This window comes from Pelodiscus sinensis, unplaced genomic scaffold (assembly GCF_049634645.1).
Source record: "Pelodiscus sinensis isolate JC-2024 unplaced genomic scaffold, ASM4963464v1 ctg155, whole genome shotgun sequence".
NCBI lineage: Eukaryota > Metazoa > Chordata > Testudines > Trionychidae > Pelodiscus > Pelodiscus sinensis.
The window spans coordinates 83,215-153,452 of NW_027465812.1; the positions used below are offsets into that span (position 1 = coordinate 83,215).

The 70,238-nt window shown below is 52.4% G+C and overlaps 3 protein-coding genes across 6 annotated transcripts in view; 2 read left to right on the plus strand and 1 right to left on the minus strand.

Moving 5' to 3' along the window:
- Window positions 1-4,263, plus strand: part of CHPF (chondroitin polymerizing factor) — a 13,188-nt gene extending 8,925 nt beyond the window's left edge. For both annotated transcript variants that reach the window (XM_075914484.1, XM_075914485.1), the window contains exon 4: window positions 1,330-4,263. In XM_075914484.1, the coding sequence (XP_075770599.1) occupies window positions 1,330-2,592 (1,263 nt within the window). In that variant the 3' untranslated portion in view covers window positions 2,593-4,263. The remainder of the gene's footprint in view (window positions 1-1,329) is intronic.
- A 3,431-nt stretch (window positions 4,264-7,694) lies between these two features.
- Window positions 7,695-10,559, plus strand: LOC142823435 (uncharacterized). The gene has a single exon (XM_075914483.1). It carries the CDS (start codon window positions 8,096-8,098, stop codon window positions 10,556-10,558), a length of 2,463 nt encoding a protein of 820 aa, XP_075770598.1. The 5' UTR covers window positions 7,695-8,095; the 3' UTR covers window position 10,559.
- An 8,757-nt stretch (window positions 10,560-19,316) lies between these two features.
- LOC102446540 (uncharacterized) lies at window positions 19,317-54,851 on the minus strand. 3 transcript variants are annotated; one of them, XM_075914488.1, is made up of 4 exons: window positions 54,649-54,851; window positions 37,129-37,222; window positions 29,983-30,791; window positions 19,317-28,098 (listed from the first exon to the last, which is right to left on the minus strand). In XM_075914488.1, the coding sequence occupies exons 3-4, from the start codon at window positions 30,717-30,719 to the stop codon at window positions 27,357-27,359; spliced, it is 1,479 nt and encodes a 492-aa protein (XP_075770603.1). In that variant the 5' UTR covers window positions 30,720-30,791; window positions 37,129-37,222; window positions 54,649-54,851; the 3' UTR covers window positions 19,317-27,356. The 3 variants fall into 3 exon arrangements, with proteins under 3 accessions (XP_075770603.1, XP_075770601.1, XP_075770602.1); XM_075914486.1 differs by lacking the exon at window positions 37,129-37,222; XM_075914487.1 differs by lacking the exon at window positions 54,649-54,851 and having other exon boundaries at window positions 37,129-43,481.
- Between the last annotated feature and the right edge of the window lie 15,387 nt (window positions 54,852-70,238).

The following is a 70,238-nucleotide window of genomic DNA, read 5'->3' on the forward strand; positions in this document are numbered from 1 at the left end:
GTGGTGAAATTTTGGGTGTAAAAAGTACAAAAATAATAAAGCGCTGTAAAACTTAAAACAAAAACTCAGTTTTCTCCCGTTTCAGTTGTGTTGACTCCCCGTCCCCTCCCCTGACTTCTCTCAAGTACCCTAAGAGTACTCGTACCACTGGTTGAGAAACACTGACCTAGAGCAGTGGTTTTCAAACTTGTTTTTTCTCATGACCCACTTGAAGAAAATTGTTGATGTCCACGTCCCAACATAATGTGACTGGAGTGTGGGCTCCGGGATGGGGCTGAGGGTGAGCTTTGTGCAGTCTGTGGTGCCAGGATGGGCAGGAAGCCTGCCCTAGCACCCCCACTGGTCGGTCACCTGATCACCCTGCAGCAATGGGACCTAGTGCCTAACATTCCAGGGCCTAGTACTGAGTCACAACCCCCAGTTTAAAAACCACTTCCTAGAGCAGAGGCTCTCAACAGTCTCCCCCTCTGGTGGCTTGTCTGGCATACCCCAAGTTTCACCTCACTTAAAAATACTTGCTTACAAAATCAGACATTATAAAAATACACAAGTGTTGCAGCACGCTATTCCTGGAAAATGGCCGACTTTCTCATTTTTAACACATAATACCCTAGAATAATTGATTGGAATGTACTGTGCTTACAGCTCAGTGTACAATATGTAAAGTAGTAAAAACACGTCCTTGTATGAAATTTCATTTTTTATTGAAAAAACTTTAAACAACAAATAGTCTGGTAGCACCATGGATTAAGAAAACGTGGATGGGATCATGCACTTTCGTGGGCGCAACCCACTCCCTTTCATCTGAGACAGTGGGCTGTGCCCACAAAAGCTCATGATCCCATCTGCATGTTTTGTTCATCTCGAGGGTGCTGCTAGACTATTCGTTTACGTTTTTTGCGTTACACACTAACTTGACTGCCCCACTGAAGCTTTTGAATTTTCTATTGACTTTGCTTGTGCTTTTAATGGAGCCTATTGCAGAACTCTGCAAACATCTAGATGAGATAATGTACGCCAGGGTACATGTTCTCCTGGCTGAGATCCACCCCTGCCCTAGAGCAAGAGAATGGGGAGGTCATAGTTTTTATTGAACCCACTTCTGGTGATAGACACTTAGAAGCCACACAGAGGTCCCCTAGAAACTCTGGAATTAGACATGAAATGAGGTGATTGGGAGTGGGAGGAATCCTGGAAAATGAGGGTTGGAGGAGATGTCAGGAGGGCATCTATCTCCTGCTTTATGCAGGTTCTAGGCAAAGCCATGGAGGGTCAGTGTGGGGAGCTGCAGGATGTCTTGTGTCTGCTGAAATCCTCTTCTTCCTGCAGCTGGAGATCCAGAACACCAGCAGCCTGTCTGCAGACGGAGACCACGGAGCCACGTGGCCCATTGGCATCACGCCCCCATTCCAGCCCAAGACACGCTTTGAGGTGCTGCGCTGGGACTACTTCACAGAGGAACAATTGTACTCCTGTGTGGATGGCTCCCCGAAGTGTGAACTGCACGGTGTGGACATGGCAGATGTGGCTGACGTGGTGGCCACGGCCATGGAGGAGCTGAACCGCAAGTACCAGCCAGTGCTGCACATCCGCAAGCAGCAGCTGGTGAACGGGTACCGGCGCTTTGACCCCACACGGGGCATGGAGTACACGCTGGACCTTCAGGTGGAGGTGGTGACGCAGAAGGGGCACAGCCGCTCGGTCATCAAGCGCGTGCACCTGGTACGGCCCCTCAGTGAGGTGGAGATCATTCCCATGCCCTATGTGACTGAGGCCAGCCGCATCAATGTCATCCTGCCACTGACAGCACATGACCGGGACCATGCTAGCCACTTCCTAGAAGTGTACGCAGCGGCCGCCTTTGAGAGCAGAGAGAACGCTGTACTCACCTTCCTCTTTATCTACGACCCCTTCGAGGCCCAGCAGGTGGTGCAGAATGACATCTTTGCCCCGGTCAAGGCCAGGATTGCTGAGTACGAGCGCAAGTATGCTGAGGTGAAGATCCCCTGGATCAGCGTCAAGACAGATGCGCCCTCCCAGATTAAGGTCATGGACATCATCTCCAAGAAGCACCCTGTGGACACACTTTTCTTTGTGGCTGGTGTGGACACTGAGGTCACCACTGACTTCCTGAACCGCTGCCGCATGAACACCATCAACAGCTGGCAAGTCTTCTTCCCCATCCATTTTCAGGGCTACAACCCAGCCATTGCCTACCACAACCAGGCACTGCCCGCTGCCCTGGACCTGCTGCGGGATGCCGGGCGCTTTGACCGAGACGTCTTCCACGAGGCCTGCTTCTACAATGCTGACTACATGGCAGCACGCACCCGCATGGCGGTCGACGCGCAGGAGAACGAGGACATCTTGGAGACCTTGGACATCTATGACATGTTCGTCAAGTACTCCAGCCTGCATGTCTTCCGGGCCATGGAGCCTGCCCTGCTGCAGCGCTATCGGCAGCACGCCTGCAACCCGCGCCTCAGTGAGGAGATGTACCACCGCTGCATGCAGAGCAGCCTGGAGGGGCTGGGTTCCCGCTCTCAGCTGGCCATGGTGCTCTTTGAGCAGGAGCAGGGCAACAGCACCTGAACTACAGGAGGGGCCAGTTTAGCCAGGCTCCCTACGACCTGCCCCCCTACGACCTGCCCCCTACGACCTGCCGTATCTGCCCTGCTGGCTCCTGTTCTCCCCCCCCTTGGTGCAGTGGTCACTCTGCTGGGCTGGGGTGTGGAGGGGGGGACTGTCCTGTCAGGGGTCCTGTGATCTCTTGGGGCAGGAAGGGGTCTCACTTGTGACTTGGTTAGAGGATGGGGCTGGAAGTCAGGCCGCCTGGTTCTGATCCCAGCTCTACTCTGGATCCTGCCCGGTCTCAATGTCTCCCTTACCCTGTGTTCATGGGGCAGTGATTCTGAGCAGCTCCTGGCAGGGGAGTTCTTGTGGGCTGGCCCCGAGGCAGGTCCAGGATTTGCTCCAATAACTCTGCTTCCGTGAAATGGCCCCAGTAATCTTGGTGCCTGGTAGAGGGGCCTGGAGTCTGCAGGGAGGATAGAGCCCCTCTCTCCTCCATTTGTCATGTGGGCCATGCAGGGGCTGCCTCCTCCCAGTGCAGCATGGACCCTCTGCGCCTGTGTGTGGGGGATGCCTAGCCCTGCCCCGCAGCTTCTGTGTGCTGGTGACAGGTACTGATGTGGGTGGACAGGCCTGGCCATGCAGCTCCATCCCACAGCGAGGTGCAGCACCCCCATCTCTTGCCTTCTGCCCCATGAACTCTGCTGGTTCCAGTGGTCAGAGGCTCCCATGGCTGGCAGGGTGGGGAGCTCTGGCCCTCCAGTAATCACCTAACTTTGCTCCCCAGGTGCTGGTCACCTGGAATTTGGAGGCTCTGAGAGCCTCCTGTTTGGTACAATGTGGGGTGTTCTGCCCCATACCCATGGTGTCCCTGGAATGTTGCTGGGCAAGAAGGATTAGAGCTGCAGGCTCTATTCGGCCTGATCCAGGGCTCTGTGTCCCAGGGAGCACAGGGTGCTGGCTCCTGGCTTGTGTTCTTGCAAGCACAGCAGTGGCTCTGGGCAGCTGCTTTAAGTGCTGTTGTAGAACTGGGAGAGAGTGGGGGATTGAGGGTTTCTCTGGTACGTATGGAGAATAAGGCATTTAACTTCAGTACGGTGCATCTCTGACAACAACCCGCTGGCCTGAACACTTATAGGACTCAGGCCCCAGGACGTGGGGGTGCAGGGGCAGCAGGAGTCCTTCTATGCATTGACTGTGCTGCTCCCCATGGGAACCATGACCCAGGCCGTTTTGGCCTCTGCAGTATTTTATATGTCTTGAGGTTGCAGCCCTTGGACGAGAGCCTCCCATGGGAGGTTTGAGCTGTCTCTGCTGCTAGCCCAGCAGGCCTCACTCAGCTGCTCCTGCTGGTGCAGTCACCTGCTACTCATGGGGCTACCTGAGGGGGTGGGGGATCTAGCCCCCATTGACCACAATCTGAGCCCCGCACAGGAACACGTCTGCTTGGAATCAGGCCCTTCTCTGAGCTGGCCTCCGTGGAATTGTGCTCTCTGCACTGAGCTGCCGATGCAAGACTGTTCCCGGGGAGTGGCAGTGCTGCTGGCCCTGCTAGAAAGAGTGGAACAGTTTGGGTGCACTCTGAGCCTCCCAAGGAGAAAACGACTGGAGTCAGATTCGACTCCAGGTTTATATTTAATGGCGGGGCTGGGTGATTGTGTTTACACTGCAATAAAATGGAGAGGAGAACTAGTCTGGCTACAAATTCTTCACTGCAGAGTGGGAATGTGGGGCAGCAAAGGAGGGGATAGAGGGACTTGTCTCAGAGTGGGGGAGGGGTGGGAGCAGAGCGAGGAGGGTCCCAAAGCAAGGCTGTCCCTTCTTTATGGTGCAGCTGGGGGCGACGGACTGCAGCATGCCCCCGTGTGTTGCCCTGGGCAGAGCTGAGGCACAACTGTTTTGCTCTGCCCAATGGGGAGCTGTGGGTGCACAGGGGTACAGCTCCCCCTTCCCCTGAGGCATGACTGTGGGGAGCCACTCCTACTCCCAGCGCCTTTCTGCTGGAATGGCTACTCCTGGTGCTGGGACAGTGTCAGCTCCCAGCAGGTGGCCTGGTGTTGGGTTGTGCCCCGTGGCCTGTTCTCTGCCCTATCTAGTACTAAGCTCTCTCCATAGATCATCACCTTGTAGTGATGGAGAGGCTTGCATGTTCCAGTGACCCTTGAGAGTGATGCTGCCTGGAGTCATCTGCCATGGGTGACCCTAAGGGAGCACAACGGTCAAGGGTGAGGATCCAGACAACAGCTTGTAAGGTGGGCCTCTGAGCTGCCAGTTGGCATCAATGAGACTCCAATTGAGGCTCACCAAAAAGCAACAGGTAACTATTGTGAGTGCCTGTGTGCTGACAATGGATACCAACGAGTGCGAACAGGAACAGCTAACAGGAGAGTTTGGAGAGGGAGTTCTCCAGGTAAAAGAGGAGGAACAACGGGACCCTTGTGGTAAGTGGCTGTCTGGAGTGTGTGTTTGTGTGTGGGGGAGTTATTTGCAGTGTGCTGAGCTTGTGTTTGTCTGGTTTGTTTGTTTGAAGGAGCTTCTAAAAGGTTTGAAATCTAGAAGCCTCTGTTAATTGGCTGAGCCTCAGTCAGGGGGAGGGGCTACCAGAGCTATATAAGCCTGTGACTCAGTGACCAGGGAGAGCGCGAACAGGAACAGCTAACAGGGACTTTGGAGAGGGAGTTTAGAGGGCACTAGTGATTTCTGACCTTCTTTAAAACATAACTCTTAGAATAATCTATATTCCAGAGGTTTAAAAGAATCCCAGTTTATATTTAAATTATTCATTAGAAAAATGGAGACAGAAGCCCAGCAGCAGAGTGGGGGCTATCCTGTTTATTGTGTTGAGTGTAACATGTATGGTTACCTGCCCTGTGGACGGGTGGCGTATGTGTGCACCCGTTGCAAGGAGCTCCTGACCCTCAGAGACCAAGTTTGGGCTTTGGAGGCCAGGGTGGCTGAACTGGAGGCGCTAAGGGAGGTAGAGAGCTATGCTAAGACTTTCCGGGACACTGTAGTACTGTCCCACCTCCAGTCTGAGAGCCCCAGTGCTCTTAAGGAGGATGAAAGTCTCAAGGGAACAGAGCATTCAATGGGAGCAGAGGGAAACCATCCCGTAGTTGGGACCCTCCTCCCAGAGGATGTTGCAGTATCCTCTCGCACTGAGGATACCTCTGAGGGGGAGGGAATGCCAGTTAGGAAGAGGCAGGTGTTAGTAGTGGGCTATTCAATCGTTAGAAACATAGATAGTTGGGTTTGTGATGACCGGGAGAACCGTATGGTCACTTGCCTGCCTGGTGTGAAGGTTGCGGATCTCTCGAGGCATCTAGACAGACTTATGCGTAGTGCTGGGGAGGAGCCGGTGGTCGTGGTACATGTAGGTACCAATGACGTAGGGAAGGGTAGGAGAGAAGTCCTGGAGGCCAAATTTAGGTTGCTAGGAAAGGGACTGAAATCCAGGACCTCTATGGTGGCATTCTCAGAAATGCTTCCAGTTCCACGCGCAGGGCCAGGTTGGCAGGCAGAGCTTCAGAGTCTCAATGCGTGGATGAGACGATGGTGTAGGGAAGAGGGGTTTAGATTTATTAGGAACTGGGGACACTTTTGGGAGAGGGGGAGCCTATGCAGGAAGGATGGGCTCCACCTAAACCAGGGTGGAACCAGACTGCTGGCACTAAACATTAAAAAGGCTGTAGAGCAGTTTTTAAACTAAGAGATGGGGGAAAGCCGATTGGTGTGGAGATGCATGTCAATCGGAGGGAGACTTCTCTTAGAGGAGAAGCCATTGATAGAGATTCTCTAAGCTGCAGTCAGAAAGAGAGGAGGGGAGAGGGCAAACCATGGGCCAGAGCAGACAAACAACTGCATTCAAAGGAATCCAATGCATCCGGGAAGGGCAGACAAAGAAGCAGTGGCAAATTTTTAAAGTGCTTGTACACAAGTGCTAGGAGTCTGACTAATAGGATGGGTGAACTAGAGTACCTCGTATTAAAGGATGAGATTGACATAATAGGCATCACTGAAACGTGGTGGAATGAGGAAAATCTGTGGGACACAATCATACCGGGATATAAAATATATTGAAAGGATAGAGCAGGCCGGGTGGGTGGCGGAGTGGCGCTGTATGTGAAAGATAATGTAGAATCAAATGAAATAAAAATATTAAGTGAATCAACATGTTCAATAGAATCGCTATCGATAGTAATTCCATGCTCCAATAATAAGAAATTAGCAGTAGGGATATATTACCGACCACCTGACCAGGACAGGGATACTGACATTGAAATGCTGAGGGAGATTAGAGAGGCTACCAAAATAAAGAACTCTAATAATGGGGGATTTTAATTACCCCCATATTGACTGGATACATGTCACCTCAGGAAGACAAGCAGAGAGAAAATTTCTCAATGACTTAAATGACTGCTTCTTGGAGCAGCTGGTGCAGGAACCCACAAGGGGAGAGGCAATTCTCGATTTAGTCCTGAGTGGAGCGCAGGATCAGGTCCAGGATATAACCGTTACAGGACCGCTTGGGAATAGTGACCATAATATAATAACATTCAACATTCCTGTGGTGGGAAGAACACCTCAGCAGTCCAGCACCCTGGCATTTAATTTCAAAAAGGGGAATTACACAAAAATGAGGTTTGTTAAACAGAAATTAAAAGGCACAATGACTAGAGCCAAATCCCTGAAAGCTGCATGGAAACTTTTTAAAGACACCATAATAGAGGCCCAACTTAAATGTATACCCCAAATTAAAAAACATAGCAAGAGACCTAAAAAAGAGTCACCGTGGCTTAACCACCATGTAAAAGAAGCAGTGAGGGACAAAAAGGTATCTTTTAAGAAGTGGAAGTCCAATCCTAGTGAGATAAATAGAAAAGAACATAAACACTGTCAAATCAAGTGTAAAAATGTAATCAGAAAAGCAAAAAAAGATTTTGAGAAACAGCTAATCAAAATCTCAAAAAGAAATAACAAAATGTTTAAGTACACTAGAAGCAGGAAACCTGCTAAAAAAACCTGTGGATCCCCTAGATAATCGAGCTATAAAAGGAGCAATCAAGGACGATAAAGCTATTGCAGAGAAGCTAAATGATTCTTCTTCGAGTGATGTCCCCGTGGGTGCTCCACTACAGGTGTCGGGCTCGTCCCGGCGCCGCAAACCGGAAACTTCTTCGTAGCAGTAGCCCCCTCCGGAGGACCGCGCGTGCGCAGTGTGTCCCGCGGCGTTCGCGCCTTTTCTGCGTCGCGCGGTCCGACCCGCCAGTTCCTCCTAACCGTCCACGGCCGCAGACGGATCTGGAACACGCTCCTCTCCTGAGGAGAAATCGTTTAGTCAAAAAAATCAGATATATGTTCAGTTGTTTTCCCAGTTAGCCCCTTCCCAACGTAGTGTTAGTCAGTGTTATATCGTTAGTTAGTTAGATTGGTTAATTGTTAAAAAAAAAAAAAAAAAAAAAAAAAAACCCTGTTACTTCAACCCCCTGTTTTAATCCCGGGGGTTACACCCGCACAGCGAACCATGCCCGGTTCTCCCGGGTTCAAGAAGTGCGCATCATGCGGCGAGGCTATGCCGGTGTCGGATGGCCACTCCCGCTGCATTCGCTGCCTAGGGGAGGGCCATATCCCTCAGAAGTGTGGCCATTGCGCCAAGCTAACGGCGCGCACGAGGCGTGACAGAGAGATGCGCCTTAAAATGCTCCTCTTCAACAAGGCTCTTCAGCCGCCGACGTCAACAGAGCGAGAGACCGAGGGTACGCACAAGACCAAAGAAAAGGCCTCCGCTTCGTCCAGGAGCCTAAGTGCGGCAGACTCGAGAGCCGCGTCGGGCCACCCACAGGCGATGGAAAAGCCTTCCAAAGCCCGTAGCACATCGGCGCCGAGCCCCGCACTCTCTGTGGCATCGGCCCCGCCAACCCGTCCGGAGTCGGCACCATCATCAGCGGCACCGAGCCTCCGAGCGGCACCGCAGCCGGATTCGGTGCGGTCCTCGGCACCGAGGCAATCGGCACCGTCGGCGCATGACCGTGCCCCGAATAAGACGGCACCGGTGGCCGGCCCGGCACCGAAGCCTAAACAGGCACCGAAGCCTAAGCCGCAACAACCTAAGGCACCGGACACGGCACCGAGGAAACACTCGGCACCCAGATCCCATCCAAAGCCTAGCGACGCAGCCACTCCTCATCCTCAGGGCGCGTCGGCACCGCACCGCACCGACCGATCGCTGGAAGTGGAGCAGCCGTCTCAGTCTCCCATTTCGGCACCGGATCCGACGACCTTACACCCTCAGGTGTCGGGACAAGAAGTGCTTCCGCCTTCCTCGCCTCCTGCGCCTCAATCACCATGCCTTCCAGGGGAAATCTCGGATGGGGCCTCACTTATCTCGATCCCAGATAGCCCGGTCCCCCATACTTCTAGAGCGGTACCGACGAAGGCACAGAGGAAAACACACCACCCTCGTACCCCTTCTCCAGGTTCGGACAGGGCAGCCTTCTCGCCTGGACCTTCGATTTCACCTCAAAGACGGCGGAGCCACTATCACGAGTACTCTCCTGCACGCCGCTACTATAGATCCCCGAGAAGGTCCATCACACCGCCTCACTATCACCGATCATACTACTCCAGATCGCCGTACCGTTACTCGTACCGCTCTCGTTCCCCTCGATCACCTACCCGCTCCCGCTATTATCGTCATAGGAGCACTCTGTCCTATTCTCCACAATACTCTCATCGTGCGTCTCGTCACCGCTCACCGCATTCGGAGCGTTCACGATCAATATCGAGGCGCTCACCCTTGTCTCCGAGCCGACAGCAAATATATTCGCCAACGACCCAAGGCTCTATTCCACCGGCTCAACGCCCACCAGCGCCTACGGGAGATGCGTCCACGACTTCGGTCCCACAGGACGATACCACTCAGTCACCAGTGGCGGAACACCAGTCAGTGGCCTCCCCGACAGATGTCGCTTCCTCTTCTCCTGATGATGCGGTGTTTAACGACGAACCCCCTCTAGCAGATGATTATAAGCAGTTCCATGAGCTTTTTACACGGGTAGCGGATTCACAAAACTTACGCACCTCGGGGGCGCCTCCAAAACACCATCCGCTGCTCAGAAATTTACAACATTCTAGTAAATCCAAGCTAGCTCTTCCTTTCGATGCCGCGATATTGGAGGTAGCCAATGACATCTGGCAAACTCCGGCGTCTATGCCTCCTACCAACAAACGCACGGACAGGAAATATTTTATCGACGCCAAGGATGCAGAGTTTCTCTTTACCCATCCTGTTCCAAACTCTATCGTGGTTGACGCAGCACAGCAAAAGGCGAGATCCGCGCAGGCGAGAAATTCTATCGCGGACAAAGAGGCCAAACGCTTGGATTTGCTAGGCAGAAAGGTCTATTCATCTGCTACGGCCACATTGAGGATGGCAAACTACTCTGCCCATCTTGCCAACCACGACTTCGACAACTATTCGAAGTTAGTGCCGCTCATACAGCATCTCCCACATTCCCAAAGGGAGGTACTGAAGGCCATAGTACAAGAGGGGTACACAGTGGCCCGTAATGCGCTCCAGATATCCCTCGATATCGCGGACTCGGCCTCCCGCACTACCGCGACGTCCATCGTCATGCGACGAGACTCTTGGCTCCACCTGGCTTCCGTGCCAAAGGATCTACACCCTAAGGTGGAGGACCTCCCATTTGACCGAGCATCCCTGTTCGCTCAAAACACAGACCAAGTGTTCCACTCAGGAAAAGACTCTAGAAATACGTTAAGAACTCTAGGGATGTACACCCCGCCCTTCAGGCGCAGGAGAGCCTGGCCATATAACAGGCAGAGGCCGCCTCCTTCTTCGGCTTCCTACTATACCAACCAACGATTTAGGCCATACGACCAGCATAGACAGAGGCAGCGCCCCCAACGTCGCCGCCAGCAACCTAACAAGGCCAACAACCAGCAACAATCTAGACAGCAAGTTTGACATACTGATCGAGAGTCTGCGAGCCATCCCTCAACTAGAACCCAACGCGAGAGTAACCAAACTCTTCAACCGCCGTCTGTATCCATACTCCCTTCGTTGGTTTGCCATCACCACAGACCGCTGGGTCAGGGAGATTGTAACCTCAGGACTCACCATTCCGTTCTCCACCTTGCCTCCCACCAACCCTCCCTCCCCACCCCTTTTCAGGGACCCCTCCCACGAAAATCTGTTACGACAGGAAGTAGTACACCTACTTACCATAGGTGCGGTGGAAATAGTTCCTCCCGAATTCCATCGCAGGGGGTTCTATTCCCGATACTTCCTCACAGAGAAAAAGTCGGGGGGATGGAGGCCGATACTAGACCTTCGCGGTCTCAACCGCTACCTGCGAAGATACAGATTCAAGATGGTTACTCTGGGTTCCATCATTCCAACACTACAAAAGGGGGATTGGTTCGCGTCTCTCGACCTGCAGGACGCATACTTCCACATTCCTATCCATCCAGCTCACAGGAGGTTTCTGCGATTCACCGTCGGAGACGACCACTACCAATATGCGGTACTTCCCTTCGGCCTATCCGTAGCTCCGAGAGTATTTTCAAAGACCATGGCAGTCATAGCGGCATACCTCCGTCGAGCGGGGATCACCATCTTCCCTTATCTCGACGACTACCTCCTCTCAGCACCTTCGAGAGAACAAGCCGAGATGGCAGTTGCCACTACAAAAGGCATCTTCGAGACCCTTGGCCTAATTATCAATCTGCCAAAATCTACTCTAACTCCGGCCCAGTCCATCGTGTTCATTGGGGCCAGACTAGACTCTACCACTGCTATGGCGTATCTGCCTACGGACAGAGCCGACACCATTCGAGACCTATCGAACGTCTTGCTCACAGCCCCGAAGGTCCCTTACCTTACCTGCCTGAAACTATTGGGCCACATGGCCTCTACCACATACGTCATAGCCCATGCTCGCCTCCGCATGCGATGTCTGCAACATTGGCTCCTCATAGCCTACAAACCGGGCATTACCAATATCAACACTTTCATAACCATCCCTGCCCGAGTCAGGAAATCGCTCGTTTGGTGGACTCTACCTGCCAATACTCTAGCAGGCGTTCCATTCCGGATCCAGCCCCCATCCATTCAATTGACCACGGACGCGTCGCTAATAGGCTGGGGGGCGCATATGTTGCACTACCGGATTCAGGGACTGTGGTCCCATCAGGAATCCCTACTCCATATAAACTTCCTGGAGCTCAGGGCAGTCTTCAACGCATGCCGCCACTTTGTCCAACATATACAGGGGACCACCATACAAGTCCTTACCGACAACATATGCACGGTTTACTACATCAACCGGCAAGGCAGGGCCCGGTCCAGGACTTTGTGTGCGGAAGCAGTGCGCCTGTGGAACTGGGCGATCCGCCACAGGATCGCGCTCGTAGCTTCCTATCTCCCCGGCAAAACCAATATAATTGCGGACACGCTCAGCAGATCATTCCACTCCCAACACGAATGGGAGCTCCTTCACTCTGTAGCCCTCGATCTGTTTCGGGCATGGGGTTACCCAGAGATCGACCTCTTTGCCACTCGCGACAACAGGAAGTGCCGCTCTTACTGTTCGAGAGCGGGGATAGACAACCAATCCTTGGGGGATGCCTTCCTTCTCAATTGGGGGGCGTACCATCTCCTCTACGCTTTTCCCCCAATCCCGCTGATACCGCGGGTAATACAGAAAATACTATCAGACTCGGCGACAGTAATCCTCGTGGCTCCCTTCTGGCCGCGCCAGACTTGGCTCACGCAACTCATGCAGATGTCGGTGTCCAGACCTCAACGTCTTCCAAGGATCAACAACTTGATCTCACAACAAAACGGCAACTTTCTCCACCCGGATGTCGACCGCTTGCACCTGACAGCTTGGCTCCTAACTGGCTCCAGGGCCTAGAGTTAACCTGCTCCCAAGCAGTCATGGATGTACTCGTGCAAAGCAGACGACACAGCACCCAACGATCGTACATCTATAAGTGGCGTCGCTTCTCAGCCTGGTGCCGGCCACAAGCCATTAACCCCCTAAATGTGCAGATCCAGCGTATTCTGGACTACGTCCTGCATTTACACTCCCAAGGATTGGCCGCTGCTTCGCTAAAAGTACACTTGGCAGCTATTTCGGCTTTTCACGCTCCCATAGAGAGCTTTTCCGTTTTCTCTCATCCACTTACGAAGAAATTTCTCAAGGGAATTTCCAATATTTGTCCACCACACAAGCCTATCCCGCAGCCATGGGACCTTGGCCTTGTACTGGACACCCTTACCCGCCCACCATTTGAACCACTTGCGACTTGTGAGTTACAAATTCTCACGATAAAGGTTACCTTTCTCCTGGCAATAGCCTCAGCTCGGCGAGTTTCAGAGCTTGCAGCACTCTCAGCGGACCCGCCATACACGATGTTCACTCAGCAGGGAGTCTCACTGAGATGTCACCCATCCTTCTTGCCAAAAGTCAACTCGTCCTTTCATGTCAATGAACCTATAATCTTCCCTACTTTCTACCCCAAACCACATGCTACACCGGAGGAAGCCCGCTGGCACACTCTGGACATTAGAAGGGCATTGGCATTTTACCTTGACAGAACACGTCCATTCCGGAAGTCTCCGCGTTTGCTATTATCACTCGCTGATCGCTCTAAAGGTCATCAGCTGTCGTCCCAACGTATTTCCAAACATATAGTTAACTGCATCACCCGTTGCTACACTCTCAGGGGGAAATCTCTGCCCTGTTCGCTAACAGCGCATTCAACCAGAAGTATGGCTGCCTCCACGGCTTTTATGAAAAATGTATCTCTTACAGACATATGCAGGGCAGCGACATGGTCGTCCGCATCCACCTTCGCTAGACACTATGCCCTTGACCGTCTCAAGGTCGCTGACACAGCAGTCGCTCAAGCAGTCCTTTCGTCCGTGCACAAGTAAATCCGAAGCACAATCAGTGCGAGGGTGACTGCTTCATACTCACCTGTAGTGGAGCACCCACGGGGACATCACTCGAAGAAGAAGAAAAGGTTACTCACCTTGTGCAGTAACTTCTGTTCTTCGAGATGTGTGTCCCCGTGGGTGCTCCACGACCCGCCCTCCTCCCTGCTTCGGAGATCTCTCTTGTATCTTGCAGATGTTCCGGCTAGGAGGAACTGGCGGGTCGGACCGCGCGACGCAGAAAAGGCGCGAACGCCGCGGGACACACTGCGCACGCGCGGTCCTCCGGAGGGGGCTACTGCTACGAAGAAGTTTCCGGTTTGCGGCGCCGGGACGAGCCCGACACCTGTAGTGGAGCACCCACGGGGACACACATCTCGAAGAACAGAAGTTACTGCACAAGGTGAGTAACCTTTTCTTTCTTTGCTTCAATCTTCACGGCTGAGGACGTTGGGGAGATTCCTGAATCTGCACCGTCCTTTGTGGGTGATGAATCTGAGGAACTGTCCCGGATTGAAGTGTCATTAGAGGAGGTTTCAGAACAAATAGAAAAACTTAATGTTAACAAATCTCCGGGACTGGATGGCATTCATCCAAGGGTTCTAAAAGAACTCAAATGGGAAATTGCTGAGCTATTATCTGTGGTTTGTAACCTATCCTTTAAATCAGCTTCTGTACCTAATGACTGGAAGGTAGCCAACGTGACACCAATATTTAAAAAGGGCTCTAGAGGCGATCCTGGCAATTACAGACCGGTAAGTCTAACTTCATTACCGGGCAAATTATTCAAAACAATAGTAAAGAATAAAATTGTGAAGCATGTAGAAGAACATAATTTGTTGAACAAATGTCAACATGGTTTCTATAAAGGGAAATCCTGTTTTACTAATCTGTTAGAGTTCTTTGACGGGGTTAACAAACATGCGGACAAGGGGGATCCAGTAGATGTAGTATACTTAGATTTTCAGAAAGCCTTTGACAAGGTCCCTCACCAAAGGCTCTTGTGTAAATTACATGGCCATGGGATAAGAGGGAAGGTCCTTTCTTGGATTGAGAACTGGTTAAAAGACAGGAAACAAAGGGTAGGAATAAATGGTAAATTTTCAGATTGGAGAGGGGTAACTAGTGGTGTCCCCCAAGGGTCAGTCCTGGGACCAATCCTTTTCAACTTATTCATAAATGATCTGGAGAAAGGGGTAAGCAGTGAGGTGGTAAAGTTTGCAGACGATACCAAACTGTTTAGGATAGTCAAGACAGAAGCAGACTGTGAGGGACTCCAAAAAGATCTCACCAAACTGAGTGATTGGGCAACAAAATGGCAAATGAAATTTAATGTGGATAAGTGTAAAGCCGTGGTCGCCAACCAGTAGATCGCGAACTACCGGTAGATGTTGAGGCTCTAAGAGTAGCTCTTGAGCCCTCTCTGAACTGCGCACATGCACAGTACATTTACATTAGATTTCCTCATTTGAGGAGCAGCTACTCACCGAGCAACAACACAGGTGAGTAGCTGCGAGGAATAGTGGGAGCTGGGAGGTCTGGAGAGCTGAAACACCCCAGACAAGCTGACTGTGGCTTTCAGCTGAAAGAGGCTGCCCCGCGCTCCAGCTGATTGGCGGCTTCTCCTCTGTGCCTGCCCACGTGGAGTTTGGTGCATCCTGGCTGAGTGCCATGGTCCGCTGGCTGGGCAGCCACTTCTCTTCCCTCCAGCCCGGCTGCCCTGCGCTCAGCCCAGTGAGGCTGTGTCTAGCTCCAGCTGTTATACCCCATGATACCCTTGCCTAGTATCCCAACACTGCCCAGCCTGGAGCCCCCTCCCCGAGCCAGTGTCCCCTTCTCCTCCTCCTGCATCCAGATTTCCTCCCAGAGCTTGCACCTCTCACCCCTTCCCACACCCAAATCCCTCATTCCCACCCCAGAGCCTACACATCCTGTCTCAACCCAGCGGGGGTCCGGCTAGACTGTAGGAGTTTTTCAGGATTCTGGAGATATCCCAGAAAAACTCTTCTGCATCCAGGGTTGCGTTTGTTCTTCCACGTTTTTAGTGGAAGAGCAAACAGGTGCTTTTGGTCACCCCTATATTCCTCTTTCCACAAGGAATAAGGTGGCTTCCAAAAGAAGGGTTTTTTTTTCTGACATTTGGTCCAGTCTAGACAGGCCAAATGTTAGAAAAACCTCTTCCTACAGAAGATTTTTTTTTTAAAGCAGCAGTATAAGGATTGGGGATAGCAAGTGATGGAAAGGGGGAAAATAGAGAGGGCAGGGCTTCAAGGAAGGGCCGGGCGGTAGATCTTGCCTTGGTCTGTCATTTAAAAAGTGATCTTGGGTGTAAAAAGATTGGAGACCACTGGTGTAAAGTAATGCACATTGGGATAAATAACCCCAACTACACGTACAGTATGATGGGGGCTAATTTGGCTACGATAAATCAGGAAAGAGATCTTGGTGTTACCGTGGACAGTTCTCTGAAAACTTCCACACAGTGTGCAGCGGCGGTCAAAAAGGCAAATAGGATGCTAGGAATTATTAGGAAAGGGATAGAAAATAAGACCCAGAATATCTTACTGCCCCTGTATAAAACTATGGTACGCCCACATCTTGAATACTGTGTACAGATGTGGTTTCCTCACCTCAAAAAAGATATTTTGGCCTTGGAAAGGGTTCAGAAAAGGGCAACTAAAATGATTAGGGGTTTGGAATGGGTCCCATATGAGGAGAGGTTAAAGAGACTGGGACTTTTCAGTTTAGAAAAGAGGAGACTGAGGGGGGATATGATAGAGGTCTATAAAATCATGAGTGGTGTGGAGAGAGCGAATAAAGAAAAGTTATTTATTAGTTCCCTAAATAGAAGAACTAGAGGACACCAAATGAAATTAATGGGTAGCAGGTTTAAAACTAATAAAAGAAAGTTCTTCACACAGCGTGTAGTCAACCTGTGGAACTCCTTGCCAGAGGAGGCTGTGAAGGCTAGGACTAGAATAGAGTTTAAAGAGAAGCTAGATAATTTTATGGAGGTTAGGTCCATAAAAGGCTATTAGCCAGGGGATAAAATGGTGTCCTTGGCCTCTGTCTGTCAGAGGCTGGAGAGGGATGGCAGGAGACAAATCGCTTGATCATTGTCTTCGGTCCACCCTCTCTGGGGCACCTGGTGCTGGCCACTGTCGGCAGACAGGAAACTGGGCTAGATGGACCTTTGGTCTGACCCAGTACGGCCGTTCTTATGTTCTACTCTCAGCTGGAAACCGTTTTATCGGAGACCCCTAAAGAAGATAAGATTTTTCTGGGGAATTTCAATGCACGTGTTGGAAGAGACTCAGACCTGTGGAAAGGAACAATCAGGAGGAGGAGTTGGCAAAAGCAACTCAAATGGAATCCTGCTCCTGATCAAGTGTACTGACCATGAGCTTAGCATCACAAACACCCTCTTTTGGCAAAAGGGCAAGTTCAGAACATCGTGGAGACACCCGCGTTCAAAGCTCTGACATGGTCTCGACTATATCGTAGTTCATGCTCGAGATTGCTGTGACGTACTTCTCAAAAGAGCAGTGACAAGTGCTGATGACTGCTGGACCGATCGTCGCCTCATTTCATTCACAATGAACATTAAGATGGCCCCCAGCGGAGGCTGCAAAAGAAGTAGGTCAGATGCAAGTTAAAGGTTCAAGATCTGAAGGACTCCATTAAGCATGACCACTTCCAAGCAGTCTTAGAAGAAAAGTTTCCATTAGTGTTTCAGGAAGAAATTGAGGCACATTGGAGCCAGTTGGTCCGCCGTTGTTAATTCAGGAGCTTTGCCTGCTTATCCTTAAAATCTGGATAAAGGAGATACCCAGTGAAATGAGGGATGCCTTGATTGTTACTCTCTTTAAAAAGTTTCCACAGTCCACTTTATCCCCTGTCGTGGTATCTCTCTCCTTGCCATTGCAGCCAAAGTTTTGGCCTGAGTCCTTGCAACCTGTCTTCTGCCCCTGTCTGAAGAAACTTTACCAGAGTCACAGAGTAGCTTCCAACCATTTCACAGAATTGCAGATATGATCTTCCTTGCACGGCAACTACAAGAGAAGTGTTGGGAGCAAAACTGACTACTTCACACGGCTCTTATTGACCTAACTAAAGCCTTTGACACAGTGAATTGTGCCTGTTGGACTGTACTCTCAAGGATTGGATGGCCTGATAAATACATCAGCGTCCTAAAGTTGCTTCAAGAGCACATGAAAGCGACTGTTCTGAGCAGCACTGGCTCCTGGAGTGAACCTTTCAAAAAACAAACAGGAGTCAAACAGGGCTGTATCATCATCCTAACCATGTTTTTGGTCTTTATTGCAGTCATTTTCAACTGTAATCTACTCCTCAGTTCCTCCTCACCACCCAGACAGCCCTTGGAATGGTTCTTGCTTGTGCTTGCAAGTGTGTCCTTAGCGGTTCACCTGTAAATAGTTTTCATTTCAATAGGTTGTAGTTAGTGTAGTAGTTTTAGTGTTAGCGGAAGTCTGCCATGATGGTTCTCCCCACCCCGCCCCCGGGGAGATGCCTGGACCACATTGCTTCAAGCCTTGTTCCCAGTGCTTGAAACCCATGCCCCACAGCAATCCCCATGACACCTGTTTGAAGTGCCTTGGGGAAGGACACCTGACCTATAGCTGCAAGATTTGCAGAGCTTTTAAGCCTATGAGCAAAGGGAGAGGGATTCCAGGCTTAAACTCCTAATTATGCAGTCAGCCCTCTAATCTCTGGCACTGGCTTCAGCTCCAGTGGTTTGAAGCGCACCAGGATTGGTGAGCAAGCCATCAGCATTGCCGAGACCTTCGGCGGCACTGGGCCCCGGTAGGGCACCTCAGTACCGCTCAATCACTGGTGCTGCAGAAATGGAAGAAGGCCTGCAGAGGCAGAGCTCCGTCCTGGCATGAGCACAGGGTGCATCTGCAAGTAGGACACTTGGCTAAATCTTTGCCGATGCACTTGGGGGCTCCGGCACTGATTAGGTGCCAACTGAGCTCAGCACGGGCCGGCTGTTCGGACTTGCAGGACACACTCGTGAAGGGTGTCTGACAACCTTCCACGCCAGACACCTTGGACATGGCTCAGGACTCAGTAGAGCTGACATCTTCGCCACACTCAGCGGAGCGCTGCGAGGAGTCCTGCGCCTAGGCATCGCTGGACAGACATTTGGCACTGCAACCATCATCAACACAGGCACCGGTGACCTCACCTACTCACCCGGCACTGGCGCCTCTGGCGTCATCACGGTCTCTAGTACTGGAGCCACCCCTGGCTCTGAGGGTCCAGCACTACGGATGTGAACTAGTTGCTCCCCCACCCCCTTTGCTGCCTCTATCAGAAAGAGGCAGCAAGGGGGGGAAGAGGAGGAGGTACATCAAATCAGCAGTGCCGTGTGGAGCGTGGATCCAGACCCCGGGCTCCACACGGTGCTGCCACTTCGAAACACCATGTGCAGCCCAGGGCCAGCTGGGGTGTCCCCAGGCTGCATGTGGCATTTCAAAGTGTCAGCGCTGCATGGAGCCCAGGGTCAGCATGGGAGTCCGCACCTGACCGCAGGCTCCATGTGGCGATGCTGTTTTGAAACGCTGCGTGCAGCCTGATGCCGGGCTCCCTGCGACGTTTCAAAGCGGCAGCACTACATGGAGCTTTGGGTCAGCGGGGACCCCGGACTCCATGTGGTGCTGCTGCTCTGAAATGCCATGGGAAGCATGGGGCCAGCGGGACTGCCCCACTGGCCCCGTGCTCCCCACAGCACTTTCGCCTTTAAAGTGTAGCAGCAGCCCTGGGGCTGTTGCTACACTTCAGAGGTGAAGATGCCTCATTGAGTATTCGATTAGTAAATGACTTGAAATATAACATCTTATCCAGCACTGGGGCAAGCTGATGGCTATGGCCTATCACCAGGTTCAGCACCACTCACCAGACATGGCCCCCACAATGGCAACCTCAAGTCCAGTGGCCATTCTGGACCCATGGACCTATCATCAAGCCCAGGGACAGACGACGTCTCAGATGGGGTCTGCTTATTTGTACCCCCGAGGCACCCCATCAGCTACACCCTTTCCTCGGCAGCAGCGTTGGAGTGCAGGCTGTGCCCACAAAAGCAGGAGAGCAGACCACCAGTAGAGGGTGAGGCCATGTCTATCCTGGTGACCGCTCCGGGCCCACCCCAGATCCTAGATAGCCGTCAGGGTGGGGAACAGTCGCCACCCAGGGATTTCTCTGTTGTCCCCTGATGAGGCCCTAGCTGAACCTTCATCATCTGTGCTGGCCATGGACGCTAGAGCCCGCCAGGAGCTATTGAAGAAACTAGCTCAGAACCTAGGGGTCCAGGCAGTGAAGTGGTGGAGATTCATACAGCAGATTCTCCCACCGGGGTGCCACTCCTGCTAAATAGTGGCCAAAATCTCCAAAACACTGTGGCAAACACCTGCATTGTTCCGCCCCCTTCTGTGTGCCAGTGGTATTTGTATCCCAGTCTGGCTCTGAGCACCTATTCACCCGTGTTCCCCCGGGGTCCCTATTCGTACAGGATGCCAAACCTACGGGAAGACGGGCAGCCAGGGCCCACTCCGAAAAGCAAGGAGAACAAAAAGCTGGACCTAGTAGGCTGCAAGGCCAATGCCACAGCAGGCCTAGAACCGGGAATTGCCAGTCTTCAGGCAATGAGTACAGCTCTTGGGCAGCTGTGGATAAGTTCGAAGAATTATTTCCATGCGATTCCTGTCAGGCGTTGGGTGCCTTGGCGGAAGAGGTGCATCTTGCACACCCTATAGGCAACTTCGGATGTTGCAGACTCCGTTGTTTATTCCATGGCCATGGGCCTGTCCCTGCGGCTGAGTTCCTGGCTGCCAGTCACGGGTACTGGATCCGAGGTGCAAACTACTATTCGGGACCTTCCATTCAAAGGGTCTGGACTGTTTCCTGAACAGGCGGGCAGCAAATTGCACAGCCTCAAGGACTGCAGGGCCACGCTGACATTCATATGCTGGCCTCACAGAGGTGCCCCATCAACCTTAGGCCCCCTCCCCACCCCTGATGCTGGACTCCAGCAGGAGGAGGAAACGTAACAATAATGGCAGGGCCTACAGGAGACTGTCCTGGGCTGCCTTGGACCAGCACACAGACCCCTCGAACAAGGCACAGAGGCCTAGGTTGGGCTTTTGAAGGAGCGCCCGAGGGCGGAGTTACAGTCCCAACATTACATCGTCCCTTTGTCAACCGTTTATCCCACTTCCACCCTGCCTGGAGCAGGATCACCTCAGATCGGTGGATCCTAGACATGGTAAGAGTGGGATACTTGTCCCATTCCTTGCCTCCCTGTTCTCCCGCCCCCCTTCCCAGTCCCCCTTCAGGGACCCTTCTCACGAGTATCTTCTGCATCAGGAGGTGTGTTTGCTCCTGCAGCTGGGAGCAGGGGAGTTGGTTCTGCCAGAGTTCAGGGAAAGGGGCTGTGGAAGCAGGAAAAGGGAATAAGGGAATTTGTGTGCAGCCATCTTGGTCTTGTTAACAAGAGAGCAAGAGTCAGGCTAAGTCTGTGGCCTGACAACGCGAGATCTGTAATTAGATGCTGCCTTCGCCTCTCGCCTCCATACGGAGATAAGGATAGAATGCTGACTCTGGCAAGGACCTTGAGATAAAGAGCATCTAGGTGGAACTAAATAATTGTTAGCCATTAGTGTTTAGAATAAGAAGGAGACTAATTGTTATTGTTATTATATTTAATAGACAGTATATAAACTGCTTCATAATTGCTTGTATTCAAAGATCTGCCTCGGTGAGGGGGGGACTCCCCCCTGTCCGAACCAGTTTTTCCCTTGCTGCAGCTCGTAATAAAACTGCCTCTAGCTACTTGTTGCTTACAAACTCAGAGTGAGGACAATGTTTTCTTCCACAGGGCTTTACTCTAGTTACTTTTTAATCCCAAAATCCAAAGGGGGTCTCCTCTCCATTTTGGATCTCAGAGGGCTCAGTGCCTTCATAAAGATAACAAGGTTCAGAATGGTCACGTTGGCCTCAATCATTTCCTCTCTTGATCCGGGGGACTGAGCTGATGCCCTTGACTTAGATCAGGGCTACTCAACTCCGGCTCAGGCCACAGTGATACTCACAGCACGTGCCGAGGGCTGCACCTTAAGTGTGGTTGCGTGTACATGCAAATCTATGCAGATAGCCTCTTTCACACTGACGGGCATGAACACAAAGAATAAGGCAAGACGACCCAACACGCAGGCCCCATGTAAGTCCGTTCTGCTGATATTAATAAAAGGCAACATTGACCTGATTTCCACCCATAGGACAGCACTTGGAATGAGCAATGGCAGTCCAGGAATTGAAACCGAAGACCATTCTATTGACTCCTTTTTTGTTTTGGCTCCCACCCGCGGGCCGTGTGTTGTGCCTCACGTAAACCCAAACCGCACTGAGGGCCGCAAACGCATGGGCCCTGGGCCACATGTTGACTAGCTCTGACTTCCAGGGTGCATATTTCTGTTGTTCCACCGCACAGGCGGTTCCTCTGATTCACGGTCAGAAGAGACCATTACCAGTTTGTGATCCTCCCATTTAGGGATGTAAGCGATTAGTTGACTATTCGATGAGCATAAGCTTATTGGATAATTGAGTAGTCATTGACTAGTCACTTCCCCCCCCTCACCCTTGCTGCCTCTATCAGAGAGAGGCAGCAAGTGGGGGGGGAGCAGGGGCTGGGGTGGGGGAGCTGGCTTAAAAGCCAGTTCCCTCCAGCACTGTCTTCATGGGGAACAGGAGGCAGAACATCCCTCCTGCTGCACCTGTCTGTTTGAAATGTGCGGGAGCTGCTGTGGATCGTGTGCATTTCAAAGGGAGAGGCACAGCGGAACAGTGAGCGCTCCCCTATCGACTAATCGAGTGGTCACTGGAAGTTCCATCTACTACTCGATTAGTTGATTAACATTTAACATCCTTCCTCCCGTTCGGCCTGTCTACAGCCCCCAGGGCCTTTACGAATGTATGGTGGTGGGGGCAGCCTTCCTCGGGAGGCACAGCGTGCAAGTTTCCCCTATTTAGACAACTGGCTAATCGGGGCTGCTTTGAGAGCCCATGTGCTACAGCATGTAGACCTGATCAGACACCTTTATTCAACTAGGGGAAGTCCACCCTCGGCCCTACACAGGACACAGAGTTCATGGGAGTGCAGCTGGACTCAACAGCCCTTCAAGGGCCAGGCTCATAGCCTTAAGAGACGCTGCTCTGGGCCTGTGAGCAGCCTCTGACACCAGCCGGGAATTGCATGAGGCTGCTAGGCCGTATGGTGGCATGTGTATGTGGTGCAGTGCTCCTGGCTATACCTCCGCCCCTTGCAGGCCTGGCTCGCTCGGGCATACAGCCCGGCTCTTCCACCATTGGATGTGCTGGTCTCCCTGGGCTGGTGGCTGCAGGAAGACATGATCTGTGCAGACATCCCCATTCACCAGGCAGACCCCATCAGTTCAATTGGTGATGGATGCTTCGGACACAGGCTAGAGCACAGCACACAAGGTATGTGGTCGCGTGCCGAGCAGTCACAGCATAGAAACGCCAGGGAACAGAGCAGTTCATCTGGCCTGTCGGGTGTTTGCCTCTCCTGGAAGGCAGGCAGGTTTCAGTCCTGACAGACAATAGGGTAGCGCGGCTCTAGACCGACAGACGGGGTGGAGCTCCATCTCCTGTGTCAGGAAGCCCTGGCCCTGTGGGAACTCTATTGCACACACAATCCACATGTCCCCGGCAGGCCCTTCAGAGCACACGAGTGGGCCCTCAGGGAGGACGTAGCCTGAGAGGTGGGGGTTTCCCACTGAGACTTGTTTGCTGCACACAGCAGTGGGCAGCGCCAGCACTGTCTGCTCGTACCTGAATCCCAGGGTCGGTGGAGGATGCTCACCTCACGTTGGCTGCCCCGCCTCCTGTCTGCGTTTCCCCTCCTCCCCGCTAATGCACGAGGTCCTCCTCGGGGTGCTCAGGCACATGGTGTTAGTGCTCTTGGTAGGTGCACCGTGGGCCTGCCAGCACTGCTGCCCCGCGCTGTTGTGTCTATTGGTAGAGGAGCCGACTGTGCCCACCCTGTCCCATGTGTCTGATCTTGCCAAGAGCTAAAGGACGTGGTTGAATTCTTCGGGGAGTATCCCTGGGGGTTCTCCATTTGCACTCCTGGTCGGAGAGTTACAGTAGCAGTCTTGCTGGTGGGCTGCACAGGCAAGGAAGGGGGCACGTACGGCAGCCACCGTCTGTTCCTTCTCTCCTGCTGCCGGCGTCGGTCAGAACCACGCTCGCTCCTCGTTCATCTTGTCGTTTGAGCACGTCCCTGTTAAGTTCCTCAGTGCTACACTTCGCTTGATAGTTTAAGGGTTTTTCTTTATTGGGGCTGGCTAAGATAGCGTGGTGTGGGAGCCCCTGGGCCGGGGGCGGGTGGGGAGAGGCCTGCTCTGGTGGCCAGGGCTGCCACATGGCAGGGAAGCCACGGCTTATGGTGGCTGGGGTCGGGAATGGGACCTGCCACATGGTGCACAGGGGGGCGGGGCAGGGCCTGCTTGGTGGCTGGAATGGGACACGCTGCATGGCGGGGGAGGAGGGGGTTTCTGTGTGCATGTTGTTACATTGGGCACTGGCGGAAGCGAGCGAGAAGGCGTCGGTGAGTGAAATCGGGAGAGTCCGCAGGGGCAGCCGTCTCAAAGCAACTCTGCTACTGCACAAAGTGAGTAACCTCTTATCCGCACAAACGGGCAAATGTCTGGAATCCAGTGAACATCGTCAGTGCAGATATTCGTGCTTTCCATGGTAGAGGAATCTTGGCATCAATAAACCAGGGAAATAGAACCTAGATGGGGCTACTATAAGGTGGGTGCGTAATTGGCTGGATAACCAGAGAGTAGTTATTAACAGTTCACAGTCATGCTGAAAGGGCAGAACAAGTGGGGTTCTGCAGGGAGCTGTTTTGGGATCAGTGCTGTTCAATTTCTTCATCAGAGATTTAGATATTAGCATAGAGAGGACGCTTATTAAGCTTGCAGACGATACCAGGCTGGGAGGGGTTGCAAGTGCTTTGGAGGATAGGGTCGTAATTCAAAATGACCTGGACAAACTGGAGAAATGGTCTGAGGTAAACAGGATGAAGTTTAATAAAGACAAATGCAAAGTGCTCCACTTAGGGAGGAACAATCTGTTTCCCACATACAGAATGGGAAGTGACTGTCTAGGAAGGAGTCATACACAAAGGGATCTAGGGTTAGTTCAGGACAGTGTTACAGTAAAATCAGGGTTCACTGGTGTGGTGTCCTGACATTTCCTGCTTCGTTAGTGATGATAAACATTGGGGTGCGTGCATTTTTGTATGCTCCCTCAGTCTATTTTGCCAGCTCTGTGGAAGTTGCTAGTGTAATAGACCTCGCGAGAGCCCCCAAAGACCACAGACATAAGCTATGGAGGCACGTGGGTCAGGTTCATTGTTAAGCAAAGCACATGACTAGTCGTCCGTAGTCGCCCCTCTGTGTTTGTACCCGGGACAGTGAACTGGCTCAGTCAAGTATGGAGACACTGTCACCCCCTAGGCCAGCCAGCACGGTAAGTGAGGTGCCCCGCGTTTATAGACAGACAAACAATCTCCGTTACACGCCGTATGCACCTCCTCACTCATTCCTCACATGCTTGGTGCCTCCCCGTGCACTGTCCTCCACTGTGTTCACTGCCCGTTGCTTCGCGTTCACTCCTGTTGTTTCCAGAGGTTTTATCGTGTGCTCAGCGGCGTGTGTCTGCCCTGGGGAATGTACCTTTGGTGCTGAGAGACAGGGACTTGCAGGCAAACATCTGCTTGCGACATGGTCTGGCTGTTACCCAGAGTATAACTCCTACTGACTTTGGTTCAGGCCCCAGATCCCTGCTTCAGGCTCTTGTTTCCTCCTACAAAGCGAAGTACAAGTCAACAGTGTGACACTGCTGAAAAAAAAAATCAAACATGATTCTGGGCTGCATTAGCAGGAGTGTTGTGAGCAAGACACGAGAAGTCATTCTTCTGCTCTACTCTGCGCTGGTTAGGTCTCAGTTGGGGTCTTGTGTCCAGTTCTGGGCACCACATTTCAAGAAAGATGTGGAGAAATTGGAGAGGGTCCAGAGAAGAGCGACAAGAATGATGAAAGGTCTAGAGAACATGAGCTAGGAGGGAAGATTGAAAGAACTGGGCTTGTTTAGTTTAGAAAAGAGAAGACAGAGGGGACATGATAGCAGGTTTCAAGTATCTACAAGAGTGTTACAAGGAGGAGGGGAATTGTTCTCATTGGCCTCTGATAAGACAAGAAGCAATGGGCTTAAATTGCAGCAAGGGAGGTTTAGGAAAAAGTTCCTGCCTCTCAGGGTGGTGAAACACTGGAATAAATTTCCCAGGGGGTTGTGGAATCCCTGTCTCTGGAGATATTTAAGAGCAGGTTGGACAGGCGTCTGTCAGGGACGAGCTAGATGATGCTGGGTCCTGCTGTGAGGGCAGGGGGCTGGGCACAGTGACCTCTTGAGGTCCCTTCCAGTCCTAGTGCTCTGTGATTCTATGATTTGTAAAGCTTATTGAGGCCTAAAAACCAAACCATGTGGTTCAAATCAAGTATTTGGAAACAGGTCTCTGAAAAGGTCAGATCATGGAATTTCTCCCTATTGTGTTCCTTGTAAAGTCCATCTCGGGACTTGGCAACAAGGTAAATTAATGTCCTGTAGTTGGAGGATGTGCTATTGGGTTTTCCTGAGGGGCTTCTCAGTAAGGGCCCAGTGTGGCAAAGTGCTCAACACTTGGATCTGACCCAACAAAGTATCTATAATCTATTTTTCACTTTTAACCTGCATGTTGTTCCATTGATGTCCCTGGATCAGAGCGCTTGGTGCTGGATCAAGCCTCGAGTGGCCATCCTGGTTCAACAGTTCCTGGCAGATTAGCGCAGCAGTGAGACTTTCTGTCCACGTGACACCTTTCCTCCTGAAGCCGTTTACATTATTGAAATGCAGAATCCTTGCAGGGCAACGGCCTTGGACTCTAGGGCGACAGCCTGCTGGTGCTCAGGGTACTTCTCAAGAGCAGAGTAACTGCAGAGACCTATTGGGCAAACATTCACTTACAGGGACGACTTACGACCCATAGGCAGGCAAAACAGACGAGTTCTGCTTAAATTCTGTCTCAAACCCGCTCTGTGAGCCGACTGCATGGCAGTTTTCTTCTCAAGGAGGGAACACCATGAACAATGTTAAATGCTCATCATGGGAAGAATGTGTCACTCACTTTCTTCAAACCTGCTTGGTGAATCTCAATGCAATTTACAAAGTAAGCTAAGTGAGAACAGAACGGATTCCCCTGTTTTTAGAGGAGCAGCATATGGGCCATTTCTGGTTTCTTTAAGACACATGAACTCAAACATCTGAACCAAACGTCTCTCATTTCCCAAAATGCTCCTGGGCTGAGACCAAAAATGAAAATTCACAACTGGCTAAAAAGCAACGAAAACACAAGAAAACACAGTGCTGGGGGACAGACTGAGGTTAAGAAGCAAGTAGGAACGGATAGCATGCGCTACCCACATTGGTTACCAGTGTAGGTGCAGGAAAGTCCTTAACTACTGCTGCTACTGAGATAGTTAATGATTACTCCTTTTAGGACAGGTTTTAATATGTATAAAATGTAATAAACATGAAGTGTGTGAATCAAGAGTGGGGCTATTCTATAGGAGCGTGGCGTTTCTAGCCTGGTCACATGAAATGCTCAGTCCCTGTGGGAGGCAGTGGGAAGGGGTGTTTCTCATCTTGGAGGACTGAGCCACTGAGTTTTCCACAATGGTCACTTTGCAATTGGAAGCTTATATAGTTCATTGACTTGGTCGATCATCTTTTCCATTTCGTTGACAGCTTCTCGGATGTTTCTTGCCAGCTCCGTTTCTGCTCCTTGGTGGAGTTCCACAGAATCCTTTGCAACAAAGAAAATATCCAGTCCCAGGGTGACCCCAGTTAGAATTCGGGTAGCAGTTCCTGCAAACCTTGCAACTCTCCCAGCATTAGCCAGGAGCTGACCAGCTTTCACCATTTTCGTGGCATTAAGAACCACTCTTCCTGCTCCTGCCCCTATCTGAGCGACTGCAATAAAAGCGTTGTCTCCGCAGGATTCCAAGCGCTGTACGTGTTTCTGGAAGATCTCTGCGCACTTACTGATATTTCCCACCTCGGTCTGACAGTTTTCTAAGAGCTTCGCTACTGTCTCCTTCTTTGATGCACTTGTTATCATGTCTGTGGTGGTTGCAGCCGCACTGGTCAGTCCCCCTGCTGTAGCAGCAGCAAGCCCTGCAAGCGAGAGACCCAGAGATGCTCCAAATGTAAACGGAGTGAGACAAAGGCCTGCAATGGTCGTTATCCCCCCGGCAATCCCCACTGCCCCTCCGGTAATGTTGGCTATTGTCGCTCCTCGGTGCACATTGTCGATGTCCTCTGCAAGTTTCCGAAGCTTAGCCAAGTGCTCTTGCAATCTGTCTCTTGCCACTGACAACAATTCCATCAGTGTTTGGTTGATTTCCTTCTTCCCTGACAAACTGGCAGGAGAAAGAGAGAGAAAATAATGAGTCTGCAGGTGTAAATCGTCTCCTCTGCACCTTGTGCAGTGTGGACGTGCTCCTATTGACATCCATGGCAGCCACACTCATTTACACCAGGGAGGAGTTTGGTCCTTGGGGATGGGGAATCTCAATGCGTTCTTTAGATAGACTCACCAGATTTAACATGTGACCACAGAATTGCCACATTAGATCAGGTCAATGGCACATCTGCTGCAGGTGAGGAGTACTCTGTGCCCAATGGGACCATAAGAACAGCCAGACTGGGTCAGACCAAAGGTCCATCCAGCCCAGTGTCCTGTCGGCTGACAGTGGCCAATGCCAGGTGCCCCAGAGGGAGTGAACACAACAGGGAATCCAGTGATCCCTCCCCTGTCGCCCATTCGCAGCCTCTGACAAGCAGGTTAGGGGCACTCTCCCTGCCCAGCCTGACTAGCAGCCATTGGTAGACCTGTCCTCACGTATCTAGCTCTTTTTTGAACCAGTATCCAGTAGCTTATTCGCCTTTAATCTCTGAGGACAGGACAAGAAGCAATGGGCTCAAACCGCAGCAAGGGAGGTTTAGGTTGGACATTAGGAAAAGCTTCCTGCGTGTCAGGGTGGTTAAACACTGGAATAATTTGTCTAGCGAGGTTGTGGAATCCCCATCTCTGGAGGTATTGAAGAGCAGGTTGGACACACACCTGTCAGGGATGGTCTAGACAGTGCTGGGTTCTGCTGTAGGGCAGGGGACTCGACTGCATAGAACTGGAAGAGACCTCAGAAGGTCAAGTCCAACCCCCTGCGCTAGGCAGGACCAATGCCAACTAAATCAACCCGGCCAGGGCTGTGTCAAGCCGAGACTTAAACACCTCTAGGGATGGAGACTCCACTACTTCCCTAGGGAACCCAGCCCAGCGCTTCCCCGCCCTCCTAGTGAAATAGTTTTTCCTAATATCCAACCTGGACCTCTCCCACCACAACTTGAGACCATTGCTCCTTGTTCCGCCATCTGTCACTACTGAGAACAGCCTCTCTCCATCCTCTTTGGAACCTCCCCTCAGGAAGTTGAAGGCTGCTATCAAATCCCCCCTCACTCTTCGCTTCTGCAGACTAAACAGACCCAAGTCCCTCAGCCTCTCCTCATAAGTCATATGCTCCAGCCCCCGAATCATTTTGGTCGCCCTCCGCTGGACCCGCTCCAATAAATCCACATCCTTTTTGTAGTGGGGGGCCCAGAACTGGACACAACACTCCAGATGTGGCCTCACCAGAGCCGAATAAAGGGGAATAATGACATCTCTGGATCTGCTGGCAATGCTCCTCTTAATGCAACCTAATATGCCATTAGCCTTCTTGGCTACAAGGGCGCCCTGTTGACTCATCTCCAGCTTCTCATCCACTGTAACCCCAGGTCCTTTTCTGCAGAACTACTACTTAACTGGTTGGTCCCCAGCCTGTACCAATGCTTGGGATTCTTCCGTCCCAAGTGCAGGACTCTGCACTTGTCCTTGTAGAACCTCATCAGATTTCTTGTGGCCCAATCCTCCAATTTGTCTAAGTCACTCTGGACCCTATCTCTACCCTCCAGCGTATCTACCTCTCCCCCTAGCTTAGTGTCATCTGTGAACTTGCTGAGGGTACAATCCACCCCCTCATCCAGGTCACTAATAAAGATGTTGAACAAACCATCTCCAGAACCGAGTACCTTCTCACACCCCTGCAGTGCAAGAACTGGGGCTGAGGTGGGGCTTTCCATCCCGAGGGCAGCCCTGACAGAGACGGGCCCAGTCCCTGTCTGGGGTCCTGAGGCACCACTGCACTCCTGTGAAGAGCAAGGGACCCCATGTGCATGCATTGCCCAGGGAGAGGAGAGCGGCTTACCTTGCTTCCAAACTGCAGTCAAGAAACTGATCGGGCACCGCTCTCTCGCAGACGGAGTTCTCGGCTGTCTCCCCGCAGCAGAGGTATCGTCCGTTCTCGTACCCCCCCTTGTGATTTAGGGTAATTTCAAATTCATACTCGATGTTGTTTGCATTTCGTAGCGCTTTCTCGAGGGAATCCGGGTCTGAGGCACTTTTTACCAGCTTCCCTCTGCAGGCTACAGTGATGCCGGCCTTGGAATAGGTGAGATCACGGACGCCCAGGAAGTGAGACACTTCATGGATCAGCGTCCCCGGCTGGGAGTCTTCCCCAAGGTGTGCAGGAGCCTTCCAGAACAGCGGGCACAGATAGACTGTCCTGTCCCCAGCCGTGGGGTAAACGTAAGCGTAGGTGTGTTCTCTGCTTTTACCCCCGATTTCCTTTCTCAGATCCTCCTTAAACGTCACAGCGCCCAGCTCTGAGATGAGACCTCGAACCAACTTTTCTGTCAGGATCGCGTGGCGCTCCATCCAGAATCTGGGCTCTCCACTCTCCCCAAAAACCAGATACTGGGGCACCTCCATGAGCACTCGGTCCTTCTTCTTCAGGGCGTCTCTCAGGGTCTCCATCGCTCTCTGCTTTGCCGCTTCCGCACGTTGTCGCTTTCCTTCAGGGAGGGGGGTCGGCTTCCAGGAAGAGCCATCTGCTGTTACGACAGAGCACTCCCTTCCACTCTCTGCCTTGCTGGTCACGAACATTTCCCGGCCACTCACCCTCGCCCCGACGTAGCCGTTCGCTGCGGCCAGGCGTGATTCTCCGGGGCGCTGTCTCTGTCAGACACAAGATTGGGCTTTGGTCACGCGCCTTGCGGGGTAACGGCTCCGACACATTTCGATCCACTCGAGTGGGGACACAGGAAAGGCCGGGACAGCCCATCCCAACACGCCCATCTAGCCCCCTCCTCTCTCTCTGAACGGGGCTGGTACCAGCTGCTCCAGAGGAAGGGGCAAGAAACCCCCTAGTGAACAAGCACGACTACTATGACGTGGAGAAAATGTTCTTCCTAGCTCTGGGTAGTTAGAGCTTGGTTGGCTTGTGCCCTGAACTAACCTGCCCCCTCTTTAGACTCTGCTCACGGGGGGGGGGGGAAGGTTCCCGGACTCCTAATGACTTTGTTACTCATCTGAACGTCCCTTATTTCTGCTCAGTCCTTGGTGAGCAAAGCCGGGGCCAGCCTGAGACTTTCCGGGACACTGTAGTACTGTCCCACCTCCAGTCTGAGAGCCCCAGTGCTCTTAAGGAGGATGAAAGTCTCAAGAGAAAAGAGCATTCAATGGGAGCAGAGGGAAACCATCCTGTAGTTGGGACCCTCCTCCCAGAGGATGTTGCAGTATCCTCTCGCACTGAGGATACCTCTGAGGGGGAGGGAATGCCAGTTAGGAAGAGGCAGGTGTTAGTAGTGGGCTATTCAATCTTTAGAAACAGATAGTTGGGTCTGATGACCGGGAGAACCGTATGGTCACTTGCCTGCCTGGTGCGAAGGTTGCGGATCTCTCAAAGCATCTAGACAGACTTATGCGTAGTGCTGGGGAGGAGCCGGTGGTCGTGGTACATGTAGGTACCAATGACGTAGGGAAGGGTAGGAGAGAAGTCCTGGAGGCCAAATTTAGATTGCTAGGAAAGAGACTGAAATCCAGGACCTCTATGGTGGCATTCTCAGAAATGCTTCCAGTTCCACGCGCAGGGCCAGGTTGGCAGGCAGAGCTTCAGAGTCTCAATGCGTGGATGAGATGATGGTGTAGGGAAGAAGGGTTTAGATTTATTAGGAACTGGGGACACTTTTGGGGGAGGAGGAGCCTATACAGGAAGGATGGGCTCCACCTAAACCAGGGTGGAACCAGACTGCTGGCACTAAACATTAAAAAGGCCGTAGAGCAGTTTTTAAACTAAGAGATGGGGGAAAGCCGATTGGTGTGGAGATGCACGTAAATCGGAGGGAGACTTCTCTTAGAGGAGAATCCATTGATAGAGATTCTCTAGGCTGTAGTCAGAAAGAGAGGAGGGGAGAGGGCAAACCATGGGCCAGAGCAGACAAACAACCGCATCCAAAGGAATCCAATGCATCAGGGAAGGGCAGACAAAGAAGCAGTGGCAAATTTTTAAAGTGCTTCTACACAAATACTAGGAGTCTGACTAATAGGATGGGTGAACTAGAGTACCTCGTATTAAATGAGGAGATTGACATAATAGGCATCACTGAAACCTGGTGGAATGAGGAAAATCTGTGGGACACAATCATACCGGGATATAAAATATATCGGAAGGATAGAGCAGGCCGGGTGGGAGGCGGAGTGGCACTGTATGTGAAAGATAATGTAGAATCAAAGGAAATAAAAATATTAAGTGAATCAACATGTTCAATAGAATCGCTATCGATAGTAATTCCATGCTCCAATAATAAGAAATTAGCAGTAGGGATATATTACCGACCACCTGACCAGGACAGCGATACTGACATTGAAATGCTAAGGGAGATTAGAGAGGCTACCAAAATAAAGAACTCTATAATAATGGGGGATTTTAATTACCCCCATATTGACTGGATCCATGTCACCTCAGGAAGACAAGCAGAGATAACATTTCTCAATGGCTTAAATGACTGCTTCTTGGAGCAGCTGGTGCAGGAACCCACAAGGGGAGAGGCAATTCTCGATTTAGTCCTGAGTGGAGCGCAGGATCAGGTCCAGGATATAACCGTTACAGGACCGCTTGGGAACAGTGACCATAATATAATAACATTCAACATTCCTGTGGTGGGAAGAACACCTCAGCAGTCCAGCACCCTGGCATTTAATTTCAAAAAGGGGAATTACACAAAAATGAGGAGGTTGGTTAAACAGAAATTAAAAGGCACAGTGACTAGAGCCAAATCCCTGCAAGCCGCATGGAAACTTTAAAGACACCATAATAGAGGCCCAACTTAAATGTATACCCCAAATTAAAAAACATAGCAAGAGACCTAAAAAAGAGTCACCGTGGCTTAACCACCATGTAAAAGAAGCAGTGAGGGACAAAAAGGTATCTTTTAAGAAGTGGAAGTCCAATCCTAGTGAGATAAATAGAAAGGAACATAAACACTGTCAAATCAAGTGTAAACATGTAATAAGAAAAGCAAAAAAAGATTTTGAGGAACAGCTAGCCAAAAACTCAAAAAGAAATAAAATGTTTTTTAAGTACATTAGAAGCAGGAAGCCTGCTACAAAACTTGTGGGTCCCCTAGATGATCAAGGTATAAAAGGAGCAATCAAGGATAATAAAGCCATTGCGGAGAAACTAAATGATTTCTTTGCTTCAGTCTTCACGGCTGAGGATGTTGGGGAGATTCCCGAATCTGCACCATCTTTTAAGGGTGATGAATCTGAGGAACTTTTCCGGATTGAAGTGTCATTAGAGGAGGTTTTGGAACAAATAGAAAAACTTAATGTTAACAAATCTCCGGGACCGGATGGCATTCATCCAAGGGTTCTAAAAAAACTCAAATGGGAAATTGCTGAGCTATTATCTGTGGTTTGTAACCTATCCTTTAAATCGGCTTCCGTACCTAATGACTGGAAGGTAGCCAACGTGACACCAATATTTAAAAAGGGCTGAAGAGGCGATCCTGGCAATTACAGACCGGTAAGTCTAACTTCAGTACCGGGCAAATTAGTCGAAACAATAGTAAAGAATAAAATTGTGAAGCATGTAGAAGAACATAGAATCATAGGACTGGAAGGGACCTCGAGAGGTCATTGAGTCCAGCCCCCCGCCCTCAAGGCAGGGCCAAGCTCCGTCTACACCATCCCTGACAGATGTCTATCCAACCTGTTCTTAAATATCTCCAGAGAGGGAGATTCCACCACCTCCCTTGGCAATTTATTCCAATATTTGACCACCCTGACAGTTAGGAATTTTTTCCTAATGTCCAATCTAAACCTCCCCTGCTGCACTTTAAGCCCATTACTCCTTGTCCTGTCCTCAGAAACCAAGAGGAACAAATTTTCGCCTTCCTCCTTGTGACACCCTTTTAGATATTTGAAAACCGCTATCATGTCCCCCCTTAATCTTCTTTTTTCCAAACTAAACAAGCCCAGTTCATGAAGCCTGGCTTCATAGGTCATGTTCTCTAGACCTTTAATCATTCTTGTCGCTCTTCTCTGTACCCTTTCCAATTTCTCCACATCTTTCTTGAAATGTGGCGCCCAGAACTGGACACAGTACTCCAGCTGAGGCCTAACTAGCGCAGAGTAGAGCGGCAGAATGACTTCACGAGTTTTGCTTACAACACACCTGTTGATACAACCTAGAATCATATTTGCTTTTTTTGCAACAGCATCACACTGTTGACTCATATTCAACTTGTGGTCCACTATGACCCCTAGATCCCTTTCCGCCATGCTCCTTCCTAGACAGTCGCTTCCCATCTTGTATGTATGGAACTGATTGTTCCTTCCTAAGTGGAGCACTTTGCATTTCTCTTTATTAAACCTCATCCTGTTTACCTCTGACCATTTCTCTAACTTGCTAAGGTCATTTTGAATTATGTCCCTATCCTCCAAAGAAGTTGCAACCCCACCCAGTTTGGTATCATCTGCAAACTTACTAAGCGTACTCTCTATCCCAATATCTACATCATTGATGAAGATATTGAACAGTACGGGTCCCAATACAGACCCTTGAGGAACTCCACTTGTTATCCCTTTCCAGCAGGATTTAGCACCGTTAACAACAACTCTCTGACTATGGTTATCCAGCCAATTATGCACCCACCTTATCGTGGCCCTATCTAAGTTATATTTGCCTAGTTTATCAATAAGAATATCATGCGAGACCATATCAAATGCCTTACTAAAGTCTAGGTATATGACATCCACCGCTTCTCCCTTATCCACAAGGCTCATTATCCTATCAAAGAAAGCTATCAGATTAGTTTGGCATGACTTGTTCTTCACAAACCCATGCTGGCTATTCCCTATCACTTTATTACCTTCCAAGTGTTTGCATATGATTTCCTTAATTACCTGCTCCATTAGCTTCCCTGGGACAGATGTTAAACTGACCGGTCTGTAGTTTCCTGGGTTGTTCTTATTCCCCTTTTTATAGATGGGCACAATATTTGCCCTTTTCCAGTCTTCTGGAATCTCCCCTGTCTTCCATGATTTTTCAAAGATCATAGCTAAAGGCTCAGATACCTCTTCTATCAGCTCCTTGAGTATCCTGGGATGCATTTCATCAGGACCTGGTGAATTGCTGACATCTAACTTTCCTAAGTGATTTTTAACTTGTTCTTTGTGTATCCTATCTTCTAAACTTACCCTCTCTCTGCTTGTATTCACTACGTTAGGCACACCTCCAGACTTCTCGGTGAAGACCGAAACAAAGAAGTCATTGAGCATCTCCGCCATTTCCAAGTTTCCTGTTACTGCTTCTCCCTCCTCACTAAGCAGTGGGCCTACCCTGTCCTTGGTCTTCCTCTTGCTTTTAATGTATTTATAAAAGGTCTTCTTGTTTCCCTTTATGCCTGTAGCTAGTTTGATCTCACTTTGTGACTTTGCCTTTCTAATCTTGCCCCTGCATTCCCGTGTTGCTTGCCTATATTCATCCTTTGTTAGTTGTCCTAGTTTCCATTTTTTATATGATTCCTTTTTTATTTTGAGATCATGCAAGATCTCCTTGTTAAGCCAAGCTGGTCTTTTGCCATATTTTCTATCTCTCCTACACATCGGAATAGCTTCCTTTTGGGCCCTTAACAATGTCCCTTTGAAAAACTGCCAACTCTCCTCAGTTGTTTTTCCCTTCAGTCTCGATTCCCATGGGACCTTACCTACAAGTTCTCTGAGCTTATCAGAATCTGCCTTCCTGAAATCCATTACCTCAATTGTGCTGGTCTCCCTTCTACCTTTCCTTAAGATCATGAACTCTATTATTTCGTGATCACTGTCCCCCATACTGTCTTCCACTTTCAAGTTCTCAACTAGTTCCTCCCTATTTGTTAAAATCAAATCCAGAACAGCTTCTCCTCTGGTAGCTTTTTCAACCTTCTGAAACAGAAAGTTGTCTCCAATGCAGTCCAGAAACTTATTGGATAGCCTGTGCCTCGCTGTGTTAGTTTCCCAACATATGTCTGGATAGTTGAAGTCCCCCATCACCACCAAATCTTGGGCTTTGGATAGTTTTGTTAATTGTTTAAAAAAGGCCTCATCCACCTCTTCCACCTGGCTAGGTGACCTGTAGTAGACTCCTAGCATGACATCACCCTTATTTTTTACCCCTTTTAGCTTAACCCAGAGACTCTCTACACAGCTATCTCCTACGTTCATCTCCACTTCAGTCCAAGTGTGTACATTTTTAATATACAAGGCAACCCCTCCTCCCTTTTTTCCCTGTCTGTCCTTCCTGAGCAAGCCGTACCCTTCCATACCAACATTCCAATCACGCGTCCCATCCCACCAGGTTTCTGTAATACCAATGATATCAGTTGTATTTATTTGCTAGGAATTCCAGTTCTTCCTGCTTATTACCCATACTTCTCGCATTTGTATTGAAGGATAAACTTAACTGTTGTCAGTATGACCCCTGCTGAGACCTGGATGTTAAGTCTGGTCTTTGTAAAGAGGTACGTGCTTGAGCACAGGTATACAAAAGGAGGGGACAGGTGAAACTGGTTTGAACCTGTTGTAAGGCCTGCAAAAGGACTGTGAGGGGACAAATGATGATTGGAGGGAATTTGGTGCAAAGGGGCATGACCTGTATATGCAACTGTAAGTGGTCAGTAAAAGGGGGGTAATTACCATGTAAGAAAGTACAAAAGACCTTGCCTTTTGTTTGGGCATTTGCAGAAACTTTGCAGAAACTTTTTTTCTCCTGAGTATCCTGGATGTTTTTGCCCTGGAATGCATTCCCGAATAAAGCTGGTTGCTTAAGAAGGGTGTCTGGAATTGATTTGGTAGGGGTTTTGGGCCCCCATCCAAACCCTCGGATTAAATTCTCCGTCAGTATATAGGCATCTAAGATACTGATTTGATCTTGCCTCCCTGTTGTGCCCTGACCCTCCTTTCTCCTTGCCATTATAGGCCGTAGTCCCCCCATTTCCAACCCATCTCCCAGTCCCACACATTCAGCACTTACCTGTGGGCTTTGCTCACCTGTCCCCGTCGAACCTAGTTTAAAGCCCTCCTCACAAAGTTAGCCATAATTCGTTGGACAAAAGTCAACATGGTTTCTGTAAAGGGAAATCCTGTCTTACTAATCTATTAGAGTTCTTTGAAGGGGTTAACAAACATGCGGCCAAGGGGGATCCAGTAGATATAGTATACTTAGATTTTCAGAAAGCCTTTGACAAGGTCCCTCACCAAAGGCTCTTGTGTAAATTACATGGCCATGGGATAAGAGGGAAGGTCCTTTCATGGATTGAAAACTGGTTAAAAGACAGGAAACAAAGGGTAGGAATAAATGGTAAATTTTCAGAATGGAGAGGGGTAACTAGTGATGTACCCCAAGGGTCAGTCCTGGGTCCAATCCTTTTCAACTTATTCATAAATGATCTGGAGAAAGGGCTAAGCAGTGAGGTGGTAAAGTTTGCAGATGATACCAAACTGTTTAGGATAGTCAAGACAGAAGCAGACTGTGAGGGACTCCAAGAAGATCTCACCAAACTGAGTGATTGGGCAACAAAATGGCAAATGAAATTTAATGTGGATAAGTGTAAAGTAATGCACATAGGGAAAAATAACCCCAACTATACCTACAGTATGATGGGGGCTAATTTGGCTACGACAAATCAGGAAAGAGATCTTGGAGTTATCGTGGACAGTTCTCTGAAAACTTCCACACAGTGTGCAGCGGCGGTCAAAAAGGCAAATAGGATGCTAGGAATTATTAAGAAAGGGATAGAAAATAAGACCCAGAATCTCTTACTGCCCCTGTATAAAACTATGGTACGCCCACATCTTGAATACTGTGTACAGATGTGGTCTCCTCACCTCAAAAAAGATATTTTGGCCTTGGAAAGGGTTCAGAAAAGGGCAACTAAAATGATTAGGGGTTTGGAACGGGTCCCATATGAGGAGAGGTTAAAGCGACTGGCACTTTTCAGTTTAGAAAAGAGGAGACCGAGGGGGGATATGATAGAGGTCTATAAACTCATGAGTGGTGTGGAGAGGGCGGATAAAGAAAAGTTATTTATTAGTTCCCATAATAGAAGAACTCGAGGACACCAAATGAAATTAATGGGTAGCAGGTTTAAAACTAATAAAAGAAAGTTCTTCTTCACACAGCACGTAGTCAACCTGTGGAACTCCTTGCCAGAGGAGGCTGTGAAGGCTAGGACTATAACAGAGTTTAAAGAGAAGCTAGATAATTTCATGGAGGTTAGGTCCATAAAAGGCTATTAGCCAGGGGATAAAATGGTGTCCTTGACCGGTGAGTCTGCATCCCGGGTACTGGTGGGGAGATGGCCTACGCCCGACTCCTGAAGACAGAGCTGGTGGGGCTGTGCAGAGAGAGCGTCCTGCCCGTGAGGAATGCAACCAAGGCCCAGCTGATTGCCCAGCTGGAAGAGACTGACCCGTCCAAGGGCCTGGATCCTGTCCCAGCGGGGAGCAGCCCGACCTCCCTGGGAGCGTCTCAGACTCGGAGAGGGGGCAGAGCACCGGAGCCCGCTGGAGAGATGGGATGGCCTCCCAGGGAAGCCCTGCAAGCCATAGTCTGTCCAGGGCAGGGTCTAGCCAGCAGAGCTCCAGCGGCTGCAGATCAGGCTGCGGATGAAGGAATTGGAAGTAGAGGACCGAGAGAAGCAGCGACAGCATGAGCTGGCCATGGCAGAGCAGAGAAGTGGTGGGGCCACGGCTGTGCAGAGTGGGCAGGGGCCCCAGGTTCTTGGGGTGGCCAGACGCTTGGAGAGGCTCGTGGCGGCCCAACTGAAGGACATGGGCGACATAGACGGGTTCCTCAGCTCCTTTGAGAGGGCCTGTGGACTGCAACGGGTCCCCCCAGCTGACTGGCTGCAGGAGCTCGTCCCCGCACTGAGCCAGGAAGCGGCCGGAGTGCTCAGTCAGCTGGAGGACCTACAGCCAGGGGATTACCACCGAGTCAAGGAGGCCCTGCTGCACAAGTTCGGGCTGACCCCCGAGATGTACAGGAAGAAGTTCCGGGGGGTACAGAAAGAGCCACGGGAGACCTATGTGGATCTGGCCTCCCGCCTGGCGCAATACTGCCGCAAGTGGGTGTCTGGAGTCGGAGCCCAGACCGCAGAGGAGCTGCTCAAGCTGGTCATGATGGAGCAGTTCTATGAAGCGTGCCCACCCAAACTGAGGCTGTGGCTCAAGGACCAGAGACCAGAGAACCCCCAGGAGGCCGGGAGGCTGGCGGAGGAGTTCACGGAGAGCCGGTCCGGGTGTGAACGGGAGTCCACAAGAGAGAGAAGCACGAGGAGATCGATTCCTGGCTGAGTGACAGAGAGAGTCACCGATGAGATGAGCCCAAGTGACCAGGACCAACCATCTGCACCCCAGAGAACCAGCCTGGACCTGGGCAAAGCCAACCCAAAGGGGGCCACAGAACCTAACTTGCCATCGCTGCGAGGCTATGACCCGAGGCTTGCTAGGATTAACTGGATGTGGCTGGGGGAAGGGCAGGCTGCTCCAGAGGCAGGGGCTGGCAGGAAAACCCCAGCTCAGAGTGGGGGGAAGGACGCTCAGTGCACCTCCCCTGGGAGGTCTGACCCTTGGGAGGTGGATTTCTCCGTGTACCAGATGGGGGCAGGACGGCCCCTGCAGGTGGATGGCAGGGAAGTGATGGGCTATTGGGACACAGGGGCGGATGATCCAACATAGTGGCCCCAGAGCGGGTACTACCCCACACCCAGCTGACCCTGAAGGGCATAGACGGGTCCCCGTTTAAGGTGCCTGTAGCCCGGGTGCATCTGAAATGGGGGGCCAAGGAAGGTCTCAAGGAAGTGGGGGTGCACCCACACTTGCCCACAGAGGTGCTGATGGGGAATGACCCAGAGGAGTGGCCCCAGGAATCCCAGCAGGCTCTAGTCACTGCCCAGAGCCAGAGCCAGCGAGAGCTGGCAACCTGGATCCAGGGAAGGACTCCCGGGAGGGTCCTCAGGGCCCCATCCCAGCAGACACAGGGTCCGACCTGGCTGGGACTCTGGACGTAGGCCAGGGCAGGGAACAAGTCCCAATCCCTGCCCCAGTGGCTGAATTCTAGGCCGCGGTGAAGGCAGACCCCTCCTTACAGGTGCTGAGGGACTGGGCTGGCCTTGGCACGGCCCAGGCCCCGGGGAAAGGCTGCCAGGGGATATTCCTATGGGAGAAGGGATACTTTTACCAGGAATGGCTTCCCCCAGGAAGGTGGGGGGATGGGGATTCCAGAGGCAGCTGGTGGTCCCCCAAAGGTATCGCCGCAAGCTGCTGCACCTGGCCCATGACACTCCCCTCTCGGTACACTAGGGAATCTGATGCACCCGGCTGAGGCTGCTCCAACACTTCTACTGGCCGGGGGTATTTGCGGCCGTGCAGCGGCACTGCCGGGCCTGTGACTCCTGCCAGAGGGTGGGGGAGGCCCAAGAGAGAAGGAGAGCGGCTTTGAGGCCCCAACCCCGTATAGAGGAGTGGTGCTGGAAGGCAGTAATAGAGATAGTGGGGCCTGTTGGGCTGACCTGGCCAGGGAACAAATACATCTTGGTGGCAATGGAATTAGCAACCAACTGCCCCAAGGCCGTGGCTCTGCCCTGTATTGAGGCAGACACGGTGGCAGACGCTGCTGGCCCTTTTCAGCAGGGGGGTTCCCCCAGGAGTCCTCAGGGACCAGGGGTCCCACTTCATGTCGGCCCCGCTCCGGGGCTTGTGGGAGACGCACGGGGCCCGGCTCACGTGGACCCCAGCGTAGGGCGCCCGGCCCAGCGGGCTGGTGGGGAGGTTCCAGGGGACCCTGAAGAGGGTGCTGGAGGCCTTTATGCTCTGGCACCCGCAGGACTGGGGCGAGTACCTGCCCCCCTGCTGCCTGCACATGGGGAGGCGTCCCAATGGTCTGCCTGGCTTTCCCGGACCGAGACGGGGTGCAGAAGGACCCCCTGGGCTCGCTGAGAGAGTTATGGGAGGGGAAGACCTCCCCGGATGGAGCGTTGTGGGTGAAGACACCCTGGCTTTCTGGGAAAGGCTCGCTGATCTCATGGGCCCAGCCAGAGAGACCCTGGCCAGAGATCAAGGGCAGTGGAAGGGCTGGTCCGGCCACAGAGGATAGTCCCGTGTCGGTCCCCCCAGAGCTGTACAGCAACTGGACGGGGGGAGCCGATTCCTGCAGGGCATCGCCGCAACCAGCCCGAGCCAAGGGGAGCGCCAGTGTCCCCATGGCAGGTCTCCAGGCAGTGGACTCGAACTTCCCTAGGCCACAAGCAGAGTGACCCTGCTCAGTTCGCTTTTGGAGTGGGGAGAACTGTGACGTAGTGGGGGTATCGGGCTGGTTGCTGGCTGGGGCTGTGGGTGACCCCCACTGGCTGCTGCTTGTACCACGGCCCAGCCGAGTAGCTGATGGGTCAGGAAGATGACCTGTTCAACCGGTTACCTCCCAGGGAGAGGAACGAAGGGAGGAAGGCGGAGTGCAGCCCTGGCTGGGGGGCAGGGCTGGAGGAGAGTTTTAGTTTCTGTCTGGGATCATGGAGGAAGCAGCCTGAGCAAGAGGCTGGGATTTAGGGGCCCAGGCTCCCCCATCTCAAGGGGGGCTGAGGCACCCTAGGCCTGCCCTGGAACCAGATTCCATCTGTGCTGGGCTGTACCCTGGAGAAGCAATAAACTCCCTCTGTTCTACTGGCTGGGGGAGTCTGTTCGTGCCACTCCGGGGGTGCAGGAGTCGGGGGAACCCCAGCGCGCCGTCACAGCAAGTCGTGCCTGACCAATCTGATTAGCTTCTATGATGAGGTAACTGGCTCTGTGGATATGGGAAAGTCAGTGGATGTGATAGACCTTGACTTTAGCAAGGCTTTTGATACGGTCTCCCACAATATTCTTGCCAGCAACTTAAGGAAGTATGGCTTGGATAAATAGACTGTAAGATGGTAAAAAACCTGGCTAGACTGTCAGGATGAGCAGGTATTTTTTAACAGCTCGATGTCAGGATGGGGGTTGGTTTCTAGCGGAGTGCCCCAAGGATTGGTTCTGGAGCTGGTTTGTTCAACATCTTTATCAATGACCTGGATGAGGGGATGGATTGCACCCTCAGCAAGTTTGCAGATGACACTAAGCTAGGGGGAGAGGCAGATACATTGGAGGGCAGGGAGAGGGTCCTGAGAGTCCTTGACCGATTAGAGGATTGGGGGAAAAGAAATCTGACAAGGTTCAACAAGTCCTGCCCTTGGGACGGAAGAATCCCAAGCATTGGTACAGGCTGGAGACCGACGGGCTAAGTAGCAGTTCTGCAGAAAAGGACCTGGGGGTTACAGTGGATGAGAAGCTGGATATGAGTCAACAGGGCGCCCTTGTAGCCAAGAAGGCGAATGGCATATTAGATTGCATTAGGAGGAGCATGGCCAGCAGATCCAGAGAAGTGATTAATCCCCTTTATTCGGCTCTGGTGAGGCCACATCTGGAGTATTGTGTCCAGTTCTGGGCCCCCCACTACAGAAGGGATGTGGACGCATTGGAGAGGGTCCAGCAGAGGGCAACCAAAATGCTGAGGGGGCTGGAGCACATGACCTACGAGGAGAGGCTGAGGGATTTGGGTCTGTTTAGTCTGCAGAAGAGAAGAGTGAGGGGGGATTTGAGAGCAGCCTTCTCCCAAGCAATACAAGCTGTCCATGGGCCAAGCTCCAAAGACCAATGGTTTTACATTCCCAGGATGGCTCTACCCTCTTCAAGGACAATGCGGCCATTACACAATGCTGGAAGGGGCACGTTGAGAGCCTACTGAATCACAGCCTCTGAAATACCATCGTGCCCATTCCACACCACCCAGCACCGGAACACCTTGCTGGTCCTCCGACTGCGGAAGAAGTCCAGCGCGCTATCACTGAAGAAGAAAAAAATCACAGGACAGCTCCCCCGGACAGCATCCCCACTGAGGCTATTTAAAGCGGGTGGGACAATGTTTCAGTGCAAACGTTGCCAAACCTGCTCACTGAGAAGAAATCCACCTGACTTTAGGAACACAAATCTAGAGAAGTGATTATTCCCCTTTATTCGGCTGTGGGGAGGCCACATCTGGAGTATTGTGTCCACTTCTGGGCCCCCCACTACAGAAGGGATGTGGACGCATTGGAGAGGGGCCAGTGGAGGGCGACCAAAATGATGAGGGGGCTGGAGCATATGACTTATGAGGAGAGGCTGAGGGACTTGGGCTTGTTTGGTTTGCAGAAGAGAAGAAATAGGGAGAGGATTTGAGAGCAGCCTTCAACTCCCTGAAGGGAGGTTCCAAAGAGGCTGGAGAGAGGCTGTTCTCAGTGGTGACAGATGGCGGAACAAGGAGCAATGGGCTCAAGTTGTAGTGGGAGAGGTCCAGGTTGGATATTAGGAAAACTCTTTCCCTAGGAGGGTGGTGAAGCACTGGGATGGGTTACCTAGGGAAGTAGTGGAGTCTCCATCCCTAGAGGTGTTTAAGTCTCGGCTTGACACAGCCCTGGCCGGGTTGATTTAATTGGGATTGGTCCTGCCTAGGGCAGGGGGCTCACTTGCTTAGATAGCTACAGACGTGTATAGATTAGCCATTGGTTTGATTGTTGTTTCTAGCAAAGTGATTTGGCTGAAACGCAAGAGGCCCACGGGCAATATCCTGTATGTTGAGCTAAGGCAAGTTAGTAGTTTTGTCTGGTACCTTTCACCCAGATGGGGAAGGACGACCTGCATGTGTTCAGGCCCTTTCCCCTGGATAAATGGTGGTAAGAGAGAGCCACTCTTCATGCTGTTTTCCTGCTGGTAGCTAGCGCAGGGGATTTTTATAGGGGGAAATGGCAGCACGCCACCTTTGAGAATACAACGGCAAAGCAGCTAGCACTGGCTCACATAGACGCCCACACGCACCCCTACACATGCACTGGTTTGCCCATTGATGTTATATTTATTAGTTTATGGTTTGTGGCCAACCAGACTGATTACAGGCGGAGGAGCGGGGGTTTGTTGGTCTGGACCGATGCTTTAGTTTTGGCAGGACATTTTTAAAAATCCTGGCAAAGCAGTTTTTTAAAATTGGGATTAAAAGTTGTGCGTTATTATGCTTTTTTTGCTGGATGTTATTTTTTGTTTTGCTATGCTAAGCTGGTTTTGATGACCAATATTTTGTTTTAATTGGTAAATGCTTACATTTTTTAAAAGAACATTTATTTTTTAACCCATACATTTTTTACTTATATAAAATGGTGCATTTTTAGTTACAGAGAAGCATTTTTTGTTACGAAGACTTTATTTTTGCCTCAAACAGTGATAGACACAATAGTCTGGCTGGGGCAGCATTACCAATGGGAAGGGAAAAGGCCTTTCTGCTTTAGGAAAGGGGGCTGGCAGGGTACACTGAGGCATGCCACTTTGTATAAAGCTACATTTTGGCTACATGGCTACATTAGCCCCCTTTTGATCCATTGTCAGGGGGTACACCCCTGACGGGGGCTGCTGACCCCCTTATACTGACCCGCGTCTCAGTCCAGGCCTATACCGCACCCCAAAGTCCCCAAAAGTCCAGGCCCCTCTATCAGGGGATATACGGTATCAAAGGCCTAGTCCCTCTGAGGCACCTCTCCTGGCCCCAAGCCTGGTTATCCGGGGGGGGCCTGCGTGGTGGGGGGACCCGGGCCCTCCCTCTCCACCGGGTCCCAGCCCAGGGCCCTTCAGGCAGGGTCTATGGCTCCTGCCGGCTCGGCGGGGGATCCGGCCGATACGCACCGAGCCAAACTTTGTATCCCCTGCCCTGGGCTGCTCCCTCCCGCGCCCCGGTTCCCCTGGGGCCCACTGGCCTCCGAGGCAGGACCTGCTGGGGCTGTGGGTACGCTCCGGCCTCCCGGGGTCGGGGGCTGCTTCCTCAGTGTCAGGGTCCAGCACTGGCAGCAACTCTGGTCCCAGTGGCTGCAAAAACACTGGCCTGCTCCCTCACCCAGCTGTTTGTTTGCCTGCTGGGCTCCCTCTGCCTTTATACCTGGCCTCTGTTGGGAGCTACTCCCGGCCCTGCAATGCGGGGCCTGTTCGCCCCATCACACCCCTCAAGAACAATTCTTTAGTGGGTCGCAGTTGTCTTAAGCTATGTCTACACTCGTGGGTTCTTGTGTAAGAATATGTTGCGCAAGGGAGCTTTTGCACAAGAGCGCCCATGGCAGTGTGCACGCTCTCTTGCACAAGAAAGCTCTGATGGCCATTTTAGCCATAGGGGTTTCTTGTGCAAGAAATTCATGTTGCCTGTCCACACTGCCCTCTTGTGGAAGAGCTCTTGTGCAAGAGGGCTCATTCCTCGCGGGGGGAGGAACAACTCTTCCGGAAGAAGCCCTGTTTTCCGACGCTGTAGCGTAAATGTACTTGTGCAAGAATGCGCGTGCAGTGTAGACGCTCTGCAAGTTTTTGCGCAAGAAGCCTGCAGTGTAGATGTAGCCTTAGAGTCGAGAGACTCGGAAGCAATTTGGGCTTGTGGTTATAATGTAATACACATCTCATGTATTTAACAGTACACAGTATTAAATATAAAATAATACCAATACAATTAACAATGGATAAAACATAACAGATAATATGCTTTTAGAAGTTGGGGAACAGCTTGTAAAAATGTTGTACCAGGGAGAGGCTGCTTTTTTTTTTAGATGTAGTAATTTTTAATATATTTTATTAGCCTGTAATATTTAAATAACACTTTTTTAATTTTTTGTCTGTGTTGTAAAGACTGGCTTACTTTTGCTTTTGTTAGTAAGCCATTAGTCCAATTATGCTAGTTTTGGGTAAGAGCAATAAAGAAATGTACCAAAGTGGTAGTTGTAGTTTTAACATTTGGTAAGTACTAAGTGTGGCTGTTAGGATACAGCACAGCGGCGTTACATTTATATCTATTTACTGATGACTGGCTAGTATTTGTGTTTTATAAATTTTTTTAGGATGTAACAGTTTAAAATATGAATGGAAATCAGTCCTGAGAGCCAGGGCGCAATGATGCGGCAAAGAAGCAGTTTGCTAAATTAAGAAGAGAAGAATTTGGAAATGGCTTCCATCTTCTGTGTTTCTTGTGTCATATCTGCCACTCGCAGGGCCCTAGCGCCTGTGCTGCTGTTCATGTTGCGGGAGTGAATTGTTAGTTACCAGGATTGCTCGTTTGCCTTTATTACAGCCCACCCTGGAGAGTTAAAGGAAGAATTCATTTTTGAATAACCTTTAGTTGTTTTAAATTATGGGCAGTTTTTATTAATTGAGATTTTGCTTTTTTGGGGATAGGGATACTGGCTTAGTGGGGGTCCCAATTGTTTACAATTGTAATACAAGCTTTTATTTTTTCACAATGGGGAATTTTAAGCCCCTTTTGCACCTTGCTGGACCATGATATTTGCAGCTGTTGGTTCCCCTTTCCTTAAAGGGATTTGTTAATTTGGGAGGAGGAGGAGGAAGGAGAAGAGCACTTGGTTTTAGAACACCAACTACTTTTTTTCCATAGATAGTATTTGGAGCCTTCAGACTTTTTCAATAAGCTTTTCATGGGTGCTTCATTTTCTTTTCCTTTTCCTTTTCCTTTTTTCCTTTATTTTCTTTTCTTTCTGCTGCATTAACACTTTTAAGCTATACTGTCACATTACCGAATTGGAGGGAAGCAGCCAGATCGCTGCTGCACCCCTGGGGGGGGGTGTTGGCCCCAGAAATTGGTGTGGGGGGAGCCATGTGGGGTATTGAATGGGAGCTTATTGTTTGCTGATCTTATGTACGCTATTTATGTGAGTGTATAATGTCTGTGTGTGTAGGTAGGAATCTGTAATCTGTGTGGAAGCTGAATATTTCTGTGAATGTGGTTAAGCATGGCTATGGACAGGCTGAGTAGCGAAGCCCTGTGGGACAATGGCACTTGATGGGCCAAAGACACACCCAAAGAATGGGGGCTGACACCTGAGAGCAGCCAGCAGGAAACACAGAGATTGGCCTCTGACCAGGTGACTTGCTGCATACAAGAAGAGGCCAGGAAGGGGATAAAAGAGGCCATGTGGTCGATGCCATTTTGTTCTCAGCTCAGCACTTCATCCCAGAGGCAGCACTGCAGGGATCGAAGAGCCCGGAAGACCTGTGAACCCATCCTGATCGTAGGATGTGCAATAAGGACTTTTAAACCAGCAGCTGTAACATCTCTGCTAGAGCCTGCATCGAGGACTGGGAGATTCGGTGCATGTAACGTACTGATCTTTAACCACCTCACTCTCAGGCTTTTCTTTCTTGTGATAATAAACCTTTAGTTGTTAGATGCTAAAGGATTGGCCCAGCGTGATTTGTGGGTAAGGTCCAGAGGGTAAATTGACCAGGGATCTGTGGCTGGTTTCTTGGAACCGGACAGAACTTGTTCGGGGTAGGTGGGATTGGGTGCTAGGACCCCCCCACCCGTGTATAGGCCTGGGGCCATCTGGGGCACGGATATTGCTGGGGTGTCGGGGGGTTTTGCTCGTGATGCTTCAGGCAGGCAGCTGAAGCGCTCTGTGGGACTGGTGTGTGGCCTGTTTGGAGAGGTCGCCAGTCGGGGGCTGTAAGGAGCCCCGGATTTGAGCAATTCACCCTGAGCGGATGCCCTCAGCGGTGCCCAGACACGGCCCGGTCCGTCACAGTGGCGTAGTCGGCAGGATCCACAGATCTTGGTCAATTGAGCTTTGGGATCAGGACCCCACGCTGTCTAAATTTGATTTTTGGTGTTGAGAGTTTGGTTGGGTAAAGGGCAGCCGAAATGAGTCAGTGCCAGTATGAGAGCCTAAGTAGAGAGGCTCTGAAGTATTTGTGCTCGGGGAGAGGCATTGCCTTTAGGAAAAGGGCCTCTAAACTAGATCTGGTAGTGTTGTTACTAACCAGAGATGTGGATGAAAAGGAGCATAAGCGAGCCAAGGAGGCTGCTGAAAGAAGGCAGAAGGCAGATGAAGAAATTGCTAAGAGAAGGCAGGAGATGGATCGGGAACTTGAGATGAGAAAAGCAGAACATGCAGAGGGAAGAGGCAGAGCATGCAAAGAAGATGGCCCTAGCCAAGGAGGAAAATGCTAGACTTGACCTCCAGCTTAAGAGACTAAAAGAACAAGAGAGACTGTATCCTCCTGAAGGTTCAATGTATAACTCTGTGGGTATGCGGTGTTCTTATGATATGGCAGACGTATTGTGCCCAGCTGATGTGATGACCCAACCCCAAAGCATGTGTGAATGCAAACCTTTTGTGTTACCTGTAGCTAACAGGGAGGTTTGGGAAGGGGGTGCATGTGGGTATGGAAAGCTTCCTGGAGCAGGTCAGTCTTACTGTAACCAAGGGGAAAGTGTCTCTATATGTGAGCCTGTGGGTGAGGGCCCGTCTGATGCCTCAGAGGTGAGGCTGGAATCAGAACCAGGGCAGGAAGAGCCCAGAAGTCAGGGAAATGTTTCTCTGGGGCAGTCTGGAGGGGCTGGCCAGAGTGAAGTTTTAGTTGAGGAGCTGGTGGCTGGTGAGGTTTGTGAAATTGAACCTGCACAAGCTGAAATTGAGTTGTGTGAAGAAGCACAGTGTGTGCAAGCTGGCAATTTGGCTGGTGGAAGTAGCAAGGGGGCAGTAAAGGAAGGTGTCTCAGTGGCTAGCTGTATGCCTGAGATTAGCCAGGGGTATTGGGACGAGGGAGAAACTGTCTCTGGTTGTCTGGCTGTGTGTGGGGAAGAGTTTCTTCCTGTGTCTGAGGAAGGTGCCCCACAGCCTCTGATGGCTGAGAGCAGGGCTGTTGTCCCAGAGTTGGGTCTGGATACAGAGAAGGCCCAGAAAGGGGGTGGCTCTAGGTTTGTGTCTGCTGGGGAGAAGGATGAGGTGACTCAGGTAGATCCAGTCAATGTTTTGCCAGAACCCCAGAGATCAGACAGTGGTGACCCTGATATTGTGCCTGATGCTGCTGTGTTGCTGGAAGAGGGGGGAGCAACTCTATGGGACCAGGGTGACCCCTTAGCCCAGGCACAAGGAGAGATTGAGGGCATGTTAACTCTGGTGCCTAATGATGGTGTGGACGTTTACAGCCATCTAGAGAGTTGCACAGGGAGTGAAGGTGCTTCTGACCCTGTCTCTTGTGGGTCTGTCTGTGTGCCTGAGGGGGGATTGTCTGTGAATCCACCAGAGGGGCCAGAGATGACTCAGGGAGTTAGGGAATTGCAGGAGGAGTTGGTTGTGGCTCAGCAAGGCAAGGCTGCTGCAGAGCCAGGGAAGGGTGAACTGCTGCTTAAGGAAGCTCATAGGGAGGAGAGTCCTGGCAGTGCTTGTAGCAAGCAGTTTGCAGTAACTGAGAGAGGTGACAGGGCCTTGCTGGGAGAAGGCATTCAGGAGAAAGCTCTGCCTGTAAAAGGCAGCAGCTTCTTGTGTGAGGCCCTTGTTTTGGTGCCTGACAGACAGAATTTGTCTGTTGGCAGTGACTCCACTGACTTGGGTTTAGGGAAACCCGGCGTGGATGGTGGTGGAGAAGTCTCGGAGGGACTGAGGGTTGTTCCAGATGAGGCAGGAACAGCCAGAGAACTGGAGCAGGCTGCTAACCCAGGGTATGTCTACACTACCCCGCTAGTTCGAACTAGCGGGGTAATGTATGCATACCGCACTTGCTAATGAAGCCCGGGATTTGAATTTCCCGGGCTTCATTAGCATAAGCGGGGAGCCGCCATTTTTAAATCCCCGCTGCTTCGAACCCCGTGTAGCGCGGCTACACGGGGCTCGAACTAGGTAGTTCGGACTAGGGTCCTATTCCGAACTACCGTTACTCCTCGTTTCACGTGAAACGAGGAGTAACGGTAGTTCGGAATAGGACCCTAGTCCGAACTACCTAGTTCGAGCCCCGTGTAGCCGCGCTACACGGGGTTCGAAGCAGCGGGGATTTAAAAATGGCGGCTCCCCGCTTATGCTAATGAAGCCCGGGAAATTCAAATCCCGGGCTTCATTAGCAAGTGCGGTATGCATACATTACCCTCCTAGTTCGAACTAGGAGGGTAGTGTAGACATACCCCCAGTGACTGTGGGTGACCAGCTTGCTGGGAAGTCAGTGTGTGTGGGACAGGATTGTTCCCAGGTGAAGGAGGAGAGTGGGAAGTTAGTGTCTCAGATTCAGGAGAAGGGCTGGGTAGCTAAGTATGCAGAGCAGAACAGCTGTGTGGTCACTCTCCCTGGGATGCAGGAGATGGCAGTTATGCTCCCATCTCTGGACACTGTGGACACTCATAGTCTATCAGGGAGGTTGATACCTGGTTCCATGTGGAAACAGAGGTTAGAGAGGGACAGAGGAGAGACTTGGGAGTCTACAGCTTACTGCTGTTACCCCACTGAGTGGGGGAAGGGGGAGAATTCCAGGGCCATTGTGAGCCAGGGAGTCACGCCCAGCCAGCCCTTTGTCTGGGTCAGGCCAGAGGTTTCAGGCCTGGAGCCCAGAGGACAAGGGGGAGGGGCAGGACTTGTTTTGGCCAAGAAGATTGGCAGTTTAAACCTGAAGGGCCAAAACTGCAATGGTGTGGGGCCAGAGAAGGGGCCTGACGGAGAATTTCAGTATACACCTGGCATAGGATTGTTCTTGTTACTGATGTTAATTCTTGTAACCAATGGATTATTGTTGCAGAGAATTGTAACGGTATACAGTGTGCATGAGTTTATGAAAATACCATGTAATCTGTCTGGAGATGTACCAAACGACAGACGGTATGTAAGGGGACATTGTGATGTTGCTAGTTCATGGTTAATGCTTGTAACTAGTCTTGGAACGTTTTACAGGACAAAAAGGGTTCCAGCCAGAAGGTCCTGTCTGAAAAGGGAAACTGAGGCACGCCACCATTTTATTTTCGTGGCTAAGTGCAAAAATGCCTACACAATTTGGGGTGAGAATACCCACATTCACACAATGTTAATTGTTGTTCAGAGAGTTGCCAGAGCTGGCCTGGATAAATTTGCTATTTTCTTCAGCTCGGGGCAAAATCACCTGACACACTTATGGATCATGCCGCAGAAGCAGATCCAAGTAGCTGTGGTTTTTACCAAGTTCTACCTTGGGTTGGTGAGACAGTGCAAGGACATAATTGTCAATAGGGCAGACCTTGCAATAATGAAGCCTGGGTTCTCATACTGACATTCAGCTCTGTACTGTTGTTTCTGCCATTGGGTAGAACATGTGATGACCCAGAGCCAAAGCATGGGGAGGCCTGAGATGCCCTCAGTGATGTCACTGGCATCACTTCCTGCATCAATTTTGCGTTGGGGGTGTCACGTTACCGAATTGGAGGGGAGCAGCCAGATTGCTGCTGCACCCCTAGGTGGGGGTGCTGGCCCCAGAAATTGGTATAAAAGGGAGCCATGTGGGGTATTGAATGGGAGCTTATTGTTTGCTGATCCTGTGTACGCTATTTATGTGAGTGTATAATGTCTGTGTGTGTAGGTAGGAATCTGTAATCTGTGTGGAAGCTGAATATTTCTGTGAATGTGGTTAAGCATGGCTATGGACAGGCTGAGTAGCCAGGCCCTGTGGGACAATGGCACTTGATGGGCCAAGGACACACCCAAAGAATGGGGGCTGTCATCTGAGAGCAGCCAGCAGGGAACACAGAGATTGGCCTCTGACCAGGTGACTTGCTGCATACAAGAAGAGGCCAGGAAGGAGGGATAAAGAGGCCATGTGGTCGATGCCATTTTGTTCTCAGCTCAGCACTTCATCCCAGAGGCAGCACTGCAGGGATCGAAGAGCCCGGAAGACCTGTGAACCCATCCTGATCGTAGGATGTGCAACTACGACTTTTAAACCAGCAGCTGTAACATCTCTGCTAGAGCCTGCATCGAGAACTGGGAGATTCGGTGCATGTAACGTACTGTACTTTAACAACCTCACTCTCAGGCTTTTCTTTCTTGTAATAATAAACCTTTAGATGTTAGATGCTAAAGGATTGGCCCAGCGTGATTTGTGGGTAAGGTCCAGAGGGTAAATTGACCAGGAATCTGTGGCTGGTTTCTTGGAACCAGACAGAACTTGTTCGGGGTAGGTGGGATTGGGTGCTAGGACCCCCCACCGGTGTGTGAGGCCCGGGGCCATCTGGGGCACGGATATTGCTGGGGTGTCGGAGGGGTTTTGCTCGTGAGGCTTCAGGCAGGCAGCTGAAGCGCTCTGTGGGACTGGTGTGTGGCCTGTTTGGAGAGGTCACCAGTCTGGGGGCTGTAAGGAGCCCCGGATTTGAGCAATTCGCCCTGAGCGGACGCCCTCAGCTGCGCCCAGACACGGCCCGGTCCGTCACATATACAGCGAGCCTTTTTGGAGATTTCAGCATGCTTAAAGGTTTTTTTTTCCCCAAAAGAAAATTATGTATTTTATACATAACAATGTAACGTCCACAATGTAAGTAACAGGGTTACTTGTGGACGTTACATTTATTCCAGTGTTAAACAGTAATATTAGCATTACATTTTTATTTACAAATAGGTGTTTTAAGTATTTTGTTATACTATGCCTTTTATTTAGATAATTTATTTTGGGGCCAATGTGCATTTAATACCTTTTTGAAATGTTTGCCAAGAGTTCAGTTATATTTCTGGGACTTGGACGTGTTAAAGGTCAGAGTACTATGCTTATAAGCAGACCCCCTTTTGTATGTGTAGATTTTAGCATTGTGAATACACAATTTTTTTAAACTTAGGGTTATTTTTTTTATTTTTAGTTTTGATTTTTGTGGAGGGTTACAATTTGAACTGATTTGATTTTAGATAGTTTATTTGGTGACCAGGCATATTTATTATTTGCAGCTCCTCTGTGCTTCCAGCTAGGTTATTTGCACCAACAGACCTTTTTTGGCTCACTAATAGATACAAAGTTCTTAGCAGCCTGGAGATTCTGTCTTAAAAAGGGACACAATGAACTTTCATCAGTTTTGATGACTTTTTACTTTGAAGTTTTGCTCCCACACACAATCTGAAAAAGAAAACACGACTCCTTGAGGCTCCTGGAGCCATGATAGGATATTATTTAATAGCATGTTTTATTGGCTGTTTTTCCTCCTTGGACAATCACAGAGTATATGTTACAGTTTAACTTTTAGAACCCGGCATTGGCATATTCAGTTGTACGTGAGGTGTAACTGTATTTTTATGCTTTTCGTACAGTGGCAGGCTGGTTACTTAGAGCCACCTCAAGGCTCAGGGGTTTGAATTTTGACTTTTTTAGCTTTTATTTGCTATTATCTCTATACGGGTGACCCCCAACTTGTGACCCCCCTGCATTTATGGCCACTCTGGAGCTGTGGGGACGCCTACCGCCCGCCCCCACCCCCAGCCAGCTCAGGGCACCATTCCCGCCCCACCGCGGTGTCACCTACCACCCTGCATAGCCCTTGGCCAGCCAGCTCAGGGCGTTGTTTGTGCCGCACTGTGGGGCCAGCTACTGCCCAGCAGAGCCCCCCGGCTCCAGGAGACAAAGTGGGCTAGGGACAGAACCCCCATTCATAGCATCGCCCTGTGGGCGATACGTGTTCGAGTTACGACGGGCCGACTTACCACGGTTCTCCAGGAACCAATGAGGCCGTAGGGGCGGGGTCGCCTGTATCTATTTCTAAATAAGTTTCTGGGGGTGACGGGGATGTCGTGTCACTCTGCGCCCTGCAGCCCCTCCCTCCCCCTCAGACACGTGGCCTCTCTCCACACCCATGCTCCGGGTTGTGGGGGGGCGCATGGCCTCCAGCTGGGCCGGCCACCCTGTGTCTTTGGCCTAGCCCAGCCCAACCTCCGTGGTGGCTGTGGGAGAGAGCTGGTTCTGCCAAGATGGGGGGGGGGAGGGAATGGGGTAGGGACACACACTCCCCCAATGGCAGCTGGGGGCAGAGAGCCAGGCCTGGCGAGGACGGGCAGGGGGTAGAGTCTTAGCCAGGAATCCCAGGTGCAAAGGGGGAGAGCTGGGGCTGGCCTTGCTCGGTGAGGCCTTGAACCGCCCTCCCACCTGGTGGCCGGGGGAGAGCCGAGGCTGCAGGGCAAGGGTGGGGGCAGGTTTGGAGCCAGGACTGGCACAGCCTGGCCTGCCGGGGGCTCAGCTGTGAGGGGCGGGGTAGCAGTGGGCTGGATTGGCAGCCACTTGCAGGGAGCGCTCCCTGGGGCATGTTGCTGAGGAGGGAGGGTGAGGGGCAAACCTCACAGGGACGAGGCGGGGGCATTTCGCCCAGGGCAGGACGGGCTTTGGGCCCCGTTGGCTGGCGGGATGGAGGCAGGGCAAGAACCGTCTGTCATACGGTCTGCGGCCAGGCCTGTGCAACAGGCTAATATCAGTGTAACTGCCCCTCGGGGGGGCGTCCTGAGCCCCCTCCCACTGCACCGAGCCACCCACAGCCCAGAGCAGCATGGAAAGGAGCCCATTGGCTCTCTCAGCCAAGGGAAACGAAAGCGACACGTGTGAGGAATGAAAGAGCAGCCTGTGGAATTGTCCGTACCCCCCCCCCCACCCTCAACCCCCCACCTCAGTCAGGAGGGGAGCGAGCCAGCCCTGAGCCAGGCTCCGCACTCACCAGATGCTGCTGCGCTTGTGCCCTGCCTGGCCGGTCACTGGGGGCTGCAGCGCGCTCGGCAGGCCGTCGGCCGGGAACGCTGGTGGCACGGTTGGAGCGGTCCGGTTTGCGGCTCGCTGGCTCCCAGGCTGCTGTGGGATCCTCCCTACGGCCTCCTCCCTTATGTAGAGCCTCCCCCTCCCCCGTGCACCGGCCTGGGACTCAGACCTTTCACTTTTGGTTTCTCAAAAAGTGTCTGGAAAGTCCCCAGTGGGCTGGTTACGATGAGGGCGGGGGAATTCCTCCAGTGGAGGTTTGGGGGAAACAGCCGGTCCTCTGGACGGGATTCACAGGCCCATCCCATTGGGGACAGTTCACCTGTCCCGGGGCGCAGCCAGGCCTCCGGGGGCTTGTGTCCAGCGCAGAGTTAGCTTCCGAGCTGGGCGACAAACGTCTCCCAAACTGTGGGCGAGTGAGGGAGGCCGGAATGGTTTGTGAGGCAGAGCTGAGTTTGCTGGGTGCTTCACTGGGGGGAGATACGTATCCACAAGGCCCGTGACGACTTTCTCGCAATGAACTGTTCGGCGCCTCGGTTGGGAATGAATTCTGATTTGAAAACTCCTTCAGTGTCATTTAGTTTTAAAACCTTGAAATCAAAATGAAACTCAACCAAAAAAACTGATCAAAACACATTGGCTGTGTCTAGACTGTCAAGATTTTGCGCACAAGCAGTCACTTTTGCAGAAAAACTTGCCAGCTGTCTACACTGACTGCTTGTATTTGCGCAAGAACAGTGACTTTGCAATGTATAAAATCTTCTTGCGCAAATACTTTCACGCTCCTGCTCAGGAAAAAGCCCTCTTGTGCAAGAATACTTGTGCAAGAGGGCCAGTTTAGACAGGGAAGGACTGTTTTGCGCAAAAAAGCCCCGATGGTGAAAATGGCCACTGGAGCTTTCTTGTGCAAAATCGCGTCTAGACTGGCCACGGATGCTTTTGCGCAAAATCTAGACACGCTTTTGCAGAAATATTTTTAACGGAAAAACTTTTCCATTAAAAGTATTTCCGCAAAATCCTGCCAGTCTAGACACAGCCATTTTGTTTAGTTTGAGTTGCTGCAAACTTTGAACATTTTCAATTCCTGCCCAGTTCAGACTGAATTTTCTTTTCATATTTCAAAATTTCCAGCAAATTGATAAATCTGCGGGGGAGGGGGTGTTGTGTTGCCCGGTTCTAGTTCACTTATGTTCTAGCTCCAGTGGCTGCTCTTGCGTCAAATCCCACCCACAGAAGCTCCTTGCTCAAGGGCAGGGCTGCGATTCATGCGGGCTGGCTGGCTTGGCCGGGGTAGCGAGCCAGCTGACCCGCTGCTGATCTGAGCGCTGTCCTGTGGGTGCAATTGTGAGAGGAACCCAGACACTGACCCTGGCGGCTCTTGCTGTGCCCTGCCCTGGCAAAGGGCTTAAACGTGGCACAGCTGCCTCCCCTTGTCTGTATCCCTGTGCTCAGGTCGAGATCCCCCCACGCCTGCTCTGCACAAGGCACCTCTGTGCCTGACACTGCCCGGTTGGATTTACGGTTGTGTGGCTGCAGCGCTGGGTGAAAGTCCAGGCTGGTGGCCTCTGGGAAGCCAGAACTTGCGCCTTTCCTGCTCTCCGGGTGAGCATCATTCCCCACGCGCCTGGAGCAGGCTGAGCGGAGACGGGACCAGCTGCCGGGTCACAGTCTCTGGGCTCGGCCTGTGTCAGGCTGGGCCGGCGGATCCCACCACCCAAGCGCGCGCCTGATGACAGGGAGGGACCCAGGCAGGCGTTTAAATTACCCCTGGGGTCTGCTCCCAACATTCAGATCCTGCACCGTTCTGGAGATTTGCGCTGCCAAAAGAAGGCGACAGAGCCGCGCCCGTCTCGACTGCTGGGGGTGTGTTTACCACACCGCACAGAGAGCAGCCCGCTCGCTATTCCGCACGTCCGAGCGCATGGCGGTGAAGTGCAAACACCCTGCGTGCCAGTCGGAAGGGTCATTTCACTTACATGACCCACCACCAATCAGGAGATGATATTTAAAAAGCAGAATCTCATTTCGGTGGCTCAGAATTCCACACGTGGCCATCCCGTTGTCTGGCTAATCGTTGTCCTGACCGGCCGGGTATTTCGGGAAGCACTGGGCTCTGACTCTCCGGCTCGGTACGTGGTTTATTTAGTGCCCTCCAAGGCTGTTTTCTTATGGGTCTGTAAAACGCCCTGGGTGGTGCTCTAAGCCCATGGTGCCCTCAGCGGTGCCCAGACCCGGCCTGGCCCGTCACATGTTGCGCTTAGCCCATGGTGCCCTGGCCCAGGGGAAGAAGCGGAAAAGCGCCTGGACCCTCCTAGCTGGGGGTCCCCCTCTGGTCACGTGTAACGAGACCCCTGGGCGTCACGCAGCCGCCTCGAGACGGGCCCAGAGCGTCCCATTCGCCGCGTCTCTTCGCCGAGGAAGGACACTCGCTCCCCGGACAGCGCGGGGCGGGTCCCTGTGGGCTCTGGTCTCCCCGTGCTGCTGGGACCCGGCCTCAGGCGCTGCCTCTGCCCATTGTCGGGCCTGGCGGCTGGGCGCTGTGGGGGCGGGGCCTGGACACGCCACCTACTGGTGCACGAGGGGAAGCGCTCGGGAGCAGGCGCATCCGCCCGGAGTGGCCGCTCGGGCTTGGCCAGGCGGAGCGGTTTGGCCTGCGGCCAGGAGGGGCACAAATGGCTACTTGGGCGCCAGCCAGGCCTGGGTAATGCCCACGGCACCAGCGTCCGGCTCGGGCGGTGGGTTAGAGAGGCGGGGGCCAGGCGGCGTGTGTTGCTCTCCCGGTAGCCGGCCTGGAACCGGACCCGCTGGGCTTGGGGGCAGTGGGCGCGCTGGGGCCGTGTGCAGGGTCCAGGTGCTCTGTGACTCTTCGGTGCTCACAGGTAGATCCGGTTCGGCCCAGCTGAGGGCCTGGTCTCCGTCTGTTGCTCTCGACAGCGGAACGGAGCAGCTGGTCCCGGGATGGGGGCTGGGGCTGGCAGGGTGGAAGGTGCGGCTGGGGCTGGGGGTTCCTGCTGCGCAGGGATAGCGCTGGGAGCCAGGCGCAGCAGCAGACCCCCCAGCACGGCACGGCAGCTCCAGGCAGTGGGAGGAGCGACAGCCTCTGCTGCCAAGGCGCCTCCGGCCCGGCACGCCCCAGACCCAGGCAACACAGTGAACACGACCCCCCGCCTCACACGGGGCTGTTTTATTGCCCCTCCCACAGGGCCGCAGGTCAGCCCAAGAGCAGAGTTAATCCCTGGTCCAGGCGTAGACACGGCAGCTCGTCTCTCTTATATAACCTGCCTTCCTGAGCCTGCGCCCCTCCTGCTCCACAGCCCCCGCCTCTGCCCACAGCCCCACCCAGCAGGCAGGGTTGGGGGAGGGGCAGGACAGGGACCCCCCCTGGGCACCACCAAAAATTATACAAGTACCTGAGTAGCAGCCACAGAGCCAGTAGGACACAAGCTTTCGTTTGCCACCTCACCTGGCCCCTGTGTACAGACGTGGGGCAACCCCCCCGCCGTGGGTGCTCCCCTTAAAATCCAGTAGCGTGACAGCCTTGTCTACCCGGGCACGCTGTGTTGCTCAAACCTGCGTTTTGGTGACGGTACGTGAGACTGTGAGGCAGTGGGGTGTGCTCTGTGCGCTCTGGGCGCTCTCAGGAACGTGACCTGCACTGACCTGCTCTGGCCGGGGGAAGCCAGGGGAGGTAGAAAGTGCCATGTGGCCCCCTCCATCTTGCCTTCAGTTTGGCTCCTGACCCCAGAGGCAGCCTCGCAGGGAACAAGGAGCCGGGAAGAACCGTGGACCCGTCCTGACATGGGATGTAACCAGATACTTTTGAGCCAGCAGCTGTAACATCTCTGCTAGAGCCTGCACCGAGAACTGGGAGATTCGCTGCATGTCATGTACTATCCTTTAACAACCTCACTCTCAGGCTTCTCTTTCCTTTAATAATGAACCTTTAGATTGCAGATTCTAAAGGATTGGCCCAGCATGATCTGACGGGCTGCAGGGCAGACTCAGACGTGGGGGGCGGGGGGCCCAGGCGACTGGCCTGAGGGATCCTTTGCTGGGTTCAAAGCTCCATAGCCCCTCCTGCTGGGCGCTGGCCGGGGGTCGCTCTGGGCTGGGGAGCAGGGGGGCGCTGGCTTGACTCCACGGCAGTCAGCCAGACCCCCTTTCAAACAAACCAGCTGAGTTCTGTGCACCAGGGTTTCTTTCGGTTTCACAGCTGGCTAGTGACCCCCTGGGGCTCTGCTTCATTCTCAGCTGAATTACAGGAAATACATTTCTTCAAAGTGAAAGGCTTAGGCCAGGATCATGGGCTCTCCTGATCTTATCGCTGTTCTCCTGCTGTGACAGACAGGGCCCAGCAACCCCAGGGGAGAACAAACGGCTGGAGTGTGACGTAGTGGGGGTACTTGCTGGGCTGTGGTGACCCCTGCTGTCTGGAGCAAGACCCAGCAGGGAAAACCTCACTATGCAAAGGTGACTCAAAAACCTGTCTGACCTGCGGCCGCCCATGGGGGGAAAAAAAAGGGAGGTGAATGCTGCCCTGGCTGTGGGCAGGGCTAGAAGAGGGGAGTGAGTTCCTGGCTGGAAGGCAGGGGAGAAGGAGCTGGGGAGGGTGGCTGGGACTCCCCTATCTCAAGGGGGGCATTGAGACCTCTTAGCCCCAGTTCCTGTAACCAGATTACATCTGTGCTGCGCTGTGCTGGAGGAGCAATAAACCACCCTCAATTCTACCGGCTGGTGCAGTCTGTTTGTGCCATTTCGGGGTGCAGGAGACGGGGGACCCCAACGCGCCGTCACACTGGTGTCAGAAGTGGGATGCACTGCACCCCGTGGATGAAGCTCCCAGCGGCAAGCAACAAGGCGCAGTAGAAGCAAGAGCCCTGGAGCCAGGCGTGCTGGAGACAGAGCGAAGAGGTTCCTGGGAATCGTGGGGCGCTGCAGCACTAGACTGGTGAGTCTGCACCGAGGGGCCCAGCGGGCAGATGGCCCACGCCCGACTCTTGAAGGCAGAGCTGGTGGGGCTGTGCAGAGAGAGGGACTTGCCTGTGCAGAAAGCAACCAAGGCCCAGCTGATTGCCCAGCTGGAAGAGAATGACCAGCCACAGGGCCAGGATCTCTTCCCCAGGGGAAGCAGCCAGACCCCCCCGAGAGTGTGTCAGGCTCAGAGAGGGGGAGGAGCGCTGGAACCTACCAGAGAGATGAGACAGCGTCTCCCGGGAGGCCTGCAAGCTGTAGCCCATCTAGGGTAGGGGCCAGCCCAGCAGAGCTGCGGCGGCTGGAGATCCAGCTGCGGATCAAGGAATTGGAAGTACTGGACCGAGAGAAGGACCGCCAAGAAAGAGAGAGGCAGCGACAGCATGAGCTGGCCATGGCAGAGCGGAGAACCTGCAGGGCCCCGGTTGCGCCAAGTGCGGATGGGCCCCAGGGTCCCAGGACTGCCAGGTGCTTGGAGAGGCTCGTGGTGGCCCAATTGAAGGACGTAGGTGTGACGGCGCGTTGGGGGTTCCCCGTCTCCTGCACCCCGAAATGGCACAAACAGACTGCACCAGCCGGTGGGATAGAGGAAGTTTATTGCCTCTCCAGGATACAGCACAGCACAGATGTAGTCTGGTCCCAGAGCTGGGCTAGGATGCCTCAGGCCCCCTTGAGATGGGGGAGACTGGGCCCCTAAAACTCCAGCTCCTCTCCCTAGGCTGTCTCATCCATCCTCACAGACAGCCACCAACCAACTAACTAAATTTCCTTGCAGCCCTGCCCCCCCAGCCAGGGCAGCATTCCACCTTCCTTTGTTCCTCTCCATGGGGGGTGTCTGGCCCCTGGCTCAACAAGTTTGGCCTTACCTCTGCCTAGTGAGGTTTTCCCTGCTGGGTCTTGCTCCAGACAGCAGGGGTCACCACAGCCCAGCAAGTACCCCCACTACGTCACAGTAGGCGACATAGACGGGTTCCTCAGCTCCTTTGAGAGGGCCTGTGGGCTGCAACGGGTCCCCCCAGCTGACTGGCTGCAGGAGCTCATCCCCGCACTGAACCAGGAGGCGGCCGGAGTGCTCAGTCAGCTGGAGGACCTACAGCCAGGGGATTACAACCGAGTCAAGGAGGCCCTGCTGCACAAGTTCGGGCTGACCCCCGAGATATACAGGAAGAAGTTCCGGGGGGTACAGAAAGGGCCACGGGAGACCTATGTGGATCTGGCCTCCCGCCTGGTGCAATACTGCCGCAAGTGGGTGTCTGGAGTCGGAGCCCAGACCACAGAGGAGCTGCTCAAGCTGGTCATGATGGAGCAGCTCTATGAAGCGTGCCCACCCAAACTGAGGCTGTGGCTCAAGGACCGGAGACCAGAGAACCCCCAGGAGGCCGGGAGACTGGCGGATGAGTTCACGGAGAGCCGGTCCGGGTGTGAACGGGAGTCCCGGAGAGAAAGAGAATCGCGCAGAGACCGGTTCTCGGCGGAGCAACGGAGAGAGACACCTCCGAGGCGAGCCCCAGGGACCAGGACCAGTCATCGATACCCCAGAAAACCAGCCAGGGCCCGGGCAGAGCCGACCCGAATGGGCCCACAGAACCTAACTCACCATCGCTGTGGGCAACGAGGCCACAAGAGGGCTCAATGCACCGGGCGCAAGAACAGGTCCCATGACCTGGGACTTTCCAGGGTTAACTGGCTGGGGCGGGAGGAAGGGCAGGCTGCCCCAGAGGCAGGGGCTGGCCGGCAAACCTCCGCTCGGGGAGGGGGGAAGGATGCTCAGTGCACCTCCCCTGGGAGGTCTGACCCTCGGGAGACAGATTTATCCGTGCACCGGGTGGGGGCGGGGCGGCCCCTGCGGAGGGACTGCCTCGTACCCCTGGAGGTGGATGGTAGGAAGGTGACGGGTTTCTGGGACACGGGGGCGGAGGTGACGCTGGCCCGGCCCGACATAGTGGCCCCAGACCGTATGCTACCCGACACTCAGCTGACACTGAGGGGCATAGGCGGCACCCCCTTTAAGGTACCCGTAGCCAGGGTGCATCTGAAATGGGAGGCCAAGGAGGGCCCCAAGGAAGTGGGGGTGCACCCGCACTTGCCCACCGACGTGCTAATGGGGAGTGACCTAGAGGAGTGGCCAGGCGGACCCCACAGGACGCTGGTCACCACCCGTAGCCAGAGCAAGCGAGGGGCTGGCGGCCCGGAACTCGAGGAGGTTCCCCAACAGGGGGCCCAGGGCCCTGTCCCAGCAGACCTAGAGTTGGACCTAGGCAGTGGGGGGAATCACGGCCCTGTCCCAGCCCCAGCCGCTGAATTCCAGGCGGAGGTGCGAGCGGATCCCTCCCTGCAGGCCCTGAGGGACCGGGCTGACCTGGGTGCCGCTCAACCCCTAGGAGGAGATTGCCAGGAGAAGTTCCGGTGGGAGAGGGGATTTCTGTACCGGGAATGGCTTTCCCCCGGGACGGTAGGCAAGTGGGGGCTCCAGCGGCAGCTGGTGGTTCCCCAAAGGTATCGCCGCAAGCTGCTACACCTGGCCCATGACATCCCGTTCTCGGGACGCCAGGGGATCCGGCGCACGCGGCTGAGGCTGCTCCAAAACTTCTATTGGCCGGGGATGTTTGCAGCTGTCCAGCGGTACTGCCGGTCCTGCGACTCCTGCCAACGAGTGGGGAAGGCCCAAGACAGGAGGAAAGCTGCATTGAGACCCCTGCCCATCATAGAGGAGCCTTTCCAGAAGGTGGCGATGGATATTGTGGGGCCCTTCAGCAGAGCGACCCGGACAGGGAAGAAATACATCCTGGTGGTGGTGGACTTCGCCACCCGCTACCCCGAGGCCGTGGCCCTGCCCTCCATCGAGGCAGACACGGTGGCAGACGCACTGCTGACCATTTTCAGCAGGGTGGGGTTTCCCCAGGAGGTTCTCACGGACCAGGGATCCAACTTCATGTCGGCCCTGCTCCGGTGCTTGTGGGAGAAGAGTGGGGTGCAACACACCTGGGCCTCGGCGTATCACCCCCAGACCAACGGGTTGGTGGAGAGGTTCAATGGGACTCTGAAGCAGATGCTACGGACCTTTATGCACAAACACCCGCAGGACTGGGACAAGTACCTACCCCACCTGCTGTTTGCATGCAGGGAAGTGCCCCAGGAGTCCACGGGGTTCTCGCCGTTCGAGCTGTTATATGGGAGGCGAGTGAGGGGCCCCCTGGACTTATTGAAAGACGAGTGGGAGGGGAAGGTCTCCCCGGAGGGTGAGCCGGTCGTGGAATACGTCCTGACATTCCGGGAAAGACTTGCCGAGCTCATGGGCCTGGCCAGAGAGAACCTGAGCAGGGCCCAGAGGAAGCAGAAGGTCTGGTACGACCGCAATGCACGGGCCCGCGCCTACGCTACTGGGGACCAGGTGATGGTCCTGATCCCCGTGCGGAAGAACAAGCTGCAAGCCGCCTGGGACGGCCCCTTCAAGGTGGTTAAGCAGCTGAACGAGGTGAACTACGTGGTGGAGCTGACGGGCCGGACGCGCGGCCAGCGGGTATATCATGTTAACATGATGAAGCCGTACTGGGACAGGGAGAACCTGGTGCTGGCCGTGTGTAAGCCCTGGGAGGAGCAGGGGGAGGATCCCCTGGTGGGCCTGTTCCCTGGAACCGGAGAGGACTCTTGGCTGGAGTCAATTTCCCTCTCGGACCAGCTCACCCCGGCCCAGCAGGCCGAGATCCGGGAGGTGCTGCGCTCCCACCAGCAGCTGTTCTCCGACAAGCCTGGTCTCACCAGCCTGGCTGTCCACCGGGTGCAGACGGGCACTCACCCCCCGGTGCGCTGCTCCCCATTCAGGGTCACAGGGAAAACAGCCCAGGACCTGGAGAGAGAGGTCCAGGACATGTTGGCCCTGGGGGTGATCCAGCTATCCTCCAGCCCCTGGGCCTCTCCCGTGGTGCTGGTTCCCAAGAAGGATGGGTCGATCCGGTTCTGCGTGGACTACCGGAAGCTCAACGCCATCACGGTGTCCGACGCCTACCCAATGCCAAGGCCCGACGAGCTCCTGGACAAGCTGGGGGGAGCTCGCTATCTCACCACCCTGGACCTCACCAAGGGCTACTGGCAGGTGCCGCTAGACCAGGAGGCCAGACTGAAGTCGGCTTTCATCACACCACTGGGGCTCTATGAGTTCCTGGTCCTGCCCTTTGGCCTCAAAGGGGCGCTGGCCACCTTCCAGCGCCTGGTGGACCAGCTGCTGCGGGGAATGGAGAACTGTGCCCTAGCGTACATCGATGACATCTGCGTCTTCAGCCAGTCCTGGGAGGACCACGTGGCCCAGGTCAGCCAGGTACCGGATCGGCTGAGGGAGGCTGGGCTGACCGTAAAGGCTGGGAAGTGCAAGGTTGGAATGGCCGAAGTGTCCTACCTGGGCCATAAGGTGGGGAGCGGCTGCTTGAAGCCAGAGCCGGCCAAAGTGGAGGCCATCCGGGACTGGCCTGTGCCCCAGACCAAGAAGCAGGTCCAGGCTTTCATTGGGATGGGGGGTACTACCGGAGGTTTGTGCCCAACTTCAGCTCCATCGCTGCCCCGATCACAGAGCTGTGCAGGAAGGGGAGGCCCGACAGGGTGGTCTGGACGGAGCAGTGCCAGAGGGCTCTCTGTGCACTGAAGGGAGCCCTGGCCAAGGCTCCAGTGTTGGTAAACCCAGACTTCGACAAGCCCTTTATCGTGTTTACGGACGCCTCGGACACCGGGCTGGGGGCGGTGCTGATGCAGGCGGACGAGAAAGGGGAACGTCACCCCATCGTGTACCTGAGCAGGAAGCTGCTGCCCCGGGAGCGGAGCTACGCGACCGTAGAGAGGGAATGCCTGGCCATGGTGTGGGCCCTGCAAAAGCTGCAGCCGTACCTGTCTGGCCGGCGTTTCACGGTGTTCACCGACCACTGCCCCCTGACCTGGCTGCACCAGATGAAAGGGACGAACGCCAAGCTGCTGCGGTGGAGCCTGCTCCTGCAGGACTACGACATGGAAGTGACCCACGTCAAGGGGAGCGCCAACATCATCGCTGACGCGCTGTCCCGTAGCGAGGGGCCCGAACTTCCCCAGGTCACGAGCGGAGTGACCCTGCTCAGTTCGCTCTCGGAGGGGGGAGAACTGTGACGTAGTGGGGGTACTTGCTGGGCTGTGGTGACCTCTGCTGTCTGGAGCAAGACCCAGCAGGGAAAACCTCATTATGCAAAGGTGACTCAAAAACCTGTCTGACCTGCGGCCCCCCATGGGGAGAAACAAAGGGAGGTGGATGCTGCCCTGGCTGTGGGCAGGGCTGGAAGAGGGGAAGTTAATTCCTGTTTGGAAGGCAGGGGAGAAGGAGCTGGGGAGGGGGCTGGGACTCCCCTATCTCAAGGGGGGGCACTGAGGCCTCTTAGCCCCAGTTCCTGTAACCAGATTACATCTGTGCTGCGCTGTGCTGGAGGAACAATAAACCACCCTCAATTCCACTGGCTGGTGAAGTCTGTTCATGCCATTTCGGGGTGCAGGAGATGGGAAAATCCCGACGCGTCGTCACACTGCTCTCCTGATCTTATCGCTGTTCTCCTGCTGCGACAGACAGGGCCCAGCAACCCCAGGGGAGAACAAACGGCTGGAGTCTAGAGCAAGGTTCCCTCTAATCTTTTCCATCCATGTGCAGAATATATTCGTGCGCACTAGGAATGACTCTAGCAGCGGCACTTTGCTAACTAGCTGGGCAGCATCTGGATTTCTCCTGATGGCTGCACAAGCGCCCGGCTTACAGGGACACTGGTCTGGACCCCGAAGAGTGACCACGTGAACCGAGTGACTGCCTACAACGTTAGCAAACAGAGAACGTGCCAGGCGAGGTCCGTTACCACAGGTGTGCTGCTCTTGGCTTGTGGCGGGGGGGGGGTCATTAGGAGCAAGTCCATTAGCAAAATTTTTTAATAAATCTCTAAACTCAGGGGTTGTACCATTTGATTGGAGAATTGCTAATATAGTTCCTATATTTAAGGAAGGGAAAAAAAGCGACCCAGGTAACTATAGGCCTGTTAGTTTGACATCTGTAGTATGTAAAATCCTGGAAAAAATTTTGAAGGAGAAAGTAGTTAGGGACATTGAGGCTAATGGCAATTGGGACAAATTACAACATGGTTTTACAAAAGGTAGATCGTGCCAAACCAACCTGATCTCCTTTTTTGAGAAAGTAACAGATTTTTTAGATAAAGGAAATGCAGTGGATCTAATCTACCTCGACTTTAGTAAGGCATTTGATACAGTACCACATGCGGAATTATTGGTTAAATTGGAAAAGAGAGGGATTAATATGAAAGTTGAGAGGTGGATAAGCAACTGGTTAAAGGGGAGACTACAGCGGGTCATATTGAAAGGTGAACTGTCAGGTTGGAGGAAGGTTACTAGCGGAGTTCCTCAGGGATCAGTTTTGGGGCCAATTTTATTTAATCTTTTTATTGCTGATCTTGGCACCAAAAGTGGAAGTGTCCTAATAAAATTTGCGGATGACACAAAGTTGGGAGCTATTGCCAATTCAGAAAAGGATCGGGATATCATACAGGAAGATCTGGATGACCTTGTAAGTTGGAGTGATAGCAATAGGATGAAATTTAATAGTGAGAAGTGTAAGGTTATGCATTTAGGGATTAATAACAAGAATTTTAGTTATAAGCTGGGGACACATCAGTTGGAAGTAACGGAGGAGGAGAAGGACCTCGGAGTCCTGGTTGATTATAGGATGACTATGAGCCACCATTGTGACATGGCCGTGAAAAAGGCTAATACGGTCTTGGGATGTATTAGGCGAGGTATTTCCAGTAGGGATAAGGAGGCGTTAGTGCCATTATACAAGGCATTGGTGAGACCCCATTTGGAATACTGTGTGCAGTTCTGGTCTCCCATGTTTAAGAAGGATGAATTCAAACTGGAACAGGTACAAAGAAGGGCCACTAGGATGATCCGAGGAATGGAAAACCTGTCTTATGAAAGGAGACTCAAGGAGCTTGGCTTGGTTACCTTAACCAAAAGAAGGCTGAGGAAGGACATGATTGCACTCTTTAAATATATTAGAGGGATAAATACCAGGGAGGGAGAGGAATTATTTAAGCTTAATACCAATGTGGACACAAGAACAAATGGATATAAGCTGGCTAGTAGAAGTTTAGACTTGAGATTAGACGAAGGTTTCTAACCATTAGAGGAGTGAGGTTCTGGAACGGCCTTCCAAGGGAAGTAGTGGGGGTGAAAGATCTATCTGGCTTCAAGATTAAACTAGATGGGTTTATGAAGGGGATGGTTTGATGAGATAACATGATCTTGGTAACTAATTGACCATTCATTATCAGTGGTAAACAGGTCAATGGAGGGACGATAGGAGTTACTATAGAGAACTTTCTGGGTGTCTGGCTGGTGAGTCTTGCCCACATGCTCAGGGTTTAGCTGATCGCCATATTTGGGGTCGGGAAGGAATTTTCCTCCAGGGTAGATTGGTAGAGGCCCTGGAGGTTTTTCGCCTTCTTCTGTAGCATGGGGTACAGATCACAGCTGGAGGATTCTCTGCATCTTGGGGTCTTCAAAGTATTTGAAGGCTTCAATATCTGAAATATAGGTGAGAGGGTTATTCTAGGAGGGGGTGGGTGAGATTCTGTGGCCTGCACCGTGCAGGGGGTCAGACTAGATGATCATAGTGGTCCCTTCTGACCTTAAAGTCTGTGAGTTTCCCAGGCAGTTTCCATTCCCAGTCACAAATCTGCCATTCCAGAGGAAAGCCTCTGAAATAGAGTCCAACGAACTAACGTTTATTCAACATGCCCCTCATTTCCCCTTGTGACGTAGTGGGGGGAACCTGCTAACTCTCTGGCTGCTGTCTGTAGCACCACCGAGCAGACAAGCGATAAGTCACTATGCAAAGAGGGGATCCCAACTGGTTTGGCCAGCTGACCCCCATGGAGAGGAACAAAGGAAGGTGGATGCTGCCCTGGCTGGGGGGCAGGGCTGGAGGAGAGGGAGTTAGTTCCTGGCTGGAAAGCAGGGGAGAAGGAACTGGGGAGGGGGCTGGGATCCCCCCATCTCAAGTTAGGTGCATTTAGGGGCAAGTTAGGTGCATTTCAAACACAGTCGGTTTGGTAACAGACCGGCGGCGTACATTGAGAATCATAGAATCATAGAATAATAGGACTGGAAGGGACCTCGAGAGGTCATCGAGTCCAGCCCCCCGCCCTCAAGGCAGGACCAAGCTCCGTCTACACCATCCCTGACAGATGTCTATCCAACCTGTTCTTAAATATCTCCAGAGAGGGAGATTCCACCACCTCCCTTGGCAATTTATTCCAATATTTGACCACCCTGACAGTTAGGAATTTTTTCCTAATGTCCAATCTAAACCTCCCCTGCTGCACTTTAAGCCCATTACTCCTTGTCCTGTCCTCAGAAACCAAGAGGAACAAATTTTCTCCTTCCTCCTTGTGACACCCTTTTAGATATTTGAAAACCGCTATCATGTCCCCCCTTAATCTTCTTTTTTCCAAACTAAACAAGCCCAGTTCATGAAGCCTGGCTCCATAGGTCATGTTCTCTAGACCTTTAATCATTCTTGTCGCTCTTCTCTGGACCCTTTCCAAGGGTACAGAGAAGGGAAGAAGATTCTTGCTGCTGTGCACGGGAAGCATCTGATGAAAATGCAGCCGCCTTGGTAACTCACTATCTTCTAGTGCATGGGTTCCCAACCTGGGGGGGTGAAGGAATTCCAGGGGGGCAGGAGCTGACCCAGTCTTCCCTCCCCCTGTCAATCCCACCCCCAGTTTTGCTGCTATTTTTGTTTTTCAGCCCTGGTCAGTTCCTTTTTTTTTTTCTCAACAAGTTTGCTGTTGAGAAACTGAGGGGCGTGAGGGTTTCTCAAAATTGAAAAGAGGGCAAGATGCCGAAACGCTTGGGAGCCACTGATCTAGTGACTGGCACAGGCTTGAATTTCACAACAGAACATATTCAACTTGCCTCTGGCAATGTCCCTTTTACGGAGCCGAAACACAAATACGAGTTTTAATATTTGTTCTATAGTTTCAATAATTTACTGAAGAATAAAAGTACAATACAAGTAAGGCAGCTACTCTGGCTTTACTGTGAAACCGTGTAACCAGCGTCCTGTGTATTCCAGAGGCAACAGCACAGAGACGGCTGCTACTTAAAGGGCCCACGCGGTTCTTGTCCAGACAGACACGTGCTAACCGCCTCCCGGATTGCCCCTGCAGGGCTCGGGCAGCTGCTTCGGCACACGGTGGCACCTTTAAGAGATGCCCAGAGACGAGGACCTTTCAGCAGACGCGGCTCCGTCACTGGGTCTTAGAGCTGGGTGAGGCCTAAATGGGTTTTATTCCTACACCAGTGTGCGGGTCGGAGGAGTCCCCTCTCTGACGCGCATTTGCTCAACTGTCCACTTTTCATTGGAATCGGAAAGGGAGTCAGAGGATTAATAGCTACCCACTGACAGGCGCGCTAATCTAAAGAGGCAGGATCCATATGTGGCTCCTAATGAATTACTAGGCCTCTTTAACAGGCAGATGCGGAACGGCTAACGTTTTAACACTTGGGTTCCCTGGGCATGCTCCGACAGCGTTCGGTGCATCGGTGACACGATTTGGCGATATCTTACAATTACTTTGTTGTGCTTAAAAGAAGCACCCGGGGTCTTTTTCAGGGAGATAACGCAACAGGCCACATTTACTGAACATCCATAGATCAATCAATACTTATCAGATGCATATGGTACATGACACTCGTGCACTCACACACACAGGCACACTCCGTCTTGTTGTTACCAAAAGTTGCATCCCCTAACGGCACTGGCCAGGTGAGAGAGATGGGGGAGGGGTGGAGCCGGGCTTCTGCCAACCCGGATCGATGCTCCGATGGTGACAAGACGAAAACCCGGGATCCCTCTGCAAGACGCCTCCTATTTCTCCCTCTCGTGCAGCCAATTAGCCATCACCTGGCCTCTTCTAATGCTGCTTCAAAGAGAGTTCTTCCAAGGGCAGGCGCTTGCTGCTCCACTCCCAGGCGTCTGTCTGTCCAGTCTTCTTAACGAGCTCACTGCACAGGGACTGGCTTGGGTCTGGCTCCCAGCCCCTCTCCACCCTTGTGACTGCAGCTGGAGGTGCTCCCCTTTCAGTCTCCATTCACAGCTCGTTCATCCCAACAGGGCAATCGGGGAAAGGGGGGAGCTCAAAAGACATTTTTTCTTACAAGGTCTAGATCTCTTAATACAAAGTTCTAGGAGAAATGTTCAGAGATTCTATGAGAACACTTAGGAAAGCTAGATCGAAAAGGACAAGAGCTTAATACAAAGTCTAATATCACAGGGATTTCTCCACAACTTGTCTGTACGTTCTGTGTTTGAGTCATGTGACCAAATTACGTTTTGTGGCGTTTTGTTGCAACAACCCTGCACCAAATGTGCACAATATAAATATTAAGAATTGTTTGGGACCCTGCTAGTTATAGTACGATCGGGGTCCTTATAAAGCAGCAGTGATGGTTCAGTCTTCATAAAAGTCTGTCGTAAGAGTAGGCGTGTTTGCCAAGAAGCAGCGTGAC

Bases quoted from the DNA above. Each gene is read 5' to 3' on its own strand.
- LOC102446540 (XM_075914486.1), bottom strand. From the start codon at position 30,719: ATGTTCGTGACCAGCAAGGCAGAGAGTGGAAGGGAGTGCTCTGTCGTA. The intron at 28,099-29,982 runs GTAAGCCGCTCT...TTCTCCTGCCAG, and splicing joins GACTGCAGTTTGGAAGCAAG to TTTGTCAGGGAAGAAGGAAA.
- LOC142823435 (XM_075914483.1), top strand. From the start codon at position 8,096: ATGCCCGGTTCTCCCGGGTTCAAGAAGTGCGCATCATGCGGCGAGGCT.